The sequence below is a fragment of the Lactuca virosa genome, chromosome 7 (genome assembly GCF_052849685.1).
Source record: "Lactuca virosa cultivar CGN04683 chromosome 7, Lactuca_virosa_CGN04683_v6, whole genome shotgun sequence".
In the NCBI taxonomy this organism is placed as follows: Eukaryota; Viridiplantae; Streptophyta; class Magnoliopsida; order Asterales; family Asteraceae; genus Lactuca; species Lactuca virosa.
In genome coordinates, this window is record NC_136432.1 from 212,832,431 (window position 1) to 212,904,519 (window position 72,089).

Sequence of the window (72,089 nt, forward strand, 5' to 3'; positions counted from 1 at the left end):
AGAGTGGAATGAAGGGAAAGAGTATTTCCTCCACTCCTCCTGCTACTACTACTTCTCCCATCTTGGCCATTGGGAAAGGGAAGGGGAAGAAGAGGAAAGCACCCTCAAAACAGAACTGGAAGGGAAAGTCTCAAGTCGGGTCGTCTACCAATGACCCTAAAGGAAAATCTTGTTCTGAAGTTCCCCCTGCCATTGATCCTAAAGAGGCTGCCTGCTTCTACTTCCATGACAAGGGGCGTTGGAAGAGAAGCTTCCCCAAGTACTTGCAAGATATAAAGGATGGAAAGATCAAGCCAACCTCGGCAAGTATTTACACTATTCAATCTAAAAACTCATTGCATTCTAATTCTTGGGTCCTTGATACAGGTTGTGGTTTTCACATTTGCTCTGACTTGCATGGACTAAGAAGAAGTGAGGATGTGGAGCATGGGAAGATGAACCTGATTATGGGCAATACGAGATCGTCACCTGTTACCAAGATTGGGATTTACTCTTTAGTGCTTAGTAGTAGGTTAAGTTTAGATTTAAATAAGTGTTGCTACTCGTCAGAAATGACAAGGAATATTATTTCATTTCATGCTTTGTATAGACAAGGTTTTAGATATTCTTTTAATAATGAGAATGGTTCTATTAATGCTTATTATAATGGTGTATTTTATTTTGAAGCATTACCTTGTGATGGTGTATATGAAACTGTGATGGTTGTAGACAGTTTAAGAAATAGTGTGTTACAAATTCATGCATATAATGGTTTAGACAAGGCATGCTTGTGGCATTGTCGTCTTGGACATGCCAACAAGAAATGCATCGCCCAACTCCAAAAGGATGAATTGTTGGAATCATTTGACTTAAGGTCACATGATACATGCGAATCTTGTTTGCTTGGAAAGATGACTAAATCACCTTTCACTGGTTCTTGTGAAAGAGGTGAAGGATTGTTGGATCTCATACACACGGATGTGTGTGGGCCCTTCAGATCCACCACAAGGGAGGCAAATCGATTTTATGTGACTTTTACCGATGATTGTAGCAGATATGGATATATCTACTTAATCAATCATAAGTCAGAAACCTCTGAAAAGTTCAAAGAATTCAAACATGAAGTCGAAAATCAATTGGGCAGGAAAATCAAGATGCTCAGATTCGATAGGGGTGGTGAGTATCTTAGTATTTAGTTCCACGACTACCTCAAGGAATGTGGAATTGTTTCACAATTGACACATCCTAGGACACCACAACTTAATGGTGTGGCTGAGAGGCGTAATCAAACCTTGTTGGACATGGTTCGTTCCATGATGAGTCGAGCTTCGCTTCCGATATCGTTCTGAGGGTATGCCTTGGAGGTTGCCACCAATATTCTTAATCTAGTCCCAACAAAGAAGGTTGCCAAAACACCTCACGAGATGTGGACAGGGAAGGTTCCCTCGTTGGCACATATCAAGGTTTGGGGTTGTGAAGCTTTCATTAGATGAGAGACTCACGACAAGCTTGAACCTCGAAGTGAACGATGTATTTTCATCGGCTATCCACAGAAGTCCTTTAGATATTTGTTCTACAAACCTAGTGAAAACATGGTCTTCATAGCACGAAGGGGAGTCTTTCGCGAGAGAGAGAGAGAGAGAGAGAGAGAGAGAGAGAGAGAGAGCATATGCAAATAGGACAGTGGAAGTACATTTGATCTTGAAGAAATTCAAGAGTCAAGCAATGAAGGAACATCTAACACTAGCGCTCAACCTGAGGAAGAGATTCCTGTTGAACCAATTGACGATTTGTGGTCTCTTAGGCATTCTACTCAAGTTAGAATGACACCGGAGTTTAATTGTTTCCATATAACTTCAGATGGTGATACGTTTATCAGTGATAGTACACTGGTAAATTTGGATGAGCCTTCTAACTACAAGGAAGCCATGGCGGGCCCTGATTCTGCTAAATAGAAGGAGGCAATAGACAGCGAGATCCAGTCCATTTATGGCAACAAAGTTTGGAATTTGGTTGATAATGTGCCAGGTCGTAAGACAGTTAGGTGCAAATGGATCTTCAAGAAGAAGACCGACATGGATGGAAAGGTACACACGTTCAAGGCATGACTGGTTGCGAAGGGCTTTACTCAAACCCCAGGGGTTGACTATGATGTGACCTTCTCACTAGTGGCTAAGATTAAATCTATTACGGTTATGTTAGCCATACCTGCATTTCATGATTATGAAATCTGGAAGATGGATGTCAAAACCACTTTCCTTAATGGAAAGTTGGATAAGGATGTTTACATGATTCAGTCAGAGGGTTTTGTGGATGCTAAGTACCCCAATAGAGTGTGTAAGCTTGAGAAATCAATCTATGGATTGAAACAAGCTTCTCGCAGATGGAATCTTTGCTTTGATGAGAAGGTCAAAGAGTTTGGCTTCTCTATAAGTGAAGATGAATCTTGTGTATATGTCAAGGCTAGTGGGAGTATAGTCACCTTCCTGGTATTGTATGTTGATGACATACTACTTATAGGAAACGACGTTCCAACTTTGCAGGAGGTTAAGTCCTGACTTGGAAAATGTTTCGCTATGAAGGATCTGGGAGAGGCTGCCTATATTCTGGGAATAAGGATTTTGAGAAATAGGAGTAGAAGACTAATTGGACTTAGTTAAAACATGTATTTGGATAAGGTGCTAAAGCGTTTTAGCATGGAAAATACAAAGAAAGGAGAGTTACCTATCCAGAGTAATACTAAGCTGAGTAAGACTCAGAGTTCGAGTACCGATGCAAAGATAGCAGAGATGAGTCGAGTTCCATATGCTTCCACCGTTGGCTACTTCATGTACGCTATGACATGTACTCGCCCTGACGTGGCTTTTGCTTTGAGCATGGTTAGTCGATATCAAGGAAATCCGGGTAAAGCTCATTGGATAGCGGTTAAGAACATTCTTAAGTATCTGCGAAGGACGAAGGACTGGGTCCTTGTGCTTGGTGGCAGTTATGACTTAAGAGTTACTGGGTATAGCGACACCAACTTTCAGACAGACAGAGACAACTTCCGTTCTCAGTTAGGCTGGGTGTTTACCCTTAATGGAGGAGCCGTAACTTGGAAAATTTCCAAGAAAGAGACCGTAGTTGATTCGACATGTGAATCAAAGTATATAGCTGCGATCGAAGCGTCAAATGAGGCTATATGGTTGAAGAACTTCATTGGAGACCTTGGAGTTGTGCCATCCATTAAGGAGCCGATGGAGATTTTTTGTGATAATGAAGGAGTGGTTGCCTTGACCAAGGAACCAAGAGATCATGGAATATCTAGGCATATCGACAGAAAATATCATTTTATCATACATCGAGTAGAAGAAGGACATGTCATCGTGAAGAGGGTATCATCTGAAGAGAATCCTGTAGATCCCCTCACAAAGGGTCTGAGTAGGACCAAGCACGTTCAGCATGCGAGGAGCATTGGTCTGAAGGATGATATTAATTTTAGTGATTAGATAGATATTTAGAAAGTTGTAACAATAAATGTAATTGACATTTGATGATTGAATAAATGGAGATTTATTTATGAGTATTGTTTACTATCTTTTGTTAATTGTTTATTTTTGTGTTTCAACTTTGCATGTTTTACTTCCCGAATAATTAGATTATTCAAAACATCCACAGTCGATCATACTTTGGAAGTAAGTAATGAATTAAGAGTGTCGTGAATTGGATTGTAAATTGTCTAAGGGTTTAGACATAGCAATGGTTTGCTGCAACATTCACGGGTACTTTTGAAATAGGGATTTAAGTATTGGATTAACCCACGCTCAGAGAATTACTTCATGGAATTTATCACGAGTAATTATGAGATGATAATATCGAATAATCTTTAAACCGAGATATATGAGTTGTTGTTTACGAATTGGTTGTGCATTGATAATGCGTAAAACGCATCAATAACTTGATGTTATAAAACGTATTGTTGTGTACAATTTGATGAGTAAATAATACAAGCATATAAGTAAAATTTTATCAGTTCCTTTTACCGTAAGGGGAAAAACGATATCTTGGGCCCCTCGATGATTTGGCGTTGACTTATGTGTCGGGCCCGGTCCGGACTGAATTGATGTGTTCAATTAAGTTCTCTGTCATTACAAATCAGAAATCGGGAAACAAACTGTTGGACAATGACAATGACTCTGTTCCATGTCATTTTTCCACATTATATCTTGTAGAATAGAGGATTATATGATCCCTTATCTTAGGACATGTAACTGACTAGGTCAGAGTTCGACAACGGCTTTTGAGAGCTACAATGTGCTGGTCAATTTTCGAAGTTGTACTTGCAGTTATAGTTATTATACTTATCCAAGTGGGAGACTGTTGGATTAGGTGTCTAAGCCCATAACTATAATTGGTATATACTTGAATTGATAGTAGTACAGTCCTTTTAGGTTGCCTTCACTCTTGCAACTTGACAGGATGACTTTTGGAGAGAAGTTGAATTTATTATTTGGAATAATAAATTGATATAAATGATTTACTAATATATTATAAGAATGATATATTAATTAGAAATCATGTTATTTAATTAATATTTAATCAGAAATTAATTTGGATTTAATTTTGGGATTAAAGGAATTAATTAAAAGTACATGGGTTGTTTTGCAATTAATTGATAGTTGTGAAATAGGGCTCTTAGACTCCTTAGATAAGAGTGGACGAAAATTATAGGGAGACCCTATAGTTTTTCGTCCAAGGCTTCTAGATGAGGAGCCAATGGGATGCTTAGGCCTTAAGCTGAAAATTAGGGTTTCCACCTGCAAACCCTAGCTTTGGGACTAAGCAACCTAAAGTATATAAGGAGCCTAACCCTTGGGATTTTCGGCCACTTGCTTCTAACTCTAGCATAGCCAAAATTTTGGTGATATATCCTCCTCTCTCCTCTCATCCTCTTGCAAAGAGTGTTTGTAAGCAATTATAGGTGTCACATTTGAGGCACTTGCTCTCAAGAGTTCAAGATCTACAAGGATTAATTGTTATTACTACATAACAATTGAGTTATGTATCTAAACCCTAGTATTAGGTTAATTTCGATTATTATAGATGCATATTAGGGTTTCTCTTTTGTATTCAAGTTTGCATGTTCAACTAGTGAAAACCTAGATCCAAAGTTTATAGGGTTGCATGAACACATAGGATTTGTAGTTATGCTCAATACCCATCACTAACCCTCCGGTGTACCGGCGCGACAGCCCTATTATAATCATAAATGATTATATAGTGCCGCCCGTTTCTTTCTCCTCCACCACCATCTCCACCACCACAACCGCCATCGCCACCACCACTACAACCACCTCTGACACCAGCTGACCCCACCACTGTCACCTCCGTCACTTATACCACCGCCACCTCTATCACCACCACCTTTTCTGCCACCAACTGTCATAATCATTTATAATTACTTAGTCTATGAACAGACATATATGTATAATCATTTAGGATTAGACATACCCTGCTATTGCTGCTATGCTGGAGCGTTAGAGTGGCAAATGAAAAATATGTGGCTGAGGTTGAATCTCAAAACCTCTGTTTTTTTAATCTCAAGTGAACCATCCCATATATATATATATATATATATATATATATATATATATATATATATATATATATATATATATATAACATGTGCACCAATTACAAGATTCTCAATTAGACTCTTTTTTGTAGGAATTGTTATGTATGTTCTAAAAATTGAAACTACTTTTAAAATAAGTTGAAACTAATCAACATGTAACCAAAATTGAAACTAATCAAAATTTTAGCCAATGAAGAACATGAAAACGAGATGTAGAACCTATGATTGAAGGAGATGGCTAGATACCAATAGATTTCATGAATTAATTTCAAAAGGTAATTTCATCAAAATACATGTATGATCTACCAATAATCTCATTAACTATGATCACCTTGTGATCATGGTTAATGAGATCATTGGCAGATCATACATACCTTCTAAAATGCAGGTTAGTGAATAGGGTGAATCAAGGTGAAGATGTTGAGGAAAAAGGTTAGAACTGGCATGTAAGAATCTGTAGGTATGTTGCGTGTTTCTTCAAGAAAGTCGGTGTTTTTATTTGGAAAATGAATTAAAATACAATAATAATGATTGATTTTCAAGTGATTAGAATTCACAAGTAGATGAAGAAAAATGAATGGAAAAAAGATTAATGTTCCAACCTGTAACATTAAAGATCCAAAGGAAAAAGGCAATAAAAATCAACTCATGCAAGAATCAAAGGCATGTTTTTATTTGGAAAACGAATTAAAATATAGTAATAAACTAATAATGATTGGTTTTCAAATGATTAGACTTCACAAGCAGATCAAGACATAAACAATGGCAATTAGCCTCCTATTTCATAAAAGCTACTGATTAACCACCAGTTTACCTGAAGAAAGAAGTAGAAGCAGCAGCAACAACAACAGATTATTCTATATTTCAAACGAACAAAAAATTAACCTCTTCAAATATATATGTTAAACTAGGTGGAGGGAAGAAAGTGATGAAAAATCTTATTAGCTGGCAGCAAAAAAGGGTTAAGGTAGTGGCCTAGTGGGCTTACAGTGAAGGATAGGCATGTATTTACGAGTTGATGGAAGATCAATAGTTTTTTGTTAACATCTAAAGTTAAATAGTAACTGTAGCTAGCCAGAGACACTCACAATTGGACAACACCTCAAAAAACCAAGACATACAAGAAGTGAGTTTTCTAAAATATAACTTAACTAGTTACGTCATACGCCTATAAACGCGAGCCTTGCAACTCAGCAAAAGTCTGCTTAAGTGATATATGACATAGATTATTTTAGCTTCATAGTGTAGTTTCACAATGTTTAATTTAAAACACTATACTATTTCTTACTTCTATTTGTACAATGGACATAAATTTATGTTTATTTTGATAACTAGGTTACAACCCGTGGATACCACGGGTAAAAAATTTATAAAACATTTATAATTATTATTAAGAGTTAAGTTTTTTTTAAACTTTTTGTTTTGATTATTTAAAATTAATATATATTTATAAAACATAATATAAAATTTTGTATATTGTAAATGATTTATAAAACATAATATAAATTTGAATAGAGTTCAAAAAGAAACACAATGAATAATACAAATGACATTGATATATAAATATAAAAAATAAAATATAACAGAAATGTAATAAAAAAACATAATAGTTTAACTTTAAAAACTACGAATCGTTTATAAATTTCTAAAAACTTCCTTATAAACAACATTGGAAGTTTTGTTTATAAGTCTACCATCTTTATCTAAAATTAATAATTTCAATCCTTTTCTACATTGAACTCTAGATAAGGCAACATACAACTGTCAATGTGAAAAAACAGGATTTTTGAGATACAGACCAAACTTCGATAGCGACTGCCCCTGAGTTTGAGTTTTATTAATTGTCATTGCAAAACATAAAACCAATGGAAATTGTCTTCTTTGAAATTTGAAGGGAATTTTTTTTTTCAGAAGGAGTTAAAGACATTCTTGGAATAAAAGTTCGGTTTCCAATATTACTTCCAGATATGATAACTGCCTCAATAACATGTTTGCCCAGAGATTTGACTTGTAGTCTAGTGCCGTTACATAAGCCATTTTTCTGATCAATATTTCTCAGTAACATAACTGGAACACCGACCTTTAAAATTAACTTGTGATTTGGCAAACCTGATACTTTAAGACCATTTAAAACATCTGGGGAGTATAAATTGGCATCAAACTGATCATGAACAAACTCAGATTGGCAGAGACTATCTGAACTTAAATATTCTACTTCGTCTCCGGGAAACAATGATAACAAACGATCATTTATTTGTTGGACAACTTCATTTTTTGGAGCAAGTATAGCTCTTTCTTGAAAATAACCCGTAACGTTGAAGTTTTCCAAAATTGAAGGATATACAAACTCAATTAATGAACCTATAGGATCAAGTGGATCATTAATGAGAAAATCATCCGGAACATCAATAATCGTTTCACCATCGTTCGAACCACCAACTTTTCCTTCTCCTATCCAAAAGCCTGTTTGCAAAATCCTTTATTTCTCGAATATCAGATGGATCCCTTCCAACAGTTAGCCTCATGTTTATCGTTAATCTATGGACTTTGCATTGTTGGCATATATACGAAGAACTTAAAGAAGCATTAACGATGATTTGTTTACTACCTCCTTGAACAACAGGTAGAATTTGTCTGAAGTCTCCTCCAAAAACAATCGCTTTCCCTCCAAATGGAATATTTGAGTTGCTAGACTTGTCAAACTTACATACATCTTTTAGAGCTCGATCTAAAGCTTCAAATGCATACTTGTGGACCATAGGCGCTTCATCCCAAATAATCAATGAGCTTTTTCTTACTAATATGTCGAGTTCACTATCAGGCGGTATCTTACAAACAGAATCCTGCGTAAGATTCAATGGAATTATAAACCGAGAGTGTGTTGTCCTACCTCCAGTCAATAATAACGATGCAATACCACTTGAAGCAACATTTAAAACTATCTCACCATTACATCTAATTGCTGCAGATATTGTCTTCCAAAGAAAGGTTTTACCCGTTCCACCATATCCATACACAAAAAACACACCTCCTTTCTTATCCTTGACTGTAGTCATGATATCAAGAAAAATATTGCGTTGCTTGTTTGTTAATGCAAAAAACATACGATCAAACTCTTTCTTTAAAATTGGTATGTCATAGTCTAGCTCTTTCGTGATAAGGCGATTCTTTGAAGCAGAAACAGAATCAACATCAGGGTAAGGCATTTTTTTATAATTTTTAAGACTGGTGTTGTTACGAAGTAAAATTTGTTCGATCTCGAACAAAGTCAGGTTTTTAAGTTGATCTTCATTGAGTGATAAACATGTATGATGAACAATATGTCAAAAAGAATATAATGTTAAACAGTTTAATGGTAATAAAAAAATTGTACCCTGCATATTGAAAATATATAATATTAGTTTTTACAAATAATGATAGAAAATTATAATACCTCGAGACTTTAATCTACGTTGGTGGTTGTAAAGAATACCATCTGACAAGTGTTGCCATGTATTTTCCCAAACAAATTCTGGTCTACCCAAACTGTTAGACATTAACATCGTAGCAAATAAGAACCGTAGATAAAAACCAGTTCCTGAATGACTTGCTTCCATAATTGCATTGACATATTCTTTGTCGTCATCTAAGAGGCCCAAAGCATAACATGCATCTCTAAAAGAAGGAAATTCTTTACCATTTATTGTACGAATTTCTTCAAATGATTTTGGACCTTTCACTTTATTTAAAAGAATCCTTAAGAAGTATACTTCGCCAAGTTTAGGTGAAACCGAGTGAATTCTTCCAGTTTAACGTCCAATTTTCCTTGGCTTCCAAAACCTACCATTAGGTTTCCAAACAAACTTTGTAGGAAATTCAACATATGTAAGTTTTCATGCATCTTTATTAATTTTATTACATTCCATCCAAGATGTGAACATAGAAGCAGCAACTGAAGGTTGTTCAAGAACATTGTCAATATCATCGTCTGCAACATATATGACTTGTTGTTGATCAGGAAGATGAAAAGGTAGTCGAATCACAGAAGGATATCGGTAATGAACATCGTATCCGAATATTCGCCATGATGCCTCACATGCAGATAGATATCTACAAGCATAATAATCTTTTATTTCATCTACAACATCGTCGTGATCAGAATCGTTGTTGCCTTGTACAACAGCAATTGTAGCTCTATTTGGACCCTTATTTATATATTTAAATAGATACTTTATGGAAGATCTTTGATTGCACCATTCAACATGAATGTGTGCATGATATGTTTTCAACAGATATTTGTTATATGGAACAACATTTCTGTTGTCTAACTTGACACCAGATTTTTCGACAAAATATCCATTGTTTCTTCTCATATATAAGGGATAACCGTTGGCATCAACTGAAGAATGATTAGAGAATTGGTTTGGAAAATTTTTCGAACATTGTTTGTCAACCATGCATGGGCAATTCATATTTTCAGCTCCACAAGGCCCATGTATCATGAATTCACTCACAAGTGAATACAATTCTGGATCTTCATTGATGTTCGGAATCTCAGCGGAAATAATCGAATCAATATATTCAACAGTAGGCCGCTTGGAGTCAGCATGCATAAATAGACAAATATGACTGTGCGACAAACCTCTTTTTTGAAATTCAATTGTATAGACCACTACAAATTAATTTTATAAATAACATATGATTTGTATTGGATGAAATATATTGCGTAAATAATAAAAAATGTCAATAAATAAAAAAAATTAATAAAATAAATGTGTGTATTAAACAACAACTTTAAATACCTGCTTGAACGATGCCGAAAATTTTATTTTCCCGTATGTCTTTAATAAAAGCATCAAGCTTTATCTTAAATAACCTACATAAGATATAAAGTCTATCTTCTGGATGTAGTGAAGTGTTATGAAGAAACCTTTTAATTTCAGGCCATTTTGGATTAAATGTAAAAGGTTATGAAGAAATCAGGATATCCAAACCATTTACATAACGACATGACGTCCAAGTAGTTTTGCATCATATAGCGTACACCGCCAGTGAATGAAGAAGGTAAGATAACACATTGTCCGATGTTAGATATATCTTTATTCCCGGAATCTTGTTGATTACGTAATTTCTCATAAGACTCGCATCTAAGAATTTGTTCTTTGCTCCTTACGAAATGTAATTTCTCACTTTCAATCATGGTATAAGCATCTACCAAAAACTGTTGGAACAACCTTTTTGAATAAAGAATTAGTGAAAAACATTGATCCCTGTCTTGTATTCTATAAGAAAAATATTCTCTCATTGTACAGTTGGGCCGCTTGCTGTTCTTGAAGGTGTAATACCTCGATGCGGTATATCAACTCTATAACCATCATCACCATATGGAAACAGTAGCGGATACTGAAGAGGAAGTTATGAAGGATGTAATTCACTAATACGCCTTAGAGAACCAGATGAAGTTTGAACAACAATATCTCTATTATCAATTGAATCACCAATATCTCCAACAATGAAAGTGGCAACCTCAGAAGCAGTTGGTAGGTTATATGTCCTTCAATCTTGTTCCCTTCTTCCAATAATTCTCAACTTGATATCAACATGAGGGTTTTCATGAAAACAATCTCTAAGTATTCTATAAGACTGAACCAAAACGTTATTTGAATCTAACATCAACTTTAAATCTTGTATAATATCATTATCAACGACAGAAGAATTTGATGTAGATTGTTGATTTTCTCCACTGCAAGTAACATGAACATATAAACATAGGATAAATAAAGAAAGTAATGATAATCAATAAGATATTTATTAATTAGAAAATTGTGAAAAGTATACCCAAGACATGTTTGTCTATTTTCGATCTCATTATCGGTATCATATATGTACAACTGAGAGAACTTTGGTTTAGATCCATGTTCTGGTAAAAGGCTTCCAATACTATGATAATTTTGACCGCTAAGTCTAAAAGTGTATGGAGCATTTCCTCTATTGATTGATGAATCAATTTTGCCACCCATTGATGTAAAAGAAAACATAGAATTGCAACGACGAATGTTCTTCATGAAGTGTTTGCTTTTAGAATCTCCAGATCTATAAAGATTTTCATAACTTGGAGGTGCATTATTTAGCTCTGGTAGTTCAACTTTGCCATAAGCACAACATAAAGAATAATTAACATTCTCTGTTTTTTTTACTTCTAACAGATTCATCTTTCCATAATTTTGCAAACATGTTTGGCACACAACACTCTGATCACCATGATCTAAATAATCTGTTAATTAAGATTGACATAAAAAAGTTAATCATGTAAGTGTATATAATTGAAAAGGAATGAATGGACAAATGTAAATATTGTATTTGTGAAAAAAATTACCTTTTGATATACCGGTGTGTATGTTTTGATTATGCTAGCAATCATTGTTGTCTTCATCGGATCTCAGACCAATTATTGGAATAGGAGATAAATTTGCATATTTTCTTTTATTTTTATGATTTGGATTAGTTAACATGACTGATGACCTTGATGATGTTGTAGATGATTTGTCGGATGTGACACCATTTGAAGATACAGAGTATTGTCTGATATTTGGTAACGGTGATTGAAAACTGTTATTAGAAATATCAATGGCTGGGGAAAAAATATTGAAGAAATATACATTGTTAAATATGATAGAATAATATATATATATATATATATATATTAAAATGAAATGGTAAAATAAATGAATTACCATTGGAAATGTTAGATAATGGAGTTCTAACATTTAGATGTGAAGGAGGAGTCTGTAACGTTGCTTGTTTTGACATATTTACACTTGATTTAGATGCCAATACGTTTTTATTTCGATGGACAACTCCTTTGAATTTGTTTGGAAAAAAAATTGTTATAAGAAATGCAGAAATTTTTAATAATTTATTTAATATTATATGAAGATTAATATTGTTAAAGAGATGATATAAAAATGATGATGTGATAATTTTTATTTTATATATTTAAAAGAAGAATAAAAAGTGTAAAAGGAATTAAATAGTTTACCGTTTTCCTTCATTTTTGAAACATGTGATGTGTATTGATTGGTTCGGTGATACATTTTTTTTTATCCAAGTATAACTTTCTTATTTTTCTTTTTTCTCTAGCTTGAACATGATAGATTTTCCAATTTGAATCTGCATAAGCATATATATAAGATAGTTATAATTGAGATTAATAATTAATAATATTGATAAAACAAATTCGTAAAATATATAATAAACGTACCGTTAGCACCTGGGTTAATAACATTTGTAGAAGATGGAATTTGACAAATGATATAGTGTATAAAGGTATATGTTTTGTATTATCCAGATAAAAATTATTTAATTTTATCTTCTTATTAGTCTTAAAAAAAGTCCATGTTAATGCTTACAATCTGAAATATAAGAAAATTTATAAGTTTATACAAAAAGATGAGATGTTCAAATTTATTGTAAAAATTTAAGAATAAATACATATGGAAAGTCTAAAAATATAGATTGCCATTAAATCGGTATAAAATCTTATAAATTAACTGTAAAAAAATATTTATGTGTGTGTTCTGCTAGTAAATATTTTGATTTTGAAATACTTGTGTAAATAAATATTAAAAAATTGGCCATTTATAGGGCCCATTTTTATAAATTCATTTTCATAACGGGAGTAAAAAATTAATATTTCTTTTGATATTTTTTTTGGTTTTATTATTTAATGATGTAAATGGTCCCTGTATGAAAGTGAAATTATATAAATTGTCGTTGTTTTGTAAAAATGGCAAATAAAGTTATATTATCAACTAACTATAATTGGGTATATTTGTAAAAATATAATACGAGTTGATGGAAGATAAAAGTTTTTTGTTAACATCTAAAGTTAAATAGTAAACGTAGCTAGCCAGAGACACTCACAATTGGACAACAATAAGTGAGTTTTCTAAAATATAGCTTAATTAGTTACATCATACGCCTAGAAACACGAGCCTTGCAACTCCGCAAAAGTCTGTTAAGTGATATATGACATAGATTATGTTAGCTTCATGGTGTAGTTTCACAATGTTTAATTTAGGGAAATCTTCAGAAAAGTCTAAATATTTTCGGAAAAGTTACATTTTAGTTCCAAGATTTTTTTTTTGAACGAAAAAGTCCTGAAAACCGGCAAAAATTTACAGTTTGACCATTTTTGACCGGTTGAAACCGGTACCAAATTAATTTGGGACTATTTCGTAAACTAACCCAAAATATAGGGACTTTGCTGTAAACAAAAAATATTAGGATTTTTCTGTAAACAAAAATATTATGATTTTTCTACAAACAAAACTCTTATTATTATTATTATTATTATTATTATTATTATTATATAAATAAGAATTCTAGTTTTTGAACTTGTTATTATTAATATTGTTATTAATACATATAAATGCATTTAAATGAAAAAAATAATATTAATGACATTATTTAATGGTGGAGGTGGAGGAGATGGTGATGCTTTTAGCATTGAAATCATGAATATTTACTTGTATATTTTTACTTTGTATATGGTCATTTCACTTTTGTTATTATTGTTTTCAATTCAGAATAATAATACTTAACAATTTAAAAGAAGTTGTATATTTGTAAAATTGTTTATAAATAGTTTAAGGTAAAAGGATTTTTCATTTTGTATATAAAAATGTTTTACGTAGAAGGATTACTTTCCAAATCCAACAGATCCACTACAAACATCTACATAGGTAGCCCATGTCAAAATTCAAAAATATTAATTACAATATCTTGCTTGATAAAAAGTAATAGGATATGTTTTTTGGATTAATACTTTTGAATTTTGATTAATACTTTTGAATTATTCATATTACTTTTTATTAAACAAGATATTGTAATTAATACTTTTGAATTTTGATATGGGTTACCTATGTAGATGTTTGTAGTGGATTTGTTGGATTTGGAAAGTAATTCTTCTACCTTAAACAATTTTATATACAAAGTGAGAAACTCTTCTACCTTAAACTATTTATAAACAATTTTACAAATATGCAACTTCTTTTAAATTGTTAAGTATTAATATTCTGAATTGAAAACAATAATAACAAATGTGAAATGACCATATCCAAGTAAAAATATACAAGCATACATTCACGATTTCAATGCTAAAAACATCACCATCTCCTCCACCTCCACACTTAAACAATGTCATTAATATTATTTTTTTATTTAAATGCATTTATGTGTATTAGTAACAATATTAATAATAACAAGTTCACAAAATAGTATTCTTATTTATATTTTTAATAATAATAATAATAATAATAATAATAATAATAATAATAATAATAATAACTAGAAAGGTTACCCCCGCTACCCGGGGGCCAGAAGCTTTCAACGTTGTTTCCGAATTGATAAATATGACAGACATAGAAAGTGCAAGGATGAAAAGTCCGGGCTTTGCCCCGGACAAAAAATGTAAAAGTTTTGACTGCAAGGACCAGAAGTGTGAAAATGGCTAAAGAATTAAAGGGGTAGGAATTAGCACTTTTTAGAAAATGGATCAAAGTTGTCAAACCGTTAAAGTTTTGTGGCCAAACTTTAAATATTAAAAGGTTCCAAAAAAGTGTAAAAATACTGATTGCAATGACCAAGAGTGTCAAAATTGGTAAATAATAATGAGCAAAGTTGCCAAAAAAACATCCAAATTTAGTATTCCTAACTTCCAACAATAATACAGGGACCAATTCTGCCAAAAAAATGGGAAGTTGAATGGAACACAAACAAAAGGACATGAATAAATTAATTAAAGAAGTACAGGGACCGGATATGTAAATCAGGGGACCAAACCTGGACAAAGTATGCCAACTTCACTATTCCTTTCTTCCACAACTTTAATATATATACTAGAAAGGTTACCCCCGCTACGCGGGGGCCAGAAGCTTTCAATGTTGTTTCCGAATTGATAAATATGACAGACATAGATAGTGCAAGGATGAAAAGTCCGGGCTTTGCCCCGGACAAAAAATGTAAAAGTTTTGACTACAAGGACCAGAAGTGTGAAAATGGCTAAAGATTTAAAGGGGTAGGAATTAGCAAATTTTTAGAAAAGGGATCAAAGTTGTCAAACCGTTAAAGTTTTGTGGCCAAACTTTAAATATTAAAAGGTTCCAAAAAAGTGTAAAAATATTGATTGCAAGGACCAAAAGTGTCAAAATGGGTAAAGAATAATGAGCAAAGTTGCCAAAAAACATCCAAATTTAGTATTCCTAACTTCCAACAATAATACAGGGACCAATTCTGCCAAAAAAATAGGAAGATGAATGGAACACAAACAAAAGGACATGAATAAATTAATTAAAGAAGTATAGGGACCGGATATGTAAATCTTCCAACAATAATACAGGGACCAATTCTGCCAAAAAAATGGGAAGATGAATGGAACACAAACAAAAGGACATGAATAAATTAATTAAAGAAGTACAAGGACCGGATATGTAAATCAAGGGACCAAACCTGGACAAAGTATCCCAAGTTTACTATTCCTTTCTTACACAACTTTAATATATATATATATATATATATATATATATATATATATATATATATATATATATATATATATATATATATATATATATATATATATATATATAATAAGGATTTTGTTTGTAGAAAAGTCCTAATATTTTTGTTTACAGAAAAATCCTAATATTTTTTGTTTACAGAAAAGTCCCAATATTTTGGGTTAGTTTACGAAGTAGTCCCAAATTAATTTGGTACCGGTTTCAACCGGTCAAAAAGGGTCAAACTGCAAATTTTTGCCGGTTTTCAGGACTTTTTCGTTCAAAAAAAAATCTTGGGACTAAAATGTAACTTTTCTAAAAATATTGGGACTTTTCTGAAGATTTCCCTTTAATTTAAAACACTATACTATTTCTTACTTCTATTTGTACAATGGACATAAATTTATGTTTATTTTGATAATGGGCTTACAATTGTAATTATCTTCATGAGTTTGTATGTAACATCCGGAAAATTGGCCTAAAAGTTTGTCATTTTTGTGAAAAAAAATTAAATAGTAATAATAATAATAATAAACTTTTGTGGTAGCGATAATAGCAACTTTATCTGTAGATTTAAATGTTGACCAATTAAAAAAAACATGAGAGAAAGATGGAAGTGTAACATCCCAAAATCGAGACTCAAAATTTTTTGTTTAATTATATTACTTATAAAAATAGTTTACGGAAAACATCATTATTATCATTTCAAAACATCAAGTCACAAATCACAAATCTCGAAAACCATAACATCAAATAGTAAAACGTCATATTACAATCTCATGGTTCTCAAAGCGGAAATCATGTGTGTGCGATGTGCTGCTACCCTGCCGGCTCCTTCCCCTTAGATGAAGAGGTACCTGAAACCAAAACTGAAAACCGTAAGCACAAAGCTTAGTGAGTTCCCCCATCATACCACATACCATACAACATACATACTGCCGGGCAGTTCTGGGGTGCCCGACCTACCCATGTCAAGCCATTCTAGGGTGCTGACCTACCCATGTCAAGCCATTCTGGGGTGCTGACCTACCCATGTCAGGCCATTCTGGGGTGCCTGTCTACCCTCCGGTCTATCTCACTCGATCACGGGGACTATTTCACCCCCTACTACTACCACATAATAACATATCATAATCATGCTGTCAGACATATTTGGGGTGTCCGACCTATCCTTCGGCCCTAACGACCGAATCGGGGGACTATTCCCCCTACTACCACTATCACATAGAACATATCATACTGGCACATAGAACACATCAAGTAATAGCAAACCAGACAATTATCACAAAGACAATCATCTTAACTGTAATCAACTACTAGTGGGTCGGCCTTGGTGCCTTTGACCAACTTCTATTAGAAGGTAACTCACCTCAATGTTGTGTAGTGTCTGCGCTGCCCTCGGTATGGAAATCAACTCTTCTCGACTCCTAAATCCCTACACAACATCCTTTCTACATTACCAATCCATACTCATAACCCCTACAAGAGTCAACTCAAGTCCAAGTCAAAGTCAAGGTCAGAACCTTGGTCAAAGTCAACATCTGGTTGATTCGACTCGTCGAGTTGGTCCACCAACTAACCGAGTCCCCATGTCCACAACATGCTACCATCCCGTCCCTACTCGTCGAGTCTAGCAAGAGCTCGACGAGTTCGCCTTCAACAACACATCAGACTATCTTCAACCGACTCGCCGAGTTCGTCCTTGAACTCGTCGAGTTCATCTTCATCCATATGAAGGAGTTCAGTTTATGACTCGCCAAGTTCATCCTTGAACTCGTCGAGTCCGTCTTCATGTGGTTGGGACATTGCCTTGAACTCGCCGAGTTTCTTCTTGAACTCGTCGAGTCCTTAGATCTTCAAGTCCATCACAAACCCCTAACAGGCTGAGTGTTCCTTCCACTCAACCAAAGACCATTTCCAGAAAACATTTAGGGGAAAACGCGACCCGACTCGCCCAGTCACCCAAGCGACTTACCGAGTCCCTCTTTGTCCAAAACTATTCAATTGATTATAATGGGTCTTAATGCATCAAAACCATAGATCTGACCACGTAGGGTCCATTTTATACGTAAATTTCCAATCTTAACATCCATGCATGGGGGTTTTTTGGCTCAAAAGCCATAAAAAGAGGTATATAAGAAGCATGGGTCTCCCATGGCCATAAAGTTGGCACCTTTATGCCATGGGAACCCTCAATGGTTCCAGATCTGAAGTGTAACTCCAAACACACTCACAAGCTCCGACTATAACTTCACAACTCATAAAAAGGGGTATGATGCGACATTGGCTCCGACCACCTTCGCTGAGGATGTGCTTCTACGCCGGAGACAGATCTGCGAGGTCACAACAGAAAAGCCCGTTAGAGCCGCCCTAGGGACTGTGCCCCGGGAGCGGGCTCCGAAGGTCAAGTGAGATCATCTGGTAGATCTGAGATGGTTCTCCTTAGCTGGAGAGAACCATCTTGGTGTTGGTGGTGGTGTATGGTGGCTGACGGCGGTGGGTGGCAGCTGAGCCACCCGGCCGGAGTATAGTGTGGCAGCTGAGCCAAGGGGAAGATCCCTCTCCATGGAGGAGATACTATTCATTATATAGGGGACAATTAGGTCAAGGGAAATTAGGTCAAGGCTTGGGTCGTCCCAATTCAGGCCCAACTAGCAAGGAGCGGGGCGAGGCCGCCCGGAGGCGTCGGGCGAGGCTAGCGGGCGCGCACCGAGGAAGGCTGGAAAGGGAGCGTTAGGATGGGCCAGCAGGAGAGTCCCCAGCAAGGCTGACAAGGGAGTCCCCAACAAGGCTGGCAAGGGAGTGCCAGGCCGGGCCAGCAGGAGAGTCCCCAGCAAGGCTGACAAGGAAGTCCCCAGGAAAGGCTGCCGCGCCACAGTTGTCTGGACCATACATCATCAAGTCCCCCCAGTCCGATGTTATTGGTATGCGGCCAATAATGTTGGACTGGACTCAGTCATATAAACTGTGCGTCGTCAAGTCCTCCTAGTCTGATGCGATTGGGTTGCTGACAATCGGATCGGACTAGACAAAGCACCAATGCATTAAATAATAAAAAGAAACGACCGAACCTCGCCCACGAGAGTCGTGGGGTTGTGCGAAGAGCCAAACATTGCTTATGCAGCTTGAGCTGACTTGATATTGTTGGATAAGGTGTCTAAGTCCATAACTATATTTGGTATGTACTTGACCCGGTTTGGCATGGTCCATTTGGGTTGCATGGCATCACAACAATTGGATAGACAAAATAAGAAAGGACACTTATGATTTGTTAATATATTATAAGTTCTAATATAATAATATGAAATCATATTATTTAATTAGTATTGATCAAGAATTAATTTGGAATTAATTTTGTGATCAAAAGAGACTAATTAAATATATGGGGATTGATTGTGTAAATCATTCATTCTTATATAGTGGGCTTATGATCCATGATTCACTAGATTGGGCTAAGTCTCATTGGGTGCTCCATGGATGCTCCATGGAGGTTAAAACCCATGGATAATGGAGGGAATAAAAAGCCATGCACATTAGGGTTTACATGGTGTAACCCTACATGTGGCACACTATATAAAGAACCTCATATGGAGCAAAATCGGCAACTAAGGCATAAGGGTGAGGGCTAGCCGAATTTGTGCACAAGTGTACTTCTCTCAAGTTATTCCAAGAGTTGTGGTGTTGTGTGAAGCATTTGAAGCATCACATTTGGGGTGCTAGGCTCACAAGGTCTTAAGGAATCCAAGCAACAAGAAAGGTATGTCATTCTACTAGTTTTTATATTACATGTACCCCAATCACATGCTAGTTAGGATGAAACCTTGGAAAATGAATATTTGCATGTATAATAGAGAAAACATAGATCCAAGGTTTCTAGGGTTGCATGCACACGATAGGAGTGTTAGAATGCTCAAAACCCATCAGTGGTATCAGAGCCTAGGCTTGTTTTCATTATACTTGATGCAAATTGCTGAAAAAGGTCGAAAATCTGCTCACTGTTAAGTGAACTCGCCGAGACCAAGTGAAATCTCATCCTACTCGCCGAGTAGGTTCTTGCACTCGGCGAGTAGGAGGCCTTGTGTGCAGAATTTCGAGTTGTGTTGCTGGAATTGGACGAGAATCATTACCCTAAACTGTTTTGGACTTATAAAATCTGTTTTTGATGTGGTAATGATTATGCTAATCCATTTTCAAGGGTTATTATCAAAGTTTCAAGTTTTATATATGTTTATATGATTCTTGAAAATTGTTGATATGAATGTTCATGCTTATGAGTTTTGGTAGATCATAAGAATTATTTGCAAATTGTTTGTTAGTGTAATTCTTGATCTTAATGCCAATTAATGGACTCCATAACTTTTCCTCAAGTTATGGAATTCCAAAAGTCTTTTCTTTAAAACCATTAAAACTCATAACTTATAGAAATGAAAGGTTTTGAATAGTTTCAAAACTTGCCCTCAAGTTTTGGAATTTTTAAAGTCACTTTAGAAAACTTTAATTCCAAACCCTAGAATTTTAAAAGTTTAAAATTCAAACCTTATACTTTATAGTATTATAAGTTAATAATATATATGTATAAGATCAAGTCAGTCTTACCGTTAGTAGGCCTCATTCACGAAGTCGGTCTATAAGGGGGGTATAAGGTTGTTGCCTGTTGATGCGACATCGACCTCCGACGAGTCTTCTGGTCTTCTCCTGCGGCGGAGATCTGGATATCACAGTACAAAGTCGTTAGCGCCGTCCCAGGGACTGTGCCCCGGGAGCGGACTCCGACGATAAAGTTAGATCAGCTAGAAGATCTGAGATGGCTCCCTTTAGCTAGAGAGGACCATCTTGGTGCTAGTGGTGGTGTATGGTGGCTGACGGAGGCGGGTGGCGGCTGAGCCACCCGGCCGGAGTGTAGTGGCGGCTGAGCCATGGGGAAGATCTATGGGAAAAGGTCTTAGGGAAAGTGTGTCCTCCTTCATGGAAGAGGCACTATTCTATTTATAGTGGACAATTAGGTCAAGGGGAATTGGGTTAGGCCTTGGGCCAAGCCCAATTCAGGCCCAACTAGCAAGGAGCTGGGCAAGGCCGCCCAGAGGCGCCGGGCGGGGCTGGCGCGCGCGCCCCAGGCAAGGCTGGTGGGCGCGCAGCAGGAACGGATGGCAGGGGAGCGCCTGGCCGGGCCGGCAGGAGAGCCCCAGCAGGGCTGGCAAGGGAGTCCCCAACAAGGCTGGCAAGGGAGCGCCAGGCAGGGCTGGCAGGAGCGCGTCAGGCCAGGCTGGCGCGCTAGAGCAGTCTGGGCCATGCTAGTGGACCATATATCATCAAGTTCCCCCAGTCTGGTGTTATTGGTACGCGGCCAATGACATCGGACTGGAACTAGTCATATAAACTGTGTGTCGTCAAGTCCCCCTAGTCTGATGCGATTAAGTTGCTGACAATCGGATCGAACTAGATAAAGCATTAAAGCATTTAAATAATAGAGAGAATGACCGAACCTCGCCCACGACAGCCGTGGGGTTGTGCGATGATCCAAGCATTGCTTATGTAGCTTGAGCTGACTTGATACTCCTTCATTGAGAGGAGTGCAAGCCGATCGGTGCGATGTAACGTAACTGTTGCTGCGATCATGCAGACCGAGGCTGCTAAAGAGTGTTACATGACACTGATGTCGATGGAATGTCGGGCCGGGGTAGCTAAGAAGCGTAAGCTTGCCATTCAGTCCCTAAGACTGTTATCCGACGTGATTGTTGTGGTAGCCATGCGAGATGGGATGTCACCAGTAACCATTTACATAGTCTGCATTAATAACCGTCTTGAGGGTCTTTCTTGCTCGGGCTACACCTAGCTGGATTCCCCCCAGTCTGATGTGGGTAGCGTAGGTAGCCGTGTCAGACAATGTTGTCAAAACCAATAAACTGTAAGGTTGCTGACCATAATATAAGTGGAAGAGATTCCGAGAGCTGGGAGACTAGGTTGCTAGCGAAGGTCACACAGTGAGACTATTGTCGATAGCCCGACAACAGAATTCTTGAGGGACAGGCAGTGAGGCTATTGATAGGAAATATGTCGTGAGACTGTTGCCGAGAGCCAGGCAGCAGAGGTGCTGAGGGATACACAACGAGGCTACAGGTAGGGTTACATAGCAAGACCGTTTCCGAGAGCCAGGAAAAACAGAGATGTTGTAGGGTATGGGGCGAGGCTATAGATAAGGTTGCATAGCAAGACCGTTTCCGAGAGCCAGGGAAACAGAGATGTTGTAGGGTATGCGGCGAGGCTACATATAAGGTTGCATAGCAAGACCGTTTCCGAGAGCCAGGAAACAGAGATGCTGTAGGGTAGTAGGTAGCAGGGCCGATGTCGGGATGACCTCCTTGCTGGAGAGTAACCTCACTATAGCAGGTTGTAATGTGGATAACACTTCATCGATCATCCGAGCACAAGAGAACCATGATGACTGTGACAGAGGAAACACCAAGGGCGCGGTGTTAGGCGCATAATAAATTTGTGGTGTGCGACTTATGGTGCGCGATGATGCGCGACTTATGTTGCGCGGCTTAGGAGAATAACTTGGGCTTAGCGGTTAGCGACCATGGAGATGTTACACGGGAGAGCATCGCGTGGGATGGATCCGGCTTAGCTGCCAACGATCGTAGATACCTCACGCGGGAGAGCATCGCGTGGGATGGATCGGGCTTGGCTGCCAACGATCATAGATACATCACGCGGGAGAGCATCATGTGGAGTGGATCGGGCTTAGCTGCCAACGATCGTAGATACCTCACGCGGGAGAGCATCGCGTGGGATGGATCGGGCTTGGCTGCCAACGATCATAGATACATCACGCGGGAGAGCATCGCGTGGAATGGATTGGGCTTAGCTGCCAACGATCGTAGATAGATCATGCAGGAAAGCATCGCGTAGGGTCATATAGGCAAAGGTTGCAAGCCTTTGAGCCTCGTATGCGGAGCATGCCGTTGGAGCCGAGCTGAGAAGCCAGGCGACTCAAGGCAAGGGTGTTGAACCTCGCATGCGGCGCTTGCCGCTATAATGGAGTCAGGTTGAGGAGCCAGGCGACTCGGGGAGAGGGTACTGAACCTCGCATGCGGAGCTTGCCGCTGTAATGGAGTCGGGCTGAGAAGCCAGACAAATCGAGGCGAGGGTACTTAACCTCGCATGCGGAGTTTGCCGTTGTAATGGAGTCGCGCTGAGAAGACAGGAGACTCAAGGCAAGGGTACTTAACCCCGCATGCGGAGCCTGCCGCTATAATGGATTCGGGCTGAGAAGCCAAGCGACTCAAGGCGAGGGTACTGAACCTCGCATGCGGAGATTGCCGCTATAATGGAGTTGGGCTGAGAAGCCAGACGACTCGAGGTGAGGGTACTTAACCTCACATGCGGAGCTTGCCGCTATAATGGAGTCGGGCTGAGAAGCCAGGCGACTCGGGGCGAGGGTACTGAACCTCGCATGCGGAGCTTGCCGCTATAATGGAGTCGGGCTGAGAAGCCAGACGACTCAAGGCGAGGGTACTGAACCTCGCATGATTGGGCGTAACACCCTATAATCTATGTGTCTAGCTCGTGTGATCAGTATGGGTTAAATCAGAATGGTACCTGATGCTTTGCTGCGTCGCTAGTCGTACTAATAATTGATTCCTCGGTGTCTTGGTTGTTTGCGGAGAGCTATGTGGCGGTGCTACTTGGAGCTTGATAGTGTAGCTGCTGTTAGGAGGTGCGTAGCGAAACTGCTGTCAGGAACTAGTCAGCAGGGCCGCTGAGGCCCGGGAAGCGAGCTGCTAGCGACATGTGAGTAACACGACTATTGAAAGTTAGGCAGCAAGACTACCGTGAGTTGGACCACGAGGATACTCTTTCAATCCAGAATACCAATGTCACCTTGGGGATGCCCCATCATGCATAGTGTCAGTTCTTCATGTACTTTAACTCTTCCCCTTGGGAATAGAAATCACTTCTTTATAGTGTCGCACCAACCCTACCCCCCCCCCCCCCTCTTTCTTAGAGGAGGCGAGGAATGGAAACTATGGATGCATAGTTGCAGGAAATTAGGCGACACAACTACTGAGAAAAGCTACGCGACCCAAGTACTAACAAAAATTGGGCAACACGACTGGCACGACTGCCGGGAGTCAGACAACGTTACTGCTGATGACTAGGCTTTGCAGCTGCTCAGCTGGGTCGCATGGCCGGTGAGGGTCAGGCTACACGACTGCTGAGGTCCAGGCAGTGCGGCTGTTGAGAGTTGAGCAGCAAGACTTCCTGAAGTTGGTCGACATAGCTGCTGATAGCCAGGCAACATGGTTGACGTTTGGCGTTGGGCCATGGAGCTTTTTCTTTATTCATAACCCCGATCTTTTCCCAGGGATGCACAGTCGTATATAACGTCAACTCGTTATGCAGTTCAGCTCTTTACTTGAAATAGAAATAACACCTCTGCATAGTGTTGTGCTACTCCTTCTACTCCCCTTTTTTAGAATGGGTGAAGAAGTGAAAACGGATGGATATATGATATTGGCTTGTTGTTTGCACACTCGAGTCTCATTTGTTTGTACATGCCATTGTAAACAATAATAGTAAGTTATCTTATTACATACTTTGTAAGGAATAGTAAGGTAAGTGCATGATATTGGCAGTTAAAACATGTAAGCATGTGGTTTTAGAGGTTGTTCACAACATGTGCCTATGTTTAAATTTGTATAGACGAACTACTTGTGTGTTGTATAAAATGCTTGAGTGGCATGCAATTAGTAGTTACAAACTAACGATGCCAAAATGGTATGATTACACTGAACACTGTTTGCCAATTCAATTATCAAAACGTGGCATCTTTGCCTATGAAAATACGATGTTATAGTAAAAAGGTTCTCTACTATGTAGTAGGTTAGTATTTTTTTATATATAAATACCTAAACTCACTGAAGGTGAGAGTATGTCGCGATTGTCATAATAAGGCTTTAGTGAATTTTTTAGTTTTATTAAGTGGAGGTAATATATGAATGATATTGATTTACTTGAGGAGAGGAAGAAAATGGACCTTGAGCTCTTCTAGCGAGCATATTCTGAAATGCTTCATGGAGTAGCGAAAGCATACTACTCTTCTCCCCTTCTTTTTTTTTTTCTTATACGTTTCTTTTTTACAGATCATTTCCTACATAACTTTCTTTGTATCTTTTTTTTTAAAACCATTTACTGAAATGGTAATTAAAACACAAGGGTAACTTTGAAGTGGGTTAAAATTAAATACCATGATGGGTGAAAAGCATACAAAAATACTCAGATGAGATTTGAAGTTAAAGAAGATAAAAAGTTCATTTATTTTTACTTCAAGTTTTTAGACAACTTGAGTGAATTTGAAAACCATAAACTAAATGAGATCCTCAGAAAAATACATGGACTGAAGGTGGGTTATGACCCATCAAAACTTCTTCTCCCTTTTCTTTTTTTGAAAGTTTTTTGTAAAATGTACAAGTTACACAACTGTGTGTACAAATAAATGTTTCAGAGATTGAAGTTCTATGCATAAAATCTGGATAAAAATCGTTTTTCAAACTTGCTGAAGAAAACCCCAAGATATAACTTAAAAACAGATCTGATAGGGTTTTGTGTAAGCTTGAAAGATGTTTGAATGAACAAAAACAAGAGCAAATCTACAGATCTGAAAAAATTCGTTTTCCTTCTTTAAGCTTTGAAGGAAACACTAAATATACAACTTCAACAGTGTTTTGCCAAGAAAATCATAAACCAAAGACGATTTCTTTTAGGAAAACAACTGGAGATGAGATGAAATATCACAAAAATTCCATTTCTTCTCATGTGTGCTTGATAAAACACCAAAATAAAAACGAAAATGGGTTAAGAACTCATAAGACATTCTTTCATCACTACTTGCTGAAGAACCCATCAAGATATAAATGAAAAATAGATCTGATAAAGTCTTTTAAGACTTGAGAGTTGCTCAAATGAACTGAAACCAAGCATTTTTAGACATCTGAACAACAAACAAAGTAGATCTAACGATCTGAACAAAAAGGTTGCCAACACATCTCATTTTGGGGGTATGCCTTAGAGACTGCCGCCCATATCCTTAATCTAGCCCCTACCAAGAAGGTTGCCAAAACACCTCACGAGATGTGGACTGGGAAAGTTCCCAATTTAGACCACATCAAGATTTGGGGTTGCGAGGCCTTTGTGAGGCGCGAGACTCACGACAAGCTCGAACCTCGAAGTGAGCGGTGTATTTTCATCGGCTACCCACAGAAATCCTTTGGTTACCTCTTCTACAGACCCAGTGAGAATGTGGTCTTTGTGGCAAGGAGAGGAGTCTTTCGTGAGAGAGAATTCATAAGCCAAGGAAACAGTGGGAGGCAGATTGACCTTGAAGAACTTCAAGATTCAAGCGGTGACGGAACCTCAAACACTAGCAATCAACCTGAGGAGTAAATTCTAGTTGATGAGTCCGTACCTCTGAGGCATTCCACAAGGGTTAGGAACACACCTGAGCTTTATTATGGTTTCCATATTACTACAGAAGGTGATGCATTTATCAGTGATAGTACACTGATAAATTTGGATGAACCTAACAACTTTAAGGAAGCCATGGCAGGCCCTGAATCTGCCAAATGGAAGGAGGCTATGGACAGCGAGATTCAGTCCATGTATGAAAATTAAGTTTGGAACTTGGTTGACAATGTACCGGGTCGTAAGACAGTCGGGTGCAAATGGATCTTCAAGAAGAAGACCGACATGGATGGGAATGTACACAGTTATAAGGCGCGACTGGTAGCGAAAGTCTTCACTCAAACTCCGGGAGTTGACTATGATGAGACCTTCTCACCAGTAACGAAGATTAAGTCTATTAGGGTTATGCTAGCCATTGCTGCATTTCATGATTATGACATATGGCAAATGGATGTCAAAAAATTCTTTCCTTAATGGAAAGTTGGCTGAGGATGTTTACATGAGTCAGCCAAAGGGTTTTGTCGATGCAAAGTACCCTAATAGAGTGTGTAAGCTTGAGAAATCCATCTATGGATTGAAACAAGCATCTCGCAGATGGAATCTTTGTTTCAATGAGAAAGTCAAAGAGTTTGGCTTTTCAAGGAGCGAGGATGAGTCCTGTGTATATGTTAAGGCTAGTGGGAGTATAGTTAGCTTTTTGGTATTGTATGTGGATGACATACTACTCATAGGAAATGACATCCCAACCTTGCAGGAGGTTAAGTCCTGGCTTGGGAAGTGTTTCGCTATGAAGGACCTTGGAGAAGCTGCCTATATCCTAGGGATAAGGATATTGAGAGACAGGAGTAAGAGACTAATTGAACTTAGTCAAAGTACCTACTTGGATAAGGTGCTGAAAAGATTCAGCATGCAGGATTCCAAGAAAGGTGACTTACCGATCCAGAGTAACGCCAAACTGAGTAAGACTCAGAGCCCGAGTACAGAGACTGAGATAGATGAGATGAGTCGAGTACCATATGCTTCCGCTGTAGGCTCGATCATGTATGCTATGACTTGTACTCGCCCTGATGTGGCCTTTGCTTTGAGCATGGTCAGCAGATATCAAGGGAATCCGGGCAAGGCTCACTGGACTACAGTGAAGAACATTCTCAAGTACCTGCGGAGGACTAAGGACTGGGTCCTTACCCTTGGTGGGAGTGATGAATTGAGAGTAGTGGGGTATAGTGACGCTAGCTTCCAGACTGATAGGGATAATTTCCGCTCTCAGTCAGGTTGGGACTTTACCTTAAATGGAGGAGCAATTACTTGGAAAAGTTCCAAGCAGGAGACAGTAGCTGATTCAACTTGCGAATCAGAGTACATAGCAGCAAGCGAGGCGGCGAAGGAGGCGATATGGCTGAAGAACTTCATTGGAGACCTTGGAGTTGTACCGGCTATAAAGGAGCCTATGGAGATTTTCTGTGATAATGAGAGTGCAGTTGCCTTAGCCAAGGAACCAAGGGATCACGGCAGATCCAGGCACATCGACAGAAAATATCACTTCATTAGACATCGAATAGAAGAAGGACTCCTCGTGGCAAAAAGGGTATCATCGAATGAGAACCCAACAGATCCCCTCACGAAGGGACTGTGTAGGGTTAAGCATTTACAGCATGCAAGACGCATTGGGCTGAAGGATGATATTAGTTTTAGTAATTAGATAGCTTTCGAAACTTGTAATAGTTGAAATTTAATTGACATTTGATGTTTAAATAAAATGTGTTTTTTATTTACTAGTATGGTACTGTCTTGTGTCAATCATTTACTATTGTTTCAGTTTGCATGTTTTGACTTTCATAATAATTATGTTATGGTATATCATATTATTCAAACTGTCCACAGTCGATCATACTTTGAAAGTAGGTATTGAAAGAAGACTGTCATGAATTGGGTTTGTAGATATGTCCGAATTGTATTAGACATAACAATTGTTGCTGCAACATTCATGAGTACTCATAAGTTCTGAGTATTGGATTCAACCCACGCTTACTTGTATCACTTCATGGAATTTATCTCGAGTGATCGTGAGACGATAATATCATATATAAGTCTTGAAACCAAGAGATATGAGTTGTTGACTATGAGTTGGTTGTACATTGATAGTACGAAAATGCATCAGTAACTTGATGTTATAAAACATGCTGTTGTGTATAATTTGATGATTAGTTAGTACAAGCATATGAGTCAAAGTTTATCTGTTCCTTTTAGTCCTTGGAGGATTAAAAGCGATATCTTGGGCCCCTCGATGATTTTGTTTTGACTTATGTGCCGGGCCCGGTCAGAACTGAATTGATGTGTTCGATTAAGTTCTATGTCAAACAAATCGGAAATCGGGAAACAAACTGCTTGACAATAAGTACGACGTTGTTCCATGTCTTTGTCTGGCTGATATCTTGAACAAAGGGTTATATGATCACTTATCTTAAATGGCGCATCATCCTAGTTCCGTGAGACTTTGAAAGAGCTACGATTGTTGGTCGGATCCTAAAGTCATACCTGTAAGACTGTAACTATAGTTATTAGACTTATCCAAGCGGGAGACTGTTGGATAAGGTGTCTAAGTCCATAACTATATTTGGTATGTACTTGACCCGGTTTGGCATGATCCATTTGGGTTGCATGGCATCATAACAATTGGATAGATAAAATGAGAAAGGACACTTATGATTTGTTAATATATTATAAGTTCTAATATAATAATATGAAATCATATTATTTAATTAGTATTGATCAAGAATTAATTTGGAGTTAATTTTGTGATCAAAAGAGACTAGTTAAATATATGGGGATTGATTGTGTAAATCATTCATTCTTATATAGTGGGCTTATGATCCATGATTCAATAGATTGGGCTAAGTCTCATTGGGTGCTCCATGGACGCTCCATGGAGGTTAAAACCCATGGATCATGGAGGAAATGAAAAGCCATGCACATTAGGGTTTACATGGTGTAACCCTACATGTGGCACACTATATAAAGAACCTCATATGGAGCAAAATCGGCAACTAAGGCATAAGGGTGAGGGCTAGCCGAATTTGTGCACAAGTGTACTTCTCTCAAGTTATTCCAAGAGTTGTGGTGTTGTGTGAAGCATTTGAGGCATCACATTTGGGGTGCTAGGCTCACAAGGTCTTAAGGAATCCAAGCAACAAGAAAGGTATGTCATTCTACTAGTTTTTATATTACATGTACCCCAATCACATGCTAGTTAGGATGAAACCTTGGAAAATGAATATTTGCATGTATAATAGAGAAAACATAGATTCAAGGTTTCTAGGGTTGTATGCACACCATAGGAGTGTTAGAATGCTCAAAACCCATCAGATACTCCTTTCTTAAAAGGAGTGCGAGCTGATCGGTCCGATGCAACGTAACTGTTGTTGCGATCATGCGGACCGGGTCTGCTACAGATCTAAGAGATAAGAGATAGATGGTCAAGCTTCAAGCTTTTTACCTTGGATGAACTGAGAATGAAGCAAAACCTTTGAATCTACAAGCTTCCACTTGAACTCCCAAGTTTCCTCCTTCTCTTCCAACTTCAAATGCACACAAAAGTCACAAAAAAGCTAAAAAAAACACTCAAAAGAGGCTTAGGGTTCGAGTTAGGGCCTTCTCTGGGTTGGGAGGAACAATGGAGGTTGTGTTGGGGCGTTATAAGTTGTTTAAATAGGGTGCAAACCCCAAATATTAGGATTTCATCCAGACAGCTTCTACTCGTCGAGTCGGTCTCCCGACTCGTCGATTAGATCATTAAACTTCCGGTAAATATCAAATCTACTCGACGAGTTGGGCCTCCAACTCGCCGAGTCCCAGAGCAAAACATAAACTTACTTGAATTTAAATACGTACCAGGAACCGGGTGTTACAGGAAGTCACATAAATACGAATGTTACAATGGTCATGTGATAAAATATTATTATATAGGATACCTAACACGACGATAAGAAATTTTTTAAAAGTGGCGTCGATTATCGTGAAACCAAGGGAAGGAAAATTGTAGTGGTTTAGGCACGTATATAGGAGACAACCATCGACGACTGTAAGAAGAGTGGAAATGATCATAGTCGAGGGTGTGAGGAGGAGAGGTGGCAGAGAAAGAAACAGGAAGATAGCATGTGATTAGACTTAAAGGAATATTCTCTTACTGATGGCATCACCTCAGAAGAGAGAGTTGAGGCTTAGATTTAGGGTACCAAAGTAGCATTGAAGTAGTTTAGAGTTTAGTTATCTTTTCTGTGTTGAGAGTAGTCGGACAATCAACATGTGTTGCTAGTATATGCTATCGGCATACTTCTAGAATTTGTTTTACCTCTTGTATATCCATTCATATTTTACTAATTTACCATCGCTCCTCTCTACATCCATATCTCTCTGCCTGCAAATAAAATTGACATATGATCAAACAGTTGAGTTATTTTTCAATTTTAAATCAAGTGGGTCAGTATTTCTCTCAATTATTTGGTAATAGATGTATGCTTTGTAGCGAACAAAACATAAGGGTAAAATGATCATGAGTAAATTACACGAATGGTCCCTATGGTTTGAGGTAATTTATACGTTTGGTCTCTAACTTATTTTTTAACTCGGAAGGTCCCTACAGTTTGTTTTTGTTGCACGCTTGGTCCCTGTCTTACCTAAAAAGACTATTTTACCCTTGATTTTTTAATTTACTTAAATAAAGTGTGGTAGTTAAGGTAAGGTAAGGTGAGGTTGGGAGTGTGTTTATTTAAATAAATTAAAATATCAAGGGCAAAATAGTATTTTTAGGTAAGACAGAGACCAAACGCGCAATAAAAACAAACAGTAGAGACCTTCCGAGTTAAAAAAATAAGATATTGACTAAATGTGAAAATTACCCCAAACCATAGGGACCATTCGTGTAGTTTACTCAATGATCATTTTATCATTCAGCACAGCCTATCAAATACACAATCAAACCATATGATTTTAGTCTGATGTAGATTTCAGTTAGATTGTAGACGCATCTGACTCAGTCATATTCAATCAACAACTATTAAACAACCATTTAATCTTTTACTATAGTACAACGTGTTTCTCATGTGTTGTGGTACATTTTATTATCGAGCAAGTGGTAAATGGTTACATATGAAAGTTAAACTATGTGATTTCAAACCATATAAAACATAATGCTGATTTTAAAAACATGTTTTCGCATATTAAATTTAAATTTGTTATTTTACTTTTTTGAATGGTATTTATTATTTTATTTATAACCTTGCACCATGTAGTTCATCAAGCAATTTGTGTAATATCGAAATTGGAAACTTGTCTTGTAATGGTGACTTTGTTCAATACTCGATAGTTGATACAAAGGCTCCATCTATCATATTTTCTTAACCAATAACAATAACACTACTGGGTGACGAAAAAAGAAAAAAACTTATAGTAGGCTCATAATATATAAATATTGCATTTTCTTTTTACGTTCTAATAAAAAGACAAATGTCAGTTAATAATTTAATGGAAGTAACGGTAGAAAGTGGCACACAAGTCATGATGAATAGAGGACTAAAGAGACAGAGAGAAAATTTTAAAAGACTAGGTATACCCTGGGGCGGAACACGACTACTAGTATCAGGGGGCGAAACCCACAGTTCAAAACAAAATTATATAGCCATATTTATATAGCTATAAATCGGTTTTCTAACTGTTATCAACTAGGTTTATGAAAATTTTGGTTTGATAAAAATGCCTTTAGCACATTATATTTTTTGAAATCATCTTTATTTTGTGATTTCACCCTCCCCAAAAATATGTTATTATTAATTATTTATTCATGTCTCCTAAAACCTATAATTAGATATTAAACAATAAATCAACTAAGCAAGTATAAATACAAAAATATATAGAAAAATGAAAGGTCATGAAAACAGTGCATTAGGTAAAAAGTTAAATTTCATGTATCTTCAGAAAATCCCAACGTGCAAGACTCGACTGTATATTGTACCCTTTTTGTAACAGTATGGCAAGAAAGGATAAAACTCAATACCCTAATTCCCTAAAGCACTTTAACAAAGAAGAAACAAGATCGAGAGAACGCCTTGTGTGGACTTACATCTAAGCAAGATGTGGAGGCCTGTGAACCAAAGCCGGTAGGTGTTCAATCAATCAGTCGGAGAGGATGATATCTCGACCAGTGAGATCGTTCAACGACTCATGAAGATAATGATACCGGAGAAAATGCACGGGAAAGGATGAGAGTGAAAGGAGCGGCGCCGACGTATGATGCTCAAGGGTTAAGGTTTTCAATTTTATTTTTAGATTGTTTAGTTTCTTTTCTTCTCTTAAGGTTATTAAAATAGATAATAATTTAAAATTTTATTTTTGGTATTAGCATTTCCTACAAATCACAGAATTATATATATTCTAAAAAATTATAGTTTTTTTTATAGTTATGACAGATTGTTCTGTCAATTTCTCACATTACTTATGAACAGCTAAAAAAGCAGGGGGGCCATGGCCTCCCCTGGCTCCTAAAGGCATCCGCCACTGGGTATAACATATAACTACGGTTGGTGGCCTTTAGTTAACAAACAACGTAATCCAGTCTCACTTAAAATAGCTCAATTGTTTATTTGATATCGAGTACAAACGAATTTAGTTGATGTAGCATATAGCAATGTGTTGGCTTATGTGGAATAACAAATCACCCACAAAAGTTCAAGATTTTATGAACAATATTATAACTTTACTTTAGCAGATAAGGTTTAATGAATTAGACGGATCATTTATCTTCAATTGATTATTGGCATGTAGCATTGGAATCTATTGCCTTTTTTTTTTTTTTTTTTTGTTTTGCCATGCTTGGTCTTTAAAGGTGGGTTGTCATATTCAATTAATGGGACGTTGTAGTGACAGTCAAAAAAATATCTTTGAAAAAAGAAAAGCAACTTTGACTCTTAAAACTATAAATAGAAAGAGAATTCAAAAGAAAAACAAAATAGTTGGACTTCCCAAATAAAAGTTTTTAGTTTATTGGAATTAAGGTAATCTTAAATATTACCATCATATAGTAATTACTAAAATATGTTTTATTTGACAACTACTACAATGTTTATATTTTTTTATAACATATGTTAATGTTAATATTGTTATATATTTACAATTACCGATTATTTATACTATGATTATGGTTAAAGCAAGCTTCCATTTACATTACTTCTACTCTCTTAAAATTTTCGGCAGATGGATTCATCACCGAATCAGATCGTTAAAGAAATTCCTAGAGTCATTCAAGTATACAAAGATGGCCGATTCCAGAAACTCTCCGGCACCGACAACGTTCCCGCCGGCGTTGATCCATCCTCCGGCGTCCAATCCAAAGACGTCATCATCTCACCTGAAACCAACCTCTCCGCCAGGCTATACCTTCCCAAAACCCCCACCAAAAAACTCCCCCTTCTGATCTATTTCCATGGCGGTGGATTCATCACCCAAACTGCCGCATCCCCCTTCTACCATAACTTCTTAAACCTCATCGCTGCGGAGTCCAACGTCGTCATAGTTTCCGTTGACTACCGAACGGCGCCGGACCATCCCGTCCCCACCTGCTTTGAAGATTCCTGGGAATCAATCAAATGGGTCGCCGGAAACTGCCCGGACACTTGGCTAAATGACTTCGCCGATCTTGAAATTGTATTCTTCGCCGGTGACAGCGCCGGTGCTAATATCGCCCACCACATGGCAATCCGGGTCGGTTCAGAAAATCCGAGATTGAGCATGAACCTACAGGGTACTATCCTGCTCCACCCGTATTTTTGGGGAGAAGATCGAATCGGGTCTGAAGAAGAACACCCATGGAAAGCGTTAATTGAAGATATGTGGATCTTTGCCTACCCGGGAGCAAGTGGGTTGGATGATCCGCTTATTAACCCGGATAAGGATCCGAAGGTGTCGGATCTTGGATGCTCCAGGGTACTGGTTTGTGTTGCTGAGAAAGATATATTGAAGGATAGAGGATGGTATTATAAGGACATTTTGGGTAAAAGTGGGTGGAATGGAAGTCTTGAGGTTATTGAGGATAAAGGGGAAGACCATGTGTTTTTCCTATTTAGCCATTCTGCAGATAGTTCTTGTACACTGCGCAAAAGAATTTGTACCTTCATCAATCACATCGATAAGTAACCTAATCATCCAACTAGTGAAAGACAAATCTCCGTCAATGTAATAGAATAATAATGTGATTTTGTTTGTTGTTTGGTTTTTTCTTACAATGAATCAAGGAAGAATAATACTATAATAGGGTTTACTTGCTTCTAGTAAAATAAAGTTGGCTGCACATAGATTTGGTTAAAAGCATAGCACTTTGGAATAGTATGTGAATAAGAAATATTTCTTGTTAAAGCTAGTGAGGTACAATTTTTTGTGAGTTATTGTAATTTTATTTTGCAAGTTTAATAAAATTCTCATTCATGTTCGTCCACGAACGTATGTCACACCATTCCAACCACAATATATTTTATGTTTAGTTTTATAGTTTTTCGATTACTGTTTTTCAGAAGTTTATTCCACGTGTTTTTACCGAAATCATTAATCATTTGTCTGAAGTTGATTAATTTGTTTGGTTGAAATCCCAAATGGTTACATTATTATCATAAAAACTTCAACTAACAAAGTTGTTTTAAGCGAGTATAATTGTGTTTTAGTGTCTCTTGACTATATTCTTGAGATATCAATGGATATGTTGCTCTCTAATCAAATAAAATATTACCAAGAAACAAATCAACCAAGAAAATACTTGGTACCATATCCGCATCCTCATGTGCACCGTTAATCGAAATCTAGAAAGCTTATTTTTCTTGTTTTAAATTACACACTCTTATTTGCACCAACCTCTTCTCCAACCTTCTTTTTTAACAATGGAAACACCCTCGTAAGGTTAAACATTTTGACCAATTAAAACATCAATTTGAAAATCAAAAAATGATTTCTTGAATATATAGGTAATAATGTCACAAAACTAAAGCTTAACGAAATTTTTTGAAAAATATAATAGTAAACATCTTTAACGATATATGTCACAAATAAGAAAATAGTAGCCTTTAAAGTAAAATAATTTTGCCGAATGTCTTATTAATACGAAATGAAACTTGATAATCTTTCATTGATCTTGAATGAAAATGATACAAGAACTTATATCAGCTCAAAATGAGCATCTAACAGAATAACTGAAATAACAGCTAACTATATATTTACATATCAACCCTCTTATTATGCTCATTTACAATTATAACCTCTAATATTCCCCCTCAAGTTGGAGATGAAGAATAAATGTTCTTCAGCCCCAACTTGCCTAGAAATGGTTGTAGCTTGGAATTCGGTAAAGGTTTTGTGAACATGTCTGCAAGTTGCATGGCAGATTGAATCGGAAGTAGCTTTATTGTTTTGTCTTCCACTTTTTCTCTCACGAAATGGCAATCAACTTCTATATGTTTGGTTCTTTCATGAAATGTTGGGTTATTTGCTATTTGAATAGCTGCTTGATTATCACAAAATAACAATGTTGAATGGCTTAATGGAATGTCAAAATCTTTGAGTAATTGCCTTAACCATACAAGTTCAGCTGTTGTAGTGGCCATTGCCCTGTATTCTGCTTCAGCAGATGACCTTGAAACAGTTTGTTGCTTTTTAGTCTTCCATGAAATCAAAAAAGATCCAAGGAATACACAGAATCCTGTAACTGATCTAAGAGTCTCTTTGCATGTCGCCCAGTCTGAGTCACAAAATGCTTTCAATTGTAGTGTTGAATCTTTGGAAAAGAATAAACCTTGACCTGGTGAGCCTTTCAAGTACTTCAATAAGTGACATGCTGCTTCAAAATGACTTTTACAAGGATTCGACATGAACTGAGATAATCTTTGGACAACAAAAGATATATCTGGTCGTGTTATATTGAGATATAACAGTCGACCTACAAGTCGTCTATATTATGATGGATTATCAAATAGCTCACCCATCTTTTCAACCAAATCAAGTTTAGGATCCATAGGGGTATTCTTGGGTTTTGCAGCAAGAAGCCCTGCATCTTCTATCAACTGTATAGTATAATTTCGTTGAGAGACGAAAATACCCTTTTTGGATTTTGCTATTTCTATCCCCAGAAAATAGCCTAGTGAACCTAGATCCTTCAATTTGAATTGTTGACTTAATTGTTTCTTCAAAAAATCAATGCCTTCTTTGTATGGACCTGTGATGATTATATCATCAACATAAACGAGCAATGCAACATACTTTTCACCAGTTCCTTTATGAAAAACTGAGTAATCAGACTTTGATTGATTAAAACACAAAATTTTCAAAAACTTTGAAAATTTATCAAACCATTGTCTAGAAGCTTGTTTGAGTCCATAAATTGACTTGTTGAGTTTGCATACAAGCTTTGAACCTTGAGGTTCCCCCTGAATATCAAGTCCTTGTGGAATGTCCATGAATACTTCTTCTTGTAAATCTCCATTCAAGAATGCATTATTTACATCAAGTTGCACCATGTTCCACTGTTTGATTGCAGATAATGCCAATAACAACTTGACTGTTACAAGTTTTGCAACTGGAGAATAAGTTTCAAAGTAATCAACTCCTTCCTTTTGATTGAATCCTTTTGCAACCAATCTGGCCTTATGTCTTTCAATTTGCCCATTGCTGCCATATTTGATCTTGTAAACCCATTTGCATCCAACTGTATTCTTGTTTGGTGGTAAAGGAACTATAGACCAAGTATTGTTGTCTTTCATAGCATCTAGTTCCACTTTCATAGCATCACACCACTCTTTATGTTTTGAAGCTTCTTTATAGAATTTGGGTTCAAAATTGGCTGATACATTTATTACAAAAACTCTGTGTTTTTGTGATAAATTGTCATAAGACAAATAATCATGCAATGAGTATTGAGATTCATTATCTGAGACAAAATTGCAATGATAATCCTTGAGATAAGAAGGAGGATTATGAGGTCTAACTGGCCTTGAAGGGATTTTTGGGCTCGGATTTCCATTTGGTGAATTGTTTATGTTTTGGGACAAATTTGGTTCAGGGGTATTTATGGAAATATCAGGTTCGGGTAAAGAAACAGGTAAAACAACATGTTCAAATGGATCAACCGGATCTGGAATGGAGTTCTTTTGAAAAGGATATAGATTTTCATGAAAGACCACATCTCTTGAATAAAAAATTTGTTTTGTTTCAAGATCATATAACTTGTATGCTTTCATATTAGGAGGATATCCTAAAAACAAACAAGCTTTTGCTCTTGGTTGAATCTTCAATCTGTTAGCAACTAATGTTGAAGCATAAGCTAGACATCCAAAATTTCGTAGATACTTGTATTTTGGAACAAAACCATGTAGAATCTGAAATGGGTTCTGATAAGAAAGGATTTTTGATGGAATTCTGTTTATCAAATAAGTTGCTGTTAAAATACAATCCCCCCAAAAATGAATTGGAATATTTGACTGGAACATTAATGATCTGGCCACATTCAACAGATGTTGATGTTTTCTTTCCACCACTGAATTTTGTTGTGGTTTAGCTACACATGCCTTTTGATGAATTATGCCCTTTTCTTTAAAAAAATTCCTTGAATTCCAATTCCTTTGCATTATCTGTTCTAAAACACTTAATGCTTTTGTTGAATTGTGTTTGAACATAGGAATAAAACTTTGGAATAATTCCTATAATATCAGATTTGTGCTTCAACAAGTAAATCCATGTGTATCTGCTTTTATCATCAACTATAGTGGCAAAATATATTTGACCATTATAAGTGGAATTCTGATACGGACCCCAAATGTCACAATGAACCAAATCAAATATTTCATTACAGAAGTTGTTTTCACTATCAAATGACAATTGTTTCTGTTTGGCTAATAGACAAATAGAACAATGATCATTACATTTATTCTGAGTTATAGAAACAGCTAAAATGTTCTTAATAGGAATAAGAACTTTGTTTGAATGGTGTCCTAATCTCTTATGCCACAGATCAAGTGAAACAACATTGATTCTTGTATCAGCCACTTTAAAATTTTCTTCTTGCTTAGTTCTCATCACATATAAATCCTGAATGTTATCAGCTTTGCCAATCATCCTCTTGTGAAGGGTATCCTGAATATAAGCATGATGACATGTGAATTGGACTATCATTTGTTGACTTTTGGTTAATGCACTGACTGATATCAAATGAAGATCAAAATCAGGTACATAAAGTATATTTTTCAATGTAAACAGATAGTCAACTTTGATATCTCCAACTAGATTGACAGGAATAGTAAGCTTGTTTGGAAGAGTAACTGTATGATTATAAACTTTTCTTGTGTTGGTGAAAAGATTTATATCATGAGAAACATGTTGTGAAGCACCAGAATCAAGAATCCACATGCATGATTTCAATTCATTAGTAATAGTCAGTGAATAACATTTACCTGTGGATGTGTTTTCATTTGGATTCACTGAAATCATGTGATTTGTTAAAGCAGACATCACTTATTGACATTGTGAAGGAGAAAAACCTCTGAACATGTTGCTCAAATCATCATTTATAGATGAATGTCCATCAACAGTAACATTGTCATTTGTTACTGCATTGATTTGACTTGTCTTGGCCTTTGATTTGTATCCAGGAGGATAACCATGTAATTTGTAACATTTTTCCACTGTATGCCCCTGAAACTTGCAATTTGTGCAATATGGACGATCTCTTTGATTGTTATTGAATTTCTTGTTCTGATTATTATTTATGTTGTTTTGATTGGATTTAGCAACAAAAGCAACAGATGAAGAATGTTGATTCACTGAAATAGTCTTCTGTTTTTCTTCTTGAGCAACTAAAGAAAATACTCGATTAATGGCAGGCATAGGATCCATCAGCAATATTTGACCTCTAGTGTGTGAGAAAGAATCATTCAATCCCATTAGGAAATTCATGATCTACTCAAATTGAAAATATTTTTCAATATTTTCAACTCCATGACATTCACACTTGCCACATGAACATCTAGGGCGAAAATTCTCAAGTTCTTTTGAAAGCGACTTCAATTTTGTGAAATAAACTGTAACACCCGGTTTATTTATTAAATAAACAAACAAAATAATGAATGAATGGTAGCCCTAAAATAAATAATTATATATGCAGGGTGTTGGCTTCGAGGAGTTAATTGGCACAATTCAGAAGTTGGGGGTTAAAAATGTAAGTTCCGGATTGGTTTTGTAATAATTATAAAGGTAGGGACTACTTGGTGAATTATTGGGACTTAACTTGAAAGGATTTTGAAGACTAAGGGCTATTTAAGTAATTTTGGAGTTAATTTGAAAGGAAAAGAGGTGGAGGGTTTAATATGTCATAATTGAGATATTAAGGGTTTAAAGGGTAACTTCTGGACCGGCTTTGCAAAGAAATTCAAGAACGGAGGGCTGTTTGGTGAGTATTGTACTTGACTTGTAATGAATTTTAATGATGAGGATTTAAACGGTAAGTTAAGGATTCGTTTTGAAAGAAAAGGTGGAAGGAGGGGCTAATTCGGTCATTATGGAAATAATGCTTATGGGGCTCGGGAGTATATAACTGTTGCCTAACCCTAACCCTAGACAAATATGACAGCCGCCAACTTCACCCCTTACATCCTCTCCACCGATGCCACCCTTATGACTCCCTCCGGCGCCACCATCTTTCCTCCGCCATCGCCGGCGATGACGCCACCTTATACCTCCTAGCCGCCGACCGCTATCACCACTCATCTAACTCATGTTTCCGATCGAGGAAGACAGCCAGACGCCGTTGTTCTAGGTCGATGCCTTGCCGCCTCGCTGCTGCCGCTGCGGTAACTTCCGACGAGAAGATGAAGCCACCGTTTTCCGACGTCTACCTGCCACCGTTGGGGCTCTGGCTGCGTGTGGCAGCCATAGTTTGGTTGTGGGTCTCGCACCACCTTCTCTTTTCTCCTTTTCTTTCCGGTGGTTACATCATTGATGTCTCCTTCATGAGTTGCTGCTGCCATCGCCGCCCACCATAGGTGGGTGTTGGGTTCGTTTTCCGAGCAAGGGATGCCGGTGTCGTCGCTGCTGCCGCTAGAGTGCCGCCTACCGTCGCTGCCTTACCTCGTCACCACCAACCACCATAGGTGGTGGCTGTGAGTTGTATGGGCGTGTGTTTTGCTTCAAATCCGTGTAGTGTGTGGGTGTTATTTCATGTTGGTGGTGTTGGTTTGGCCAGAATCCACGAGAACAGCCACCGCCACCACCGTGAGGTGGTGGCTGCCGCCATGCGCCACCGCCGACCACCATTAGGTAGCTGTGTGTGTGTGTGTTTAATTAGATTAGTATGCCTGCGTGTGGTAATCGGATTGGCATTGTAAATTGTAACAAAAATGGAATAATAGAAATCTCAAACCACCACCGTAGGGTGGTGGCTGCCGCCTCCCGCCGCCATCGGCCGCCGTGTCGGGTGGCGGTGTGCTTGTCTTGTGAGTTTGATTAGTTTTGGAGGTGCTTGAAACCCTAATGGGCCTCGTAAGCCCTAACGGGCCCAATGAAGCTTAATGGGCCTAAGGAAACCCCTTATGGACTTAAAGATATTCCAGTGGGCCTAATAGGCCCAATAAAGCCCTAATTGACATAAAAGGCCAACAAATTGATAAATGGGCTAATATTTGGATTGGAAAACCCTAATGCCAATAAAACCCTAATTTGGGGATTTAACCGGGATACGCGGGAATTATTTAATAACTTGAGATATTAAATAATAATCATTGGCAAAAATTAATCTAAACAATATTGAACTTAATGGATTAAGTTCTTAATGGGTTAAGTAGGAAACTTAACCCTAATCATCATTTTATGTGAAACCCTAATTTCACTTGGGTTTCTTGTTGGGCCTTGATGATTGGGTTATTAAATGGGCAATCCAAGATTAAGCAAATGGGCTGGAATAAATTAATGGGCCTAGGGTAAGGCCCATGTAAGGGGTTTGGGCCCAATTTGGAAAATTAGGCCATAGATGGGCCATAGTTTGGGCCTTAATGATTATATGATGTTGGGCCTTAGAATGAGACCATGTATAGGCCTAGGCCCAATTTGGAAAATTGGGCTATGTGTTGGGCTTTGATTCCTAATTGACTTTGGGCCTATGGATTGGGCCTTGGGCTTGAATAAGCCAAGTTTGGGGTAATGTAGTAATTACCCAAGGAATGTACTTATGGTTATGTAGTGGGACCCAATTATTAATTGGGTGATGTTTGTTATTGACAGTTCGAGAATCTGTCATCCAGCAGCTAGGGTTGAGTCTGCGGGACTTCAGCAGTGTGGGATTGTGTCTACGGGACTTCAGCAGTGTGAGGTGAGTTACCTTCCAGTAGGGGTGGGTCTAAGGCCACAATGCCGGCCCACCAACAGGGGTAGTTGGTAGATAATTGTCTTTGTGATAATTATCTTGGTATGCTTATGTGATATGCTTATGAGATATGCTTATGAGATATGCTTATGAGATATGTTTATGTGATATGCTATGTGTGTCAGTTGTAGTAGCAAGGAATAGTTCTTCCCTGACTCAGTCGTTAGGATCGAAGGGTAGGTCGGTACCCCAGATATGCCGGACTATATGATTATATCCTGTTATTATATGATAGTGGTAGGGGTGAAATAGTCCCCGGTTACCGGTTGAAAGATACCGATGGCGGATACCGGTTGAAAGATACCGATGGTATTATGTGGTATGTGGTATGATGGGGGAACTCACTAAGCTTCGTGCTTACGGTTTACAGTTTTGGTTTCAGGTACTCGTTTTCAAAGGAAAGGAGTCAGCTTGATCGCAGCGCATCACACTATGTTTTCCGCACATGAGATCTTTGGGATTACACTCTTATATTATTTTATGCTAAAATGTTTTGGTTACTGACACTTTGATTTGACACGAGATATTATTATGAATGTTTTTATACTGATGGTTTATGTAATAACTTATTTAAAAATGAAATTTTTGGCCTTGAATTTTGGGATGTTACAAGTTGGTATCAGAGCCTTGGTTTGAGGGATCCGGGCACACACACGGGTGTGTCTGGACTCAAACTAAGGACTTGGTATGAAAATTTTCAAAAGTAAAATCATTTTATACAAAGAAGTTCAAAAGAATTTGAAAGAGAAGAACTTTGAAAAGGACAAGGTGTGTGATGCGTGCAATCAGCCGAGCTCAAGTAAGCTTTCCCCAAGATACCCATACATGTTATGTCATGATCTGATATGATATTGAGAACTGCATGCTAGATTAGCGCTGAGGATCTAAGAAGGATGCCTTATATGCCTATTGTATGTGCTTGTAGACTTGCATGCTAGTACTGATCAGTTAGTAATAGGATAGCCTGTTTAGGTTATGCCTGATTGTATGAACCTTTGAATTGCATGTACATAATCCTGAGTAGAGGATAGTATGGTTTGATTGGAATATGATGGTTAGATTTTCCATTGTCTGAATGCTGCTTGCTCGGTGCTTTGTGGGACTCTTAGTAATGTGAGCTAGCTATATTCATGAAATAGCTAGTTGACATTACTGGGAATCTTTCAGCAGCTGAGGACTGGGTGAGTTCGGGAACCTAGGAGAGCCTAGGATATGTTTCAATGGGTTAGTAGTGGGGTTTAGTGAGACTAGGTGTACCGGTTTGAGGAAGTGATTTGGAGGATTCGAGAGGATTACTGAGGAAAGTATGGATAGGTGTGGAAGGTAGTATTGGGCCCGTACTACTGAAAGCACAGGATCCATACTCGAATCGGTGAGAGTCTTGGAGAATCTGAGAAGCTTCTGGGAGGAGTTTGTGACCCGGTTTGGGGACAGAGGATGTTCCAGTTGTTGCAGCTTAGCCATTGGTAAGTGAGCCAGTGAGCGTGACAGGGTGTCAGACCCTGAAGAATATGATTTCCAAGAGTTGAAGATGCGAGATCGATTTGGAGCACCCTGGGAAGAGAGGGTCGTGCCAGGTGCGTATAGTAGAGGGTCCCGGGAAGAGATCCATGACTTATGATCCTCATGTGAAAGGCCAGCAGGGCCAGAGTCAGTACTGCACGTACGGAAAATGCACAAGGGAGTTTGTCGCTCCAAGGGTTTAGGTTGCTACAAGTGAGGCAGGGTTGATCATGTCAGCTGGAGGTGATTAGGATTCCTCCAGATGTTGCGGGTATGCCATCTTCTACTACTATTAGATGGATGTTTGGAATATGTATCGCTTTGGGATTGCAAGTGAGTTTGGATAAGTCAGATCTCGGGTCGGTTTTCTGCTAGTGTTTGGGTTATCAAGGATCATATATGCCATCTTGCATGCCGAAAGGTCCTTGATGAACCCACAGAGGGATGCATCTTGCGGAGTGGGTTCCGCGTGTACCATTATCATTCCAGATCTTTACCAGGATCTATGTGGGTATTATTTAGTGGATATTCGGTCAGGGTTAGAGCGATAGTTCTCCAGTGAAGTCAGCGTTCAGTGATTCTATCATTGTTCAGGTATGGTCGGTAATTGTCTATGGAGGAACTTTGGAGTTCAAGGCACTACCGTTGGTAGGGCAGAGCTGGTGACATGAAAAGGGTAGTGTCAGTCGCGGGTGTTAGATGCATAAGTGGTTGGTCATCGCATGTTCAAGGGAATTGTATTTTCGCATGGGCTGTGTTCGGTTAGAGTTTAGTGGTACTGTAAGCTTGGAAGTGGGAACGAGGATTCGTCAGCTAGAGTGAAGATTAAGGTCTTCAATTGACAGCAGGTTAGATGGATCGAGGAGTCAGACTGGATCAGATTTCAAGAGTACTCATTGAGATTTCCAAGGATGGGAGATCTCAAGGTTTAATCGGTGATTAAACGCTAGCATTGGCAGGCACAGGTTGTCATCAGTGGGATATTAGAAAGCGAGGAGGATTGGGAATCCTTCAATTCTCATGTAATGTGAAGACGTAGTCGAAGCTAAGTGGGGGAGAGACTTTTTATAAAGTTCTCCAACTGTGAGTTCTGGTTGCGCGAGGTGCAATCTCTTTGGCACCTTGTCAACCAGAAGGGTATTCTGGTCGATCCGGCCAAGATAGAGGCCTTGAGGCAGCGGGAGATTCCGAGGTCTCCAACCGAGATTCGGGGTTTCCTGGGTCTAGCGGGTTATTACCGGAGGTTATACGGGACTCCTCCGAGATTGCAGTTCCTTGGACCCGACTGACCAAGAAGTCGATAGCCTTTCGCTAGGGGCCTGAGCAGCAGGCAGCCTTCGAAACTCTCAGACAGCGGTTGTGCGAGGCACCGATTCTCACCCCGCCAGAGGGTGTAGATGATTCTGTGGTTTACTGTGACGCGTTGATCACGGGCATGGGTACGGTACTGATACAATGGGGTCACGTGATAGCATGGTTCGGGAACCAGGTTAGAGTTCCGGTTAGCACTCGAGTTCAGTTGTGTGTTAGGTCGAGTGCGTGTTCGACCCAGTTTGGAAAGAGTTGTAAGATTACGGGGAGTAGCCGTAGCATTCACTAGTGGTCAGTTAGTATGGAAAGTGTTGTAAGACTACGGGGGTAGCCGTAGCATTCACTAGTGGTCAGTTAGCATGGGAAGTGTTGTAAGCCTGCAGGTGTAGCCGTAGTGTTCACTAGCAGTCAGATAGTATTAGAGTGTTGTAAGTTTGCGGGTGTAGCCGTAGCATTCACTAGCAGCCAGATAGCGGTAGAGTGTTGTAAGTCTGCGGGTGTAGCCGTAGCATTCACTAGGTTGGTAGATAGCATGAGTGCGTTGCTAGGACGCGAAAGGAACAGTAGTACCCACCAGTTCGGGTGTAGCAGTGAGAATATGGAAATCCACGGATTGGACTTCGGATTTACCCAAATGGATTTGATCTGGTTAAGCCAGTAATGAGACTGTAGGGACGTCACTACAGTTATGAGATCAGGGAAGCAATGTACTACTTAAGGTCGTTGTGACATTAGGCTACCATTGGTCGGGTAGCAATCACTTTTAGCATTGGATGTGGTGACGTCAGGATTCGACGCATGGACCCGATCGGTTGGGTCGGGAGGTTGTTAGAGCCACAGTGGCATGACAACTAGTGGCAACTAGTTCCAGAGAAGGATTTCGTTCAGAAGTCGTGTGAGACGACTAAGTGGGAGTACTTTTGACTCCGCAGCCGGGCAAAAACCCGATATTACTGATGAATGACGGATGAATTGAGACCAGGAAGGTCTCAAAGGATTTTGGGAAGCAGCTATGTGGCAGCATCCTGCTTCAGGCAGTTCAGTGTTCGAGCAGTCTCAACGTTTGGGCAGTGTTAGTATTTGTGTTTTAGGATGCATGTACGCACGAAATAGCTGGGTTATTGGGAAGTGACAAGTCGCTCACAGCGGGATTAGCTGAGCCTTGGCCAAGTAAAAGTGATATGCAAGGATATTTGGGTCTGTGACCTTGTTTTATAATGGGAAACGCGAGTGATCAGAAGTTAAGTAGTCAGTTGTGGGATAAACGGGCTGGATCCAACGATAATGATTCAGTATGAGTGGTCTGCCAGGAATCCAGACAATCTCAAGACAGCAGATTCAGACGGAGTAGATGTGATCATGTTGCGAGGAATTCGTTCATCTGCGGATGTTAGGGCTTTGCAAAGATGGGTCACATCTACCCTGGGAAGACTAGGGTGTGCCCAGGGTGGTGACCATGCTACCTGAGTGGTTTGGCGCATAAGTAATGGTAAGGAATGATTTCGAGGACGAAATCTAATTTAAGTGGGGGAGAGTTGTAACACCCGGTTTATTTATTAAATAAATAAACAAAATAATGAATGAATGGTAGCCCTAAAATAAATAATTATATATGCAGGGTGTTGGCTTCGAGGAGTTAATTGGCACAATTCAGAAGTTGGGGGTTAAAAATGTAAGTTCCGGATTGGTTTTGTAATAATTATAAAGGTAGGGACTACTTGGTGAATTATTGGGACTTAACTTGAAAGGATTTTGAAGACTAAGGGCTATTTAAGTAATTTTGGAGTTAATTTGAAATGAAAAGAGGTGGAAGGGCTGAATATGTCATAATTGAGATATTGGGGGTTTAAAGGGTAACTTCTGGACCGACTTTGCAAAGAAATTCAAGAACGGAGGGCTGTTTGGTGAGTATTGTACTTGACTTGTAATGAATTTTAATGATGAGGGTTTAAACGGTAAGTTATGGATTCGTTTTGAAAGAAAAGGTGGAAGGAGGGGCTAATTCGGTCATTATGGAAATAATGCTTATGGGGCTCGGGAGTATATAACCGTTGCCTAACCCTAACCCTAGAGAACTATGACAGCCGCCAACTTCACCCCTTACATCCTCTCCACCGATGCCACCCTTATGACTCCCTCCGGCGCCACCATCTTTCCTCCGCCATCGCCGACGATGACGCCACCTTATACCTCCTAGCCGCCGGCCGCTATCACCACTCATCTAACTCATGTTTCCGATCGAGCAAGACAGCCAGACGCCGTTGTTCTAGGTCGATGCCTTGCCGCCTCGCTGCTGCCGCTGCGGTAACTTCCGACGAGAAGATGAAGCCACCGTTTTCCGACGTCTACCTGCCACCGTTGGGGCTCCGGCTGCGTGTGGCAGCCATAGTTTGGTTGTGGGTCTCGCACCACCTTCTCTTTTCTCCTTTTCTTTCCGGTGGTTACATCACTGCTGTCTCCTTCATGAGTTGCTGCTGCCATTGCCGCCCTCCACAGGTGGGTGTTGGGTTCGTTTTTCGAGCAAGGGATGCCGGTGTCGTCGCTGCTGCCGCTAGAGTGCCGCCTACCGTCGCTGCCTTACCCGTCACCACCAACCACCATAGGTGGTGGCTGTGAGTTGTATGGGCGTGTGTTTTGCTTCAAATCCGTGTAGTGTGTGGGTGTTATTTCATGTTGGTGGTGTTGGTTTGGCCAGAATCCACGAGAACAGCCACCACCACCACCGTGAGGTGGTGGCTGCCGCCATGCGCCACCGCCGACCACCATTAGGTAGTTGTGTGTGTGTGTGTGTTTAATTAGATTAGTATGCCTGCGTGTGGTAATCGGATTGACATTGTAAATTGTAACAAAAATGGAATAATAGAAATTTCAAACCACCACCGTAGGGTGGTGGCTGCCGCCTCCCGCCGCCATCGGCCGACGTGTCGGGTGGCCGTGTGCTTGTCTTGTGAGTTTGATTAGTTTTGGAGGTGCTTGAAACCCTAATGGGCCTCGTAAGCCCTAACGGGCCCAATGAAGCTTAATGGGCCTAAGGAAAACCCTAATGGACTTAATGATATTCCAGTGGGCCTAATAGGCCCAATAAAGCCCTAATTGACATAAAAGGCCAACAAATTGATAAATGGGCTAATATTTGGATTGGAAAACCCTAATGCCAATAAAACCCTAATTTGGGGATTTAACCGGGATACGCGGGAATTATTTAATAACTTGAGATATTAAATAATAATCATTGGCAAAAATTAATCTAAACAATATTGAACTTAATGGATTAAGTTCTTAATGGGTTAAGTAGGAAACTTAACCCTAATCATCATTTTATGTGAAACCCTAATTTCACTTGGGTTTCTTGTTGGGCCTTGATGATTGGGTTATTAAATGGGCAATCCAAGATTAAGCAAATGGGCTGGAATAAATTAATGGGCCTAGGGTAAGGCCCATGTAAGGGGTTTGGGCCCAATTTGGAAAATTAGGCCATAGATGGGCCATAGTTTGGGCCTTAATGATTATATGATGTTGAGCCTTAGAATGAGACCATGTATAGGCCTAGGCCCAATTTGGAAAATTGGGCTATGTGTTGGGCTTTGATTCCTAATTGACTTTGGGCCTATGGATTGGGCCTTGGGCTTGAATAAGCCAAGTTTGGGGTAATGTAGTAATTACCCAAGGAATGTACTTATGGTTATGTAGTGGGACCCAATTATTAATTGGGTGATGTTTGTTATTGACAGTTCGAGAATCTGTCATCCAGCAGCTGGGGTTGAGTCTGCGGGACTTCAGCAGTGTGGGATTGTGTCTACGGGACTTCAGCAGTGTGAGGTGAGTTACCTTCCAGTAGGGGTGGGTCTAAGGCCATAATGCCGGCCCACCAACAGGGGTAGTTGGTAGATAATTGTCTTTGTGATAATTATCTTGGTATGCTTATGTGATATGCTTATGAGATATGCTTATGAGATATGCTTATGAGATATGTTTATGTGATATGCTATGTGTGTCAGTGGGAGTAGCAAGGAATAGTTCTTCCCTGACTCAGTCGTTAGGATCGAAGGGTAGGTCGGTACCCCAGATATACCGGACTGTATGATTATATCCTGTTATTATATGATAGTGGTAGGGGTGAAATAGTCCCCGGTTACCGGTTGAAAGATACCGATGGCGGATACCGGTTGAAAGATACCGATGACAGTTACCGGTTGAAAGATACCGATGGTATTATGTGGTATGTGGTATGATGGGGGAACTCACTATGCTTCGTGCTTACGGTTTACAGTTTTGGTTTCAGGTACTCGTTTTCAAAGGAAATGAGTCGGCTTGATCGCAGCGCATCACCCTATGTTTTCCGCACATGAGATCTTTGGGATTACACTCTGATATTATTTTATGCTAAAATGTTTTGGTTACTGACACTTTGATTTGACACGAAATATTATTATGAATGTTTTTATACTGATGGTTTATGTAATAACTTATTTAAAAATGAAATTTTTGGCCTTGAATTTTGGGATGTTACATAAACACCAACTGAATCTTGATTTTGACTGAGATTTACAATTTCTCTCCGGATCTGAAAAATTCGAGGTCCATTGCTTTGCTGATAGTGATCTTGAAGGTCTTGCCAAATTTCCTTCGCTGAATTTGTAAACATGATACTAGTTGAAATTTCCTTTGATACAGAATTCAAGATCCAGGTAATTACTATTTTATTGTTACGCATCCATGCATTGTGATTAACAATTTCATTTGGAGAAGGCTCAGGAATAGTTCCATCTACAAATCCAGCTTTATTCTTTACTGAAAGTGCAATTAACATCGATCTACTCCATGAAGGATAATTTTCACCAATCAATGGCTGGGAAACCAGAATGAATCCAGGATTATCTGAATGATGAATGTAATATGGTGACATTCGATCATCAATTGGAGAAATGTTTACAGATGACGAATTAGTCGTCATGATGAAGATTACGTAGAAATTTACAAGAACAATTTGTAAATCTCAAAGAATTAAAGAAAAATTGATCTCACAAGAACAATTTGTGGAATCAAATAAAAAACGCATAAATCTACAAGAACAATTTGTAGATTTGAAAACAATAGAGAAAATCGATTTCACAAGAACAATTTGCAAAATCAAATTGAATGAAAGTTGATTCGAAAACGAAGAACAGAATTAAAATGATTCTTTTGAATCATAGAAGCGGAATTTTTCAGCTCTGATACCATAATACGAAATGAAACTTGATAATCTTTCATTGATCTTGAATGAAAATGATACAAGAACTTATATCAGCTCAAAATGAGCATCTAACAGAATAACTGAAATAACAGCTAACTATATATTTACATATCAACCCTCTTATTATGCTTATTTACAATTATAACCTCTAATACTTATAAATAATGTAAACTTAACATTTTTTTACGTATGAAACGTCGATTTATGCCTATATAGGGCGTGTCCGGCAAAACTAGCGGGTAGCGTTTGATTTTGAAGCGTTTTGTTGAAAGCTACTCCATGTAGCTTTTGATTTTGGAGCGTTTTGTTTATGTTAAAAGTTAAACGCTTCTGTCGTTGAACGAAACTTTTTTCTTTTTTACTAGCGTTTTCTTAAAAGCTAGAAGCCAGAAGCTCCCAAACGCTGCGTGCCAAACACGCCCATAATGAAACATTACACATGTGGATTATCGTTTTACGTATTTAAAGTAGTGTCTTACGTCTTTATACATTCTCATACATTTTAACAAACATCTTAATTAATGTGTAAATGCAGATGCTCCTATTTCTCACACAAACTATCTCAAAGTGCAACCTCATACATCTTTGAAATGAGAATCAATCGAAGTAATATTTATCAATCAAGAATATCATTTTCCGCTTTTTTCACATTTCTACTTTTCGGTCGCGCCCTTACCCATTACATTACTGGAACTATTTTGCGGATCAATTTCTTGGTCTAACTAAGAGACTGTTTGATAATTGCAGACCAAATCAGTCAGTTTCGAGCTTTAGCAAATGGGCTGACCGAACCCAGTTAGCTTACTATCAAACGGAGCCTAAGATATGTCCATAAGATTAAATTAAGATCTAAAGCCCTATAAAGTGTTATTTGATTATCTTAAAAAAAAGGTCATATAAACAAACTACAATGAACAATATCAATTACTTCAAACACATCTTTTTAGATGAAGTTTGTAACTCTTAGTTTGTATGAATGAGCTTTTTCAACACATCTATTTAGATGAAGTTTGTAACTCTTAGTTTGTATGAATGAGTTTTTTTTTTAGTAAAAAGGTTTTGTAACATTGTTGATTATTAAAAAAATTTACTCAAATCAACCACCCACACTCGGATCTTCCAAAATCTTTACAATAAAAGAAACGTTTTTTCTGATATCATGCATTTTATTTTATATTATATATATATATATATATATATATATATATATATATATATTAAAGCTAAGGGAGCTTAGGAACAGTAAAGTTCCAGCTCTTCACACTATTGCCACAAAATTTTCTTCATTTTTCAACTATTGCCACAAAATTTTCTTTTTTTGTCCCATCCTAAGCAAAGTTCCAGCTCTTCACACTATTGCCACATAATTTTCTTCATTTGTCAACTATTGCCACAAAATTTTCTTTTTTTGTCCCAAATGTTTAGTGAATTTGACATTTTTGGTCTCTAAAATCAAAACTTTTACATTTTTACGTTTTTATTAAGTTTTCGTGCCTTTAGAATTTTGACATAAATCTTTAGTGTCTTTGACACTTTTAGTCCTTACAGTCAAAACTTTTATATTTTGGTATTTTTGCCACAAATCTTTAATGAGTTTGACACTTTTCGTCCTTAAAGTCAAAACTTTTACAGTTTCACATAAAAAACACAAAAAATATTCTTTAAAATTTTCCCACCATATTTTCCAAAACTTTGGCAACTTTTATACTATAGCCACAACATTTTTGGGTTTTCTCCATCAGTGTTCTTTTTTTTTTACACTTTCGACATTTAATTTTAGGGATTGTCGGCTTTCTCCCCTATTTGTGGCGATTTACACTTTCAACACATCTTTTAAAGTTTGCCGATTTTTAACTTCTATGACATAATCCAAAGGCGGCGAACTTCTATGACATAATCCAAAGGCGGCGGAGCCGCGTGCCCTTTTCTAGTTTTTATTATATTAGATGATGTTATTATATATACTACATATTTTATTCGAGTATACCTCACTGGCTCACTTCTATCTTCCCCACATCTTTTGCAGATGGATTCATCAGATAAGATTGTTAAAGAAATTCGCGGTATCATTCGAGTATACGAAGATGGCCGATTCCAGAAACTCACCGGCACCGATGTCCTTCCCGCCGGCATTGATCCTTCCTCCGGCGTCCAATCCAAAGACGTCGTCATCTCACCTGAAACCAACATCTCCGCCAGGCTTTACCTTCCTAAAACCGCCACCAAAAAACTCCCTCTTCTAATCTACTTCCACGGCGGCGGATTCATCATCGAATCCCCCTTCTCCCCTCTCTACCATAACTTCTCAAACCTCGTCGCAGCTGAATCCAACGTCGTCATCGTCTCCGTTGACTACCGAACGGCGCCGGAGCATCCCGTCCCCACCTGCTTAAACGATTCCTGGGAAGCAATCAAATGGGTCGCTGGAAACTGCCCGGAGCCATGGATCAACGACTATGCAGATCTTGAAAATGTATTCTTCGCCGGCGACAGCGCCGGTGCCACCATCGCTCACCACATGGCAATCCGGGTCGGGTCAGAAAATCCTAGATTGAGTATAAATCTACAGGGTATTATCCTGCTCCACCCGTATTTTTGGGGAGCAGATCGGATCGGATCTGAAGGCGAACACCCATGGAAGCCATTCATGGAGGATGTATGGATGTTTGCCCACCCGAGAACAAGTGGGTTGGATGACCAGCTGATTAACCCGGATAAGGATCCGAAAGTGTCGGATCTTAGATGCTCCAAGGTACTGGTTTGTGTTGCTGAAAAGGATATATTGAAGGATAGGGGATGGTATTATAAGGATATTTTGGGTAAAAATGCGTGGAATGGAGGCATTGAGGTTATTGAGGATAAAGAGGTAGACCATGTGTTTTTCCTATTTTACCCTGCTGCTGATAATGCTGTTACTTTGCGCAAGAGAATTTGTACTTTCATCAATGGCATCAACAACAATCCTAATATGTAATATGTAATAGCATAATATTTTTATCGTTTGTTTTCTGAATTTGTTAGTTATTTTAGAGTGTTATTGTCAAAAATAAGTTATTGTTATGTTCTATAATGAAATTACAAAAAAAAAAAAAACAAAAGATTTTCTTCATTTGAATAAAAAAGTGTGTGCTTAGTTTAATCAAATGAAATATAGTACTTTATAAAAATAGTTAATTATCGTATTCTGTTGAGTTACATTACTTAGACAAGATCCAATTCGCATTAGAATGGAATGAAAATTTTAGTATAGCCAATTTTTATGTGGATTGACATGCATAAACCATTTAGTCTTTTATAAAATAAAATAATAAAAAAAAAGTTTGATGTTATAATTATTTTTCTTGGCTAATACATTTTGTTGTAAACTTAACTATAAAATACATTAAAATTATTAAATATGAAATAATAAAACTAAATAGAGCTTGTTAATAAAATCCGGGCATAAAAAATTAAATATGCTCAGTTGGGTTGAGGCAAAAGAAATGTAAATTCGTTAGAAACTGATTTGGGCTTTCTGAATATATATATATATATATATATATATATATATATATATATATATATATATATATATATATATATATATATATATATATATATATATATATATATATATATATATATATATATATATATATATATATATATATATATATATATATATATATCTGTTTTTGTAGCAGCCCAGCTAACAAGGCCCAACAACACAATTGAATAAATGTAGATACACAATATATAAAATAGTTAATATGCTTAAAATAAGAAAAGTAATTGAAAAAAAAAAACTAAAACAAAAACTAGAAAACACTAAAAGTCACGTTAAAGAAAGCTTAGCGATGGTTTACATCTTTTCAATCGTATTGAACTTCTATTGGAATTGATTGGGTGTTGTGTGAAAAATTGAGGGGAAGGAGTTTAGCGGAGGAGATGGAAACAAAGAAGTAAAAAGGAATGTGGGGAATGTCTGAATGCATAAAGCTTTTTTCCTCTTAACTCATTAAGCTATGGTTTAAGCATTAAGTAAAAAAAACGGCATTGTTTATCTATATCTCATTTGTTTTTATAAAGGTGCGGTTATTAGTCATGGAGGTTTGTCTATTTCTTATTTTTATGCCAACCATGTAATATTTATAGGTGATTGAAAGATACATGATGTCACAAATCTTGATGCAACATTTATAGGTGATTGAAAGATACATGATGTCACAAATCTTGTTTGGATATTACAATGTTTTTTCTTAGTTTCTGGATTAAGCATAAATTTGTAGAAGTCCAATCTTTTTGGATAGCGGTGAATGAGGTCGAGATTGCACATATAGCCTTGGTTATTGGGTGTAGATTAGCCTCATTTCTTTTTACTTATTTGGATCTTCCGACAGAGTCGCGTGTTGGAAAATGAAAATACTTTCGATTGGTAGCTATCTTACTATTTTGAAATATGTGTTAGGGAGCCTACTCATATATATTTTGTCTATTATTAAAGTTCCAAATACCGTTTATTGTATGTTGGAAGTTATTTGTTCTCATTTTTTTGGGTGGCGAATTGCATGAAGAGAATATTTTGTTAAGTAAAATGGGAGTTAGTTTTAACTTTTAACCTCCGAGGATAAAGGGGGGGGGGGGGGGGGGGGGGTTGGTGTGGGAAGTGTAAGTTTATTTATTTATTTATTGGTGATCACGAAGGGAATATTTTATTAGGTGAAATGGGAGTTAGTTTTAGCTTCCAAGGATAAAGGTGATTTGGTGTGGGAGGTCTTTATGCCTTTAATCGAGCCTTATTAACAAAATGGTGTTGGGGGTTTTCGTTTACTAGAGATTATGCTTTATGGGTTAAGATTATAAAGTCTATCCACCGGGAGTGGGAATCGTTTCTGTTAGCGGATACACATTTATATATTTATGTATATGTTTGTATTATAGCCCATTGTAGTTATGCCCCCTTTGTATTGGCCCATGTGCCTTGTATGTATCGTGCATTATCTATACGTATTCCATGAATGAGAATAGATTCATGGGAAAATAGTGTTTATCATGGTATCAGAGACCCAATAAACCCTAGCCGATCTTGCATTACATTTTGTCAACTTCCTCATCAGTTGACGTTATCTTCTTCTCCCTCTATCTTCTGTTTCTTTCTTCTTCATCATGACAGGTGAAAGCAACTCCCCTTCAAAACCTCCTCACAAGGCGTATGACATCACTAACATCAAAACATACATCCCTTTTATCCTTGATCTCTTCGCCCGCAATTATGAACCATGGAGTGATCTGTTCCATGCTCACTGCATTGCCTAAGATGTTGCTGCTCATATTGACGACACTTTCGACCCGCCAATACCCATCCTACCGACACTAAGTGGAAAGAACTCGATCAACTTGTGAAACTATGGATTTTTGGATCCATCTCTCAAAAGCTAATCACATCCGCCTACTCCATCAATACAACGACTCGTAAGGTTTGGTTAAAGGTCAAGTCGCTTTTCTATGATGATATCGAGTCCACTGCAATGCAGCTAGAGAGTGAGCTACGAAACATAACCTTGGGAGATTCTACCATTCACTATTACGGTGAGAAGATCAAGAAGATTGCAGACTTTCTTGAAGGTCTGGTGAAAAGGTCAAGGATCGCAATGTGGTACTCCATGCTTTAAACGACATCCATAGTAAAATCGAGAGTGTTTCCGGAATCATACGTTTCTCTAAACCTCTACCCACATTTTCTGAGATGAGGTCAATGTTGTTGGTTGAAGAAAAGAGACTTAATAATCACCAAGTCACTCTCCCATCTCACGAGACTTATCCTTCAACACCTTCACTGCTCCAAGTTAGCGCTCAATTGGCTTCCTTAAATCGGGGGAATAATGGTCACCATGGTGGAAGTAGCAACAATCATCAGCGAAGCCAACAATAACCACCTTCATTCGTTGCTAGTCAGCATCTTCATAAAACTCGTTACGTCTTTATAACACCCATTACAGATGGGTTTACTTTCCACCGCCCCCATATGATTCTCAATTATGGAATCCATCAGGTCATGTCCAACAGAATTGGGTTCCTTTACATCATATTCCAGAGCCGGTCAACCAACCTAATGGAAATTGTGGCAGGTCTACTTTCATCGGCCCAAGAATTCTTAGTAGCATGCCTCCATAATTCGTGCACTACTCGACTGCTACTCCTCAAGGCCGTGTGTAATCTTCTGGACCAGGTCAACCCTCATGGGCCTGGCTCGGTACAGATCAGCCCACCTCACTCCCAGTTTTTTTGATACTATCTCGCTGAATGGTCCTGGAAATAATGGTTGGGTCATGGATACTGGAGCAACCGACCACGTTCACGCCAATACAGGTATACTCAAAATTGTCTCTAATAATAAATATGCTCGATCTATTTATGTTGGTAACGGTTCTACAATACCTGTTGTGACATCGGGACATACCATTTTTCCTTTTCCATATATCTATCGCACCCTTCATTTACAAAATGTCATCATCACGCTTAATATTATCAAAAAACTCATATATGTTCGCAAATTTACCACTAACAACAATTGTTCTATTGATTTTGATACTTATGGTTTCACCATTCTTGATTATCATACACGCCATCCTCTCATTTTTTATGATAGCAAAGGGCCTCTATATCGAGTCACAAGTTCCACAAGTCATTTCTTCATCTCCACCTCTTCGTCCATTTGGCATCAACGACTCGGTCATCCCGACGGTCATACCAGAAATAGTTATGGACTTATACACCTTATCCAACAGTCTCCCACTTGGATAAGTCTAATAACTATAACTGCAATACTTCAGGAACCGATCGGCAATCGTAGCTCTTTCAAGGTCTCTCGGAACTGAGAAGATGATGATACGCCATTTAAGATAAGTGATCATATAATCCTCTGTTCTAGATATCAGCCGGACAAATACATGGAACAGTGTCTTACTTTGTGTCCAGCAGTTTGTTTCTCGATTTCCGATTTGTTTGACAAAGAACTTAATTGAACACATCAACTTAGTTCTGACCGGGCCCGGTACATAGGTCAAAACAAAATCATCGAGGGGCCCAGATATCAGCTTCTAATCCAAGAAGGAACAGATAAACTTCGACTCATATGTTTGTTCTACCACTCATTGAATTATACACAAAAGCACGTTTTATAACATCGAGTTACCAATGTGTTAACGTACAATCAATGCATAACCAACTCATAAGTAACAAATCATATCTCTAGGTTTGAAGACTTATATGATATTACCGTCTCACGATCACTCGAGATAAATTCCATGAAGTGATTCCAGTGAGCATGGGTTGAGTCCAATGCTCAGAACTTATGAGCACTCATGAGTGTTGTAGCCATGTCCAACAACTTAGACCTCTGCAACCAATCATGACAGTCTTGATTCATACCTACTTCCGACATATGACCGACTATGGAGGTTCGAATAATATGATATACCAAACATAATTATTCTGGAAGTCAAAACATGCAAAAGAAATATAGTAAACGATCGTCAAGAGATAACAACACTTTACTCATAAATAAAACACCTTTTATTCATCATCTAATGTCAATTACACTTTACAAATTTCAAGGTTATCTAACTACTAAATCTAATATCATCCTTCAGCCCTATGCTCCGAGCATGCTGGAGATGCTTAACCCGAGTCAGTCCCTTCGTGAGGGGATCTGCTGGATTCTCATCCGATGATACCCTCTTTGCCACGAGGAGTCCTTCTTCTATTCGATTTCTGATGAAATGGTATTTTCTGTCGATGTGTGTGGATCTCCCGTGATCCCTTGGTTCCTTGGCTAAGGCAACTGCACTTTCACTATCACAGAAAATTTCCATTGGCTCTTTAATCGCTGGTACAACTCCAAGGTCTCCAATGAAGTTCTTCAGCCATATCGCCTCCTTTGCTGCCTCGTTAGCTGCTATATACTCTGATTCGCAAGTTGAATCAACCACTGTCTCTTGCCTGGAACTCTTCCAAGAAATTGCTCCTCCATTTAAGGTAAAGACCCAGCCTGACTGAGAGCGGAAATTATCCCTATCAGTCTGAAAGCTAGCATCACTATACCCTACAACTCTCAAGTCTTCACTCCCACCGAGGGTAAGGACCCAGTCCTTAGTCCTCCATAGGTACTTGAGGATATTCTTTACCGCAGTCCAGTGTGCCTTGCCAGGGTTCCCCTGATACCTGCTAACCATGCTCAAAGAAAAGGCTACATCAGGTCGAGTACACGTCATAGCATACATGATCGATCCTACAGCCGAAGCATAAGGTATTCGACTCATTTCTTCTATCTCAGCCTCAGTACTAGGGCTTTGTGTCTTACTCAATCTGCCGTTACTCTGGATGGGTAACTCTCCTTTCTTGGAGTCCTGCATGCCGAATCTCTTCAACACCTTATCCAAGTAAGTACTCTGACTAAGTCCAATTAGTCTTTTACTCCGGTCTCTCAAGATCCTTATCCCTAGAATATAGGCAGCTTCTCCTAGGTCCTTCATAGAGAAACACTTCCCAAACCAGGACTTAACTTCCTGCAGAGTTGGGATGTCATTTCCTATGAGTAGTATGTCATCCACATACAATACCAAAAAGCTAACTATACTCCCACTAGCCTTGACATATACACAAGATTCATCTTCACTCCTAGAAAAGCCAAATTCTTTGACTTTCTCATCAAAGCAAAGATTCCATCTGCGAGGTGCTTGCTTTAACCCATAAATGGATTTCTCAAGCTTACACACTTTATTAGGGTACTCTGTATTGACAAAACCCTCTAGCTGACTCATGTAAACATCCTCAGCCAACTTTCCATTAAGGAAAGCGGTTTTGACATCCATTTGCCATATTTCATAGTCATGAAATGCAGCTATGGCTAACAGAACCCTAATAGACTTAATCTTGGCCACTGGAGAAAAGGTCTCATCATAATCAACTCCCGGAGTTTGTGAGAAACCCTTTGCAACCAGTCGTGCCTTATAAGTGTGTACATTACCATCCATGTCGGTCTTCTTCTTGAAGATCGATTTGCACCCTACAGTCTTACGACCTGGTACATTCTCAACCAAGTTCCAAACTTGATTGTCATACATGGACTGTATCTCGCTGTCCATTGCCTCTTTCCACTTGGCTGACTCAGGGCCTGCCATGGCTTCCGCGTAACTGTTAGGTTCATCCAGACCTATCAGTGTCTCATCACTGATAAGTGTATCACCTTCCGCAGTAATATGGAATCCATAGTAATGCTCAGGTGCATTCCTAACCCTTGTGGAACGCCTCAGAGGTACAGACTTGTCAATTGGCTCAACAGGAGTTTCCTCCTCAAGTTGAGTGCTAGGGTTTGAAGTTCCTTCACCACTTGACTCTTGAATTTCTTCAAGGTCAACTTGCCTCCCACTGTCTCCTTGGCTTATGAACTCTCTCTCTCGAAAGAAAGCCCTCCTAGCTACAAAGACCACATTCTCACTAGGTATGTAGAAGAGGTAACCAAAGGATTTCTGTGGGTAGCCGATGAAAATACACCTCTCACTTAGATGTTCGAGCTTATCATGAGTCTCGCATCTCACGAAAGCCTCACAACCCCAAATCTTAATGTGGTCTAGTTTGGGTACTTTACCAGTCCACATCTCATGAGGAGTTTTGGAAACTTTCTTTGTGGGAACTAGATTAAGGATATGGGCGGCAGTCTCTAAGGCATACCCCCAAAATGAGATTGGTAGCGAAGCTCGACTCATCATGGAACGGACCATATCCAAAAAGGTTTGATTACGCCTCTCAGCTACACCATTCAACTGCGGTGTCCTGGGAGGTGTCAATTGTGAGACAATCCCACATTCCCTAAGATAGTCGAGGAACTCTGAACTAAGATACTCACCACCTCGATCGGATCGAAGCATCTTAATGTTCCTGCCCAATTGATTCTCGACTTCCTGTTTAAACTCTTTAAACCTCTCAAAAGTCTCTGACTTATGCTTGATTAAGTATACATATCCATATCTACTGTAATCATCAGTAAAAGTCAAATAATAACGATTAGCATCCCTTGTGGCATGTTTGAAGGGCCCACACACATCCGTGTGTATAAGATCCAACAAACCTTCACCCCTCTCACAAGAACCTGTGAAGGGTGACTTTGTCATTTTTCCAAGTAAGCATGATTCGCAACTATCATCTGACTTTAGGTCAAATGACTCCAATACTCCATCCTTTTGGAGTTGGCCTATGCGTTTCTTGCTTATATGTCCAAGACGAAAATGCCATAATGATGCTTTATCCAAGTTATTATCATTAACAGAATCAATACACAATACATTATTTCCTAAGTTATCAACCACAGATACAGTTTCATACACACCATCACAAGGTAATGCTTTAAAATAAAGAACATTATTAAAGAAAGCATTAATCGAACCAACTTCATTATCAAATGAAAAGGTGAAACCTTGTTTATACAATGCATGAAAGGAAATAATATTTCTTGCCATTTCTGGCTAATAACAACACTTATTCAAATCTAAACTAAACCCACTACTTAGCAATAAAGTATAAACTCCAATCTTGGTGACAGGTAAAGCTTTCCTATTCCCCATGATTAAGTTTATTCTTCCATGCTCCACATTCTCACTTCTTCTTAGTCCCTGCAAATCAGAACAAATATGAATACCACAACCGGTATCAAGGACCCAAGAGTTAGAATGGGGTGAGTTATTAGATAAGATAGTGTAAATACCTGCATGGTTGGGTTTAACTTTCCCATCCTTCACATCTTGCTGGTACTTTGGGCAGTTCCGCTTCCAATGTGACTTTTCATGGCAATAGAAGCATTCAGCCTCTTTAGGGTCAGAAGAAGGAGTGACAAAACCTTTCTTGGTTCCACTTGAAGAAGAGCCATCAAGGGTCCTAGCCTTGGTACCCTTTGAAGAGCTCTTCCTCTTCTTCCCTCTACCTTTCCCGATTGCCAAAACCGGGGCGGAGTTTGGAGTAGGAGTGTTAACAACCGACTTACCCTTAAGACCTGTTTCTGCGGTCTTGAGGAGTCCCTGAAGTTTGATAAGTGTGACCTCTTCCTTATTCATGTGATATGTCATGCGGAATTGATCATAGCACGATGGTAAGGAGTGCAAAATGATATCTATTGCAAGCTCCTCAGGGAAGTTCACATTAAGCTTCAGCAACCGATCCACATACCTTTGCATTTTCTGCATGTGGCTCGTGACGGATTCCCCGTCCTTCATCATGGTTGTTATGATAGAGCATATGATTTCATACCTCTCTTGTCGTGCACTTTGATGGTATCTTTCCATCAGATCTTGGTGCATTTCAAAAGGGTAGAAGTCCTCATAGGACTTTTGGAGTTCCGCTATCATGGTGGCCAACATGATGCATGCCACTTTTGTAGCATCCCTTTCATGTGCCCGGAAGTCAGCGATCTCCTGGGGAGTTGCAGTGGTCTCATCAATCTCCTTAAGCTCCTTGTCAAGGACATATTCTTTGTCCTCGTAGCGGGTAATCATCCTGATGTTTCTGATCCATTCATTGAAGTTGGATCCATCAAAAGTGACTTTCCCACACAAGTTCATAAGGGTAAAGGAGCCATTAGGATTAGAGCCAGAAGCAGCATTGTTTGAAGACATCTGAAAGAAGAGAACAAGATTAGTTTAGATATTAAAAGAGTCCTTAATAAAACACCCAAATGTAATATTAAGGCTAGAATCCAATCACAATATATTATAACTTAGAAGAGGTATGTCGTAATCCAAGCTATAACATATTTGAAAGGTAGGTGAATGACGATTCACCAATTTCCACCATGAAAAACGAAATATAAATATTAGGTTTTTAATCGGTTCTTAGAAATTCCTAGATTCTTTTGAGATTCAATGAACTTTTTAAAGGCATGTTTCAATCTCGAGTGTGCCCTCCAAGTTTTATGACTGGGATACCGAGGATCACAAAACGAGGTGTGAAGTAACCATGCAAATCACTTGGTACCCTCAAGGTTTATCACTCAATCGATGTGCTGGTACACCACACACGCTCCACCGATGCTATGGTAAACCTTAAGTCACCCTTTACCTACCTTGTTAAGTCCAAGTTAGTGTGCCGGTTAACCACACACGCTCCACCAACGACTTAAACAAAGTGTAAAGTGTAATTTCATGGATTAGCACCTTATTCACATTTTCCTAAAGTAACTAAGATTGGGAATTTAATAAAAGCATTTAGTTACTTTATAATATTCATCATACTTTTAGTGAGAATTTATAAGTCCTTGTCTTACCCGTTCGACTAACGACCCTCCACCGATCAAGGAAGCGGTGGGTGAGAGTGAACACCCATTAAGTTGCCATTTTATAGGCAACAACCTTATACCCCCCTTATAGACCGGCTTCGTGAATGAGGCGTACTAGCGGTAAGACGACTTGACGTTATACATATATATATTAGTAACTTATAATATTATAAAGTATAAGGGTTGAATTTTAACTTTTAAAATTCTAAGGGTTGGAACTAAAGTTTTAATCAAGACTTTACATGTTCCAAAACTTGAGGGCAAGTTTTGTAAACTTCCAAAACTTTTCATTTCTTATAACTTATGAATTAATTGAGTTATAAAAATGAAGACTCTTCATTTTTATAACTCTTGTGTTCTTTTAATGGCTTTAATAAAAGTGAGACTTTTGGTTTTCCATAACTTGAGGACAAGTTATGGACTCCATTAAAACACATTATGATCATGAATTAAACTACCATGAAGGTTACAAACAATTCCTATGATCATCTAATCTTCATAAGTTCAAGAACATGAATATGAACACTTTCAAGAATCAAAAATTACACTTAAAAAAAACTTGTAATTTTAATAATTGCCATTGTAAATGGATTAGCATAAACATTACACCATCTAAAACAAGCTTTAAAACATCAAAACAGTTTAGGGTAATGTTTCTAGTCCATTTCCAGCAACAAATGTGCAAACTTTCATACGAGCAGAAAACAGAAAAACGATTTTTTTTCAAGCTGTTTGCACAAAAAAAAAAACAACAACAACAAACGAACAATGCTCTGATACCACTGATGGGTTTTGAGCATTCTAACACTTCCTAAGTGTACATGCAACCCTAATAACCTTGGATCTATGTTTGTCTAATTATCATGCAAAGTTGAATTCCATGGTTATATTCCTATCTAGCATACATGGGGAACAAATTTTAACTTGCATGAAAGATAGAATAACTTACCTTGTTGTTGCTTATGAACCTTGAAACCTTGTGAGCCTAGCACCACAAGTGTGATGCCTCAAATGCTTCACACAACACCAAATGCTTTTGGAATGACTTTAGAGAGAATACACACTTCTAAAATCGGCCTAGCCCTCTTGTTTCTTATGTGTCGCCGATTTTGGTGGAGAACATGTTGCTTATATAGTGTGTCACATCTAGGGTTACACCATGTAAACCCTAATGTGGCATGACTCTTCATTTCCATGACCCATGGGTTTGTAACTCCCATGGAGCCTCCATGGAGCATCCTATGGGTGGAACCCAACTTGATAATCCATGGAGCCTCTTAGCCCACTATATAAGATATGGAAGATTTACATAATCTACCCATATATTTAATTAGTTATCTTTTGATCACTTAATTAATTCTAAATTAATTCTTGATCAAACTAATTAAATAATATTATTAATATATTAGAACTTATAATATATTAATAAACCATAAGTGTTATTTCTCTCATTTTAGTTTATCCAATTGCATGGTGCCATGAAACCCAAATGGACCATGCCGGGTCGGGTCAAGTACATACCAGAAATAGTTATGGACTTATACACCTTATCCAACACTTATTACAAATGGTACTTGGGTTCTTGTGCTACGTCCACCAGGAGAAGATGTGGTTGTTCAAACAAACGTTTAACGCCGATGGTTCTTTATCTCGCTATAAAGCGCAATTAGTGGCAAATGATTATATCCAATAACAGGGTATCGATTGTGATGAGACTTTTAGCGCGGTTGTCAAACCAACAACTATACGCAATGTTCTCAGCCTGGCTATCTATCGGCACTGGCCCATTCATTAGCTTGACATGAAGAATGTATTTCTTAACGGTCATCTATAGGAGACAGTCTATATGCATCAGCCCCCAGGTCTCCGAGATCCCTAGCATCCAGACTATGCATGACATCTTCAACTATCCTTATATGGCCTAAAACAGTCCCAGTGGGCGTGGTATCAACAGTTCGCCCAACATGCCTTACGCATGGGATGTCAGCACAGTCTCATATATTTATCTATTTTTATATATCATCATGGAGCCGACACCGCTTATTTTTTACTATACGTTGATAACATTGTGATGACTGCGTCATCGTCTTCTCTACTTCAGTCCATCATCACACAGCTTAGCCAAGAGTTCGCCATGACTGACCTTGGGGCCCTCAATTACTTTCTTGGCATCTCAGCCATTCGGTCGTCTCAGGGTCTCTTTTTATCTCAGAGAAATATGCTTCCGAGATCCTCGACCAGGCTCATATGCTTCGGTACAATCCCACTCGTACGCCCGCAAAGACTACATAAAGTTTAGATGCCATCGATCCTCCCGTTGTTGACCCCTCCGTGTACCGCAGCCTTGCTGCTGTTCTTCAGTACCTCACATTTAATCGTCTGGACATTACTTTTATGGTTCAAAAGATCTGCCTTTTCATGCATGACCCATGGGAGCTACATTTGCATGCCCTCAAGCGTATTATGTGATACATGGGAGGGAACCTGGACCGCAGTGTACAAGTACATGTCTCATCATCGTCTGACCTTCGTGCCTACTCAGACGCTGTCTGTGGCATATGTCATGTATCTCACCGTTCTACATTAGGGGTACTATGTCTTTCTTGAGGATAATCTTATCTCATGGTCATCTAAATGACAGGAGGTTATTTATCGGTCCAGTGCAGAGGCAGAGTATTGCAGCGTGGAAAATATCATTGCTGAGACGTGTTGGGTTCACAATTTACTTGACGAGCTTCGGTATCCGCCTACCAAAGCCACTATTATCTATTCTGACAATATCAGTTCGTTTTACATGACATTGAACCTAGTTCAACACCAGCACATGAAACACATTGAGATTGATATTCATTTTGTTCGTGATTTGGTAGCTCGGGGCGCGGTTATAGTTTTTATGTGCCTTCTTCCGCTCAGTATACATACATCTTCAACAAAAGCCTTCCGACTCAACTCTTCAATGATTTCAAGATAAGTTTGAATGTTCAGAATTCTCCTCCTGATCAAATTGTCGGGGGATGTTAGTGGATACAAATTTATGCATTTATGTATTTGTTTGTGTTGTAGCCAATTGTAGTTAGGCACCTTCGTATTGGCCCATGTGCCTTGTATGTATCATATATTATTTATATGTATCTATGCATGATAATAGATTCATGGGAAAATAATGTTTATCAGTTTCAGTTTATGGGTTCTTTGGTTTCCTCGATTCGGTTTCCCCTATTTTATTTTCTTGGTCCAATATGAAAACCGAATCAAATCGAATTCAAATCCCTCTATAGCAAACTGAAGACCGAATAGATTTAAGGGAAAATAGTGTTTATCAGTTTCAGTTTATGGGTTCTTTGACTTTTGATTAATATAAAGCTAAACTGATTATTTCAAGAAAATAGATTTTTGGCATCCTAATTGTTGCATATATGTATATCATGCTAGGACGGGTGTGACCTTGTGGTCCCGGGTACCCAAATGGATAGTTGTTGTTGCTTATTATTTTTTGTGAGTAGATTTCTGGATAATCGTCACGTGTATGAGTAGAGGATCTTTACCCATCGTGTGACCTAAGTTGGATGACCCCTAGTGCCTGGTTTGTTGTGGGTGTAAGGGCGATTCGTCAATTTTGTCTGTCGTGCATTCTTCACACCCGACCATCATTACCTTGTTTTTGGAGGTGAGTAAAAAAGTTGGTTTTCTATCATGAGTACTGCACATTCGAAGTTTGTTGTGAGCTGGACTTTGAGATTGACAAGGGGTTGGGAGTAGTTGCATGCACTGGATCTTACTTATTATGATTGATCTTGTTTTACCCATTTGTTATTGTGAGACATATTGTCTCTTTTTGGAAACTTAAATGTTTTATGGAAACCTTTTGGAAACGTAAGACCCTTATATTATTTTTGGATTATAAATCCAATTCCTATTATTGATTTTGGACATATTGGAAACATTGAATTTGAAAATGTGAATTTCTATCTTGTTTTTGCTCACTTGAGCATTTAATAGTTTGCATATTGAATTTTTTTTCTAATTATTGAGTGGTGAGATTATGGGTACACCCACTTGATATTATTTACTTGTCAATGAAGTTTATTTGGGAATTTTCATAAATGACAATGTACTTTGTCTTATGTAGTATTTTACCCCCTAGCTAACCTTTAACTTTGATTTGTTGATTTTGAGAAGGTGCGGGTTTGGTATATTGTTGTATGAAATACAATGTTCATTCATACACCACCCATAATGTCTAACACTGGGATCATACTCACTAGGCTCCCCATAGCCTAACCCACTTGTTGATAAATTGTTGCAAGTTAGTAGATATTATCAAAAGCTTAGGAGACTCATAAGATTTGGATATTTAGAAGACCTTTGGTTTGCAATATCTTCTTAAACCTTTGTTTTGATATGTGTTGTAGCACTTTTGCATGATTTGTTGTATTAGACCACTAAATGTTTTGGAAATTTTAATTTGGACCGTTATCTTCGTTTGTACTCTGTAAAATACTTGAATTAAACTTTGGAAATTGTTTTTTTGCAAACTAAAACTCCAAAATTATGTTGAAAGATTTTATTAAAGGCTTATTCAATTAGGCCCGTGCGAGGGGTGTTACAGTTTGATATCAGAAATTGTTTTAATATGTGTTGTAGCACCCGAAGACTTTAGTGGTAATTGAAATAGTTTTTGTTATAGACGTTTGGTCTTAGCATCCCTTATGCTTTTGTAATCCGAATAACCTAGTTTTTTTTAGGTTAGTCTTGAGTTGGTAATCTTAGATTAAAATCTTAAACCTAGCATTCTTAATTGTCACGCCTTAGGATTAGGAGGTTAATCTAAGATAATGTTGAAATTAATCTTTTAGTTAAAACTAACTAATCGGATCTATAAGGATGGTAAGAACTAGAAGCCGCTGACAAGCTGTCAAAAGGAAGGAAAACAAAGAGGTTATGCAAGGACAAGAAGAATTAATCACCTTCGAAGAGGTTAAGATTATACCGGAGGAAGTACTAAAACAACAAATAATTCAAGAGATGTTGGAAAAGCAAGAAGCAAGACTCGTGGAAGAGGCAAGAAGAACACAACGAGAATACATGAACCTCGTTCAAGAGGGTATCAATCATGGAATTTATAAAAGAAACTCCTTAAGAATTAGAGGTAACATTTTGGTGCACGGGCATGAGGAAAGGAATGAAGGATTGAGAAATGGAAAGAAAAATGTGGTAATGTCAAAAGGCGAGCAAGTGGTCGAGTCGATGGCGTTGGGTGGTGATTCAGGTAATTCCTTGAATTCCTCTCTATAAGTATTATGTTAAATCTTTGTGCATGTTTTGTTCCAGTCGAATAATGGTGAACTCCCTTAATATAGAAATACCAACCTTATAGTCAACCTTGCATATCTAGTTCTTTTATCGAAATGTGTGTGGAGTGATATACCGCATGAAAGAACTTATTTAAGGCAAAATATGGTAAATTAGAGTAGAAACTCGTCCAACTTGTGGAACAAGAAACTTGATGGTGAAGCCAAGACTTGATGCATATGGTGTGTATGCAATGTTATGGCGTGCGTAACATTTAAAACGCATGGTATGCAGTGCAGCTTGATGAAATCACACAACTCTCTGTGAATCAAGCTTTACAAGGAATCCGTTTAAGGGGTGGATTACCAACCATGGAATCAGTGGTTGTAAAAAAAATAAAGTTGTATTCAAGGAAAATGAGATACAAGTGTCTAAAGAGAATGTGATCGGATAAAGACTGGTCTCTGCGATCAGAGTAGGAAGAGACCATCATGAGCCGATATTCCTACCCAGGATTGATGATCTCTTGGTGGTAAGTTGAAGCAGTTCTCTGTAACCATCCTTGGAAGCAAAGTAAGAAACTACGTATTGTTGTGAGTTGCAAAGTCGTCCCTACATTAGTGGATCCACACACGTTATGCATCAGGGAATTCGATTAAGTTGATCATGAGTCGAAGTTTTGATACTTCTGATGGGAAGATTGTGAAGTTTGTCTTCATTGTTTATTTTGTGGACGAAATCCTTTTAAGGGGTGGATAATTGTAACATCTTGTTTTGGGGGCTAAAAGTTTTACGCTTTTTGGTAAAAATAAAAATCTTTCTTTAATTTGAACTAAAATAATTCGAAGGGAAATCAATTAAATAATGGAAATTTGAGGAAATAATAATAATAATAATAATAATCTTGTCATTAGTTGGTATTTTTAAAATAATAAAATTTTAATGTCTAGCGAAGTATTTTTGTTAAAAGGGTCATTTGCGTCAAACGAGAGGTGAAACTTAGGTTTGAGTTGATATTTGATCAACATAGTGACTTGGACTAATTTTGTATTTGTTAGGATGGAGAGGGACCATTTTGAAAGATATTAGAAGTTCCTTAGCTAGTTTGGAGACTTTTTTGAGAGAGCTTTATTAGGAGGGACTAAAAGTGTGTAAGTGGCCAAAAGATGGATCTCTTTGAAGCGTTCTTTTTCCTCATTTCCCCTCACTTGTGTATTCAACCATCTTTCTCCCATATAAACGATTTTTCCACCTTAAATACATGGATTTTGATGATTGAAGATCCCATTTGAAGATTTGTCAAATTCCTTCTCAAACTAACAACTAGAGGTAGTTTTCTCCTCCCTCCTCTCCTCAATTTCATGTTAGTGGTTATGTGGATCTTCAAGTCTGATTCACTTCTTCAATATTTGGTGTTTTCATTAAATTTATGTTGTGATTTCACTCCATGGTTCATCTCCAAGCTCCAACTAGCTAATATTTGTGAGTTTTGCATGGTTTGGGTTGTTTTGATGGGTTTTCTAAACCCTAGATGATGAAATCTAAATATAATATTATTTTTTAGATTTAAGCTTGATTTTATGATTAATGAATGTATTGAACTTCAAATATATGATCTATTTGTCAAATTGTGACATATGGTGAGATTTTCTTGATGCTTGGTTCAAATCCAACATCTATGGGGATGATCTGGGTATTTTTAATTCTAGGAATCATTGATCCAATTTAGGTGAACCAATGTTGTTACAAACTTGTTTTCATACTTCGATGGTGATTTCTCTTCCAAAATCTAAGTCATATTGTGATTCATGCTTCAATTTGGTATTTGTTGAGCTTTTATGAGGTGTTGAGCTTCATTGAAGTTCATATGAAGAATAAAACTCAATTAATGGTTGGATAATCTTCAATACTTCTTAATTCATATGATTTAAGTTGTAGAAATCATGATTGATCTTGTTGGTTGCAATTTATCATTCATACATAATGAATCGGTGTAATTTGAGCTTCATATACCCACTTGTCTTCCATTTGGAAAATTATGTTTATTCCAAGGATATTAACCTTTTGGGGATCCTTTCTTATGTCAATTGAAGTGTTTTAGCATGTATTGAAGCTCCTTGAGTCATTTGGGTAAGTTGTAGGATCTTTGGATGCATTAGGACCAAAGTAAGATTTCTAAAATAGAAATTCTTGCCATTTTTTATATGCCGAGTTGACACGGGTCATGTCAATTGACATAGGGTCATGTCTGATGTTTTGATCTCATGTCATAAGGGGAAAAACTTGTTTTGGCCATAACTTTTTCATCCGGACTCGAAATCGCACACGATTTTCGCCTATGTTCTTGTTTTAACACGGTGAAGGTTTTGAAATCATAAAACTAAGTTTTGGAATTAAGAACTTAATAAGTGACTTAATAGACCATTTTAGGGTATTTTGAACTTAGAATGTTAACTTGACCCATAGAAGGGTATCATAGTCTTTTGGCACCTTGTAATGCTTTTAGGTGTTTTATTTGGAGATTTTGGAGCTGGAAGTGGAATAGCTCATGATTAAAAGATCTTTGGTGTTACAACCTTAGGACTTTAGGTAAGTACACTTACCTTGGAAAATTTGTCCCCAAAATGAGTATTCTACTTATTTTTTCCCTTTTGTGCTATGTTATACATATGTATATTATTTGAAAATATATGTTTCATTTCCTCGTTATGATAGTTTATTATTCAGGGACGTCCTTTTTAATTAAGGACATGTTTTGAGAAACTGATTTATTTGTGAGGGTTAAACTTATTCTTTTGTAATATGAGCGCAATTGCCTTTTTGGTTTTTCTTGTGAAATATTGGAAATATATATCCTTTGTTGTTGATTTTGTTGGAAACTGTTTGGCATATCCTTGATTGTTATTTGCCCGTATGTGATTATTTTTGCATTCATGAAACATTATTTTCAGAAATGATTTTGTAACAACCGGAAAATTTAGGTCAAACAAAGTCAACAAGTCAACTCAGTCAACTCGATTTGTACTAATACATTAAGGTTTAAATTATGTTTCCTGATGTATGTCTTACAATTATAATACAAAGTATATATTTATCTCTCCCAAATCTCTCTATGTATCTCAAATCTCTCCCAGATATCTCTCTCTATCTCAAATCTCTCCCAAATCTCTCTATATATCTCAAATATCTCCCAAATATATATATATATATATATATATATATATATATATATATATATATATATATATATATATATATATATATATATCTCTATCTCAAATCTCTCCCAAATCTCTCTATGTATCTTAAATCTCTCCCAAATATCTCTCTCTATCTCAAATCTCTTCCAAATCTCTCTTGATAACGAAAATCACACTTCTCTCCCCGGAACACTTCTTACCCCGAAACACTTCTCACCCCAAAACACTTCTCACCCCGGAACACTTATTACCTTGGAACCTTCTGACTCCGGAACTTCTAAGTGACTCCGGAACTCTCTCTCGCTATTTCGGAACTTCTCCTGACTTTGGACCATCTCAAGAACCGGACATTTTCGCACCTTGGAGCCTCCTGACTTCGGAATACCCTCTCATCCGGAAAATTTCACATTCGAAACTTCTAAATAGTTCCGGAAAATCTTGCTTTGGAAGTCCTCGCAGCTCCCTCGCACTTCGGAAGGTCATGCGACTCTGGAAGTTTTCGCGCCGGAAGATCTCACAGTCTCGGAAGACTTCACTCCGGAACTTGGATTCACTTCGGAACTTGTAGCATGACTTCGCACCTTCGGTCCAGACCAACTGACTTCGCATTTGACTCCGGAACATGTTGATTCACTCCGGATTTTTGACCATTTCGGACCTTTTTGTAATTTTAGGAGATTTTGACGTGGAGATTTTCCTAAAACTCGTATTTTCCATAATTAAGACCCTCTAAACTCCTATTTTAGGCCAAATATAAATCTTAAAACATATTTTCATTCCTAAGGTATTATTATCACCCACTTGGCCACTTGTGGTGACACTTGATAGTAAACTCCTTCCCAAGGTGATAGATTTCTTTTACCAAGGCAAACATCACTTCACCATCACCTCACTCCTCCTTCATATATAAAGTATGAATTAAGATCCATTTCATTTCCAGTAGACAATTTCCCTTCCATTCTCTCTCAAGTATCAAGCCTTATTTTCCTCTCAAAATTCACCCATCAAGTATCCCCTGGAGCATTTTTCCTTCAAGATTTTCTTAAGAATCATAGTGAGTCCCTTATAATCTAGTGTTATTACTAATACATTTCATGATTAGTTCATCAAATTAACACGCAATTATGCGTTCAAACTATTAGGATACGATTAGCTTCCCGTGTTTTAAACTCGAAGATTGCCGTTTTTATCTCATTATCTAACCGCGACTAT

At 38.0% G+C, this 72,089-nt stretch overlaps 2 protein-coding genes and 2 pseudogenes across 3 annotated transcripts; 2 read left to right on the plus strand and 2 right to left on the minus strand.

The window, feature by feature from the left end:
• Positions 1–7,430: 7,430 nt before the first annotated feature.
• On the minus strand, positions 7,431–8,799 carry LOC145127527 (uncharacterized). The gene is made up of 2 exons (XM_079062710.1): positions 8,202–8,799; positions 7,431–8,056 (listed from the first exon to the last, which is right to left on the minus strand). Exons 1-2 carry the CDS (start codon positions 8,797–8,799, stop codon positions 7,431–7,433), a joined length of 1,224 nt encoding a protein of 407 aa, XP_078918836.1.
• Positions 8,800–8,881: 82 nt separating this feature from the next.
• On the minus strand, positions 8,882–12,382 carry LOC145127528 (uncharacterized). Its single transcript, XM_079062711.1, has 10 exons — positions 12,307–12,382; positions 12,018–12,203; positions 11,411–11,846; positions 11,244–11,315; positions 10,567–10,806; positions 10,375–10,448; positions 9,492–10,244; positions 9,343–9,412; positions 9,027–9,247; positions 8,882–8,967 (listed from the first exon to the last, which is right to left on the minus strand). Exons 1-10 carry the CDS (start codon positions 12,380–12,382, stop codon positions 8,882–8,884), a joined length of 2,214 nt encoding a protein of 737 aa, XP_078918837.1.
• Positions 12,383–33,600: 21,218 nt separating this feature from the next.
• On the plus strand, positions 33,601–35,074 carry LOC145123689 (putative carboxylesterase 2 pseudogene; annotated as a pseudogene). Its single transcript, XR_013715241.1, has 2 exons — positions 33,601–33,638; positions 33,838–35,074. The product of XR_013715241.1 is annotated as a putative carboxylesterase 2 pseudogene (transcript).
• A 16,983-nt stretch (positions 35,075–52,057) lies between these two features.
• On the plus strand, positions 52,058–53,141 carry LOC145123467 (putative carboxylesterase 2 pseudogene; annotated as a pseudogene).
• The last annotated feature ends 18,948 nt before the right edge of the window (positions 53,142–72,089 follow it).

Excerpts from the sequence above, each read along its gene's own strand:
- LOC145127528 (XM_079062711.1), bottom strand. The coding sequence starts at position 12,382 with ATGTCAAAACAAGCAACGTTACAGACTCCTCCTTCACATCTAAATGTT. Across the intron at positions 12,204-12,306 it reads ATTATCTAACATTTCCAATG|CCATTGATATTTCTAATAAC; the intron begins GTAATTCATTTA and ends TTTTTTCCCCAG. Across the intron at positions 10,449-10,566 it reads GTCATGTCGTTATGTAAATG|GTTATTTAAGATAAAGCTTG; the intron begins GTTTGGATATCC and ends TATCTTATGTAG.
- LOC145127527 (XM_079062710.1), bottom strand. The coding sequence starts at position 8,799 with ATGCCTTACCCTGATGTTGATTCTGTTTCTGCTTCAAAGAATCGCCTT. Across the intron at positions 8,057-8,201 it reads TCTACCTGTTGTTCAAGGAG|GCTTTTGGATAGGAGAAGGA; the intron begins GTAGTAAACAAA and ends TTTTGCAAACAG.